This window comes from Apodemus sylvaticus, chromosome 2, assembly GCF_947179515.1.
Source record: "Apodemus sylvaticus chromosome 2, mApoSyl1.1, whole genome shotgun sequence".
Taxonomy (NCBI): Eukaryota; Metazoa; Chordata; class Mammalia; order Rodentia; family Muridae; genus Apodemus; species Apodemus sylvaticus.
In genome coordinates this window covers 159,763,226-159,829,865 of record NC_067473.1, presented here as the reverse complement: position 1 = coordinate 159,829,865, position 66,640 = coordinate 159,763,226, and the positions used below count along the sequence as shown (strand labels likewise).

Here is a 66,640-nt window from a genome sequence, read left to right as displayed (position 1 = left end):
TATGTTTTGCCTTAATTTTCATTAAATTCTAAGAAGTCTCTTTTTTCTTTCTTTATTTCTTCTTTGGCCAAGTTGTCATTGAGTAGAGTATTGTTCAGCCTCCATGTGTATATGTGCTTTCTGTTGTTTTTGTTGCTATTGAAGACCAGTCTTATTCCATAGTGATCTGATAGGAAGCATGGGGTTAATTTGATCTTCTTATATTTGTTGAGGTCTGTCTTGTGACCAATTATATATTCAATTTTAGAGAATGTACCATGAGGTGCTAAGAAAAAGGTATATTCTTTTGCTTTAGGGTGAAATGTTCTATAAATATCAGTCAAATCCAATTAGTCCAAAGATTCAATTAGCTTTACTGTGTCCCTGCTTAGTTTCTGTTTTCCTGATCGATCCATTGAGGATAGTGGAGTGTTGAAGTCACCCACAATTATTGTGTTAGGTGCAATGTGTGCTTTGAGCTTTAGCAAAGTTTCTTTTACAAATGAGGGTGCCTTGCATTTGGTGCATAGTTGTTCAGAATTGAAAGTTCTTCTTGGTGGATTTTTCCTTTGACCAGCAAGAAGTGTCCTTCTGTGTCTCTTTTGATGACTTTAGGTTGAAAGTCAATTTTATCTGATATTGGAATGGCTACTCTGACTTGTTTCCTGAGACCATTTGCTTTTAAAATTGTCTTCAAGGTTTTCATTCTAAGATAGTTTTTTGTCTTTGACACTGCGGTGTTTCCTGTATGCAACAAAATGTAGGGTCCTGTTTCCTTATCCAGTCTGTTAGTCTATGTCTTTTTATTGGGGAATTGAGTTCATTGAAGTTAAGAGATAGTAAGGAATAGTGATTATTACTTACTGTCATTTTTGATGTTATTTTTTATATTTGATTGGTTATCTTTTGGGTTTGATGAAAGAAGGTTACTATCTTGCTTTTTCCAGGGTGTCATTTCCCTCTTTGTATTGGAGTTTTCCTCTTATTATTCTTTGTAGAGCTGGGTTTGTGGAAAGATATTGTGTAAATTTGGTTTTGTCATCTCCACTGAGATGTTTGTGCAATTTGAATACTATATAAATTATTTGGCCTTTTCTCCTTGACGCATTTATTATTCTATTTTCTTTAATTTCAGTGTTCTGATTATTGTATAGAAAAGTGAGTTTATTTTCTGATCCAATCTATTGTATGTTCTATATACGTCTTCTACATTTATAGGCATTTTTTTCTTTTTTCTTTTTCTTTTTTTAGAAATTAGGTCATTTTTCTTTTTTGAGTGTGTTAAATATGGGTCTTCGAGCTAGGATCTTCTCCTTGTTCTATTCCCATTATCTTGATTTTTATTTCTATTAAATTTGTTCGTTCTCAGTGCCCCCTATTTCCTGCATGTTTTGTGTCAGGGACACTTACTCTCTCTGTGGATTTCTTTTCTAGCACACAGTCAAGTCTTGACAGCTTTTTGTTTGTCTGGTTGAGTGTAGTATTTTACTGTAATTTGTTTCTTTTTTCTTTTTTCTCTTATTGTAGGATTTTTTATTATATATTTTTATTTTTATATTCTTTGTTTACATTCCAAATAATTTCCCTTTTCCCAGTTCCCTCCTCCCCATGTGTTCCATAAACCTTCTTCTCTCCACCCATTGTCCAATCACCTCTCTACTTTTTCTCTCTCCTCCAACTCCTAGATCAAGCCTTTCCAGTAACAGTGCCTTCTCCTTACTTCTTCATGGGAGTCATTTTATATGCTAATTGTGCCTTGGGTATTCAAAGCTTCTGGACTAATTAATATCGACTTATCAAAGATTGCATTACATGTGTATTCTTTTGCGATTGGGTTACCTCACTTAGGATGATATTTTCCAGTTTCAACCATTTGCCTAAAAATTTCATGAATTCATTGTTTTTAATTGCTGAGTAGTATTCCATTGTATAAATATACCACATTTTCTGTATCCATTCCTCCATTGAGAGACATCTGGGTTCTTTCCAGCTTCTGGTTATTATAAATAAGGCTGCTATGAACATAATGGAGCATGTGTCTTTATTACATGCTGGGGAATCCTTTTGGTATATGCCTAGGAGAGGTTTAGCAGGGTCCTCCGGAAGTGTCATGTCCAGTTTTCTGAGGAAACACTAGACTGATTTCCAAACTGGCTGTACCATCTTACAACACCACCAGCAGTGGAGGAGTGTTCCTCTTTCTGCACATCCTTGCCAAGACCTGATGTCTCCTGAGTTTTTAACCTTAGCCATTCTGACTGGTGTGAGGTGAAATCTCAGGGTTGTTTTGATTTGCATTTCCCTAATGACTAATGATGTTGAACATTTCTTAAGGTGCTTCTCAGCCATCCGAATTTCTTCAGGTGAAAATTCTTTGTTTAGATATGTACCCCATTTTTAAATAGGGTTATTTGTTTCCCTGGGGTTTAACTTCTTGAGTTCTTTGTATATATTGGATGTTAGCCCTCTATCAGATATAGGGTGGGTGAAGATTTTTTCCCAATTTGTTGGTTGTCATTTTGTCCTTTTGACAGCGTCCTTTACCTTACAGAAACTTTGTAATTTTATGAGGTCCCATTTGTCAATTCTTGATCTTAGAGCATAAGCTATTGATGTTCTGTTCAGGAATTTTTCCCCTGTGCCCATGTCCTCAAGGGATTTCCCCAGTTTCTTTTCTATTAGTTTCAGTGTGTCTGGTTTTATGTGGAGGTCCCTGATCCACTTGGAGTTGAGCTTAGTACAAGGAGATAAGAATGGATCAATTCACATTCTTCTGTATGCTGACTTCTTGTTGAACCAGCACCATTTGTTGAAAAGGCTATCTTTTTTCCACTGGATGTTTTCTGCTCCTTTGTCAAACAGCAAGTGACCATAAGTGTGTGGATTCATTTCTGGGTATTCAATTCTATTCCATTGGTCTACTTGCCTGTCACTGTGCCAATACCATGCAGCTTTTGACAGTATTGCTTGAGATCTGGGATACTGATTCCCCCAGAAGTTCTTTTACTGTTGAGAATAGTTTTAGCTATCCTTGGTTTTTTGTTATTCCAGGTGAATTTGAGAATTCCTTTTTCTAACTCTGTGAAGAACTGAATTGGGATTTTGATGGGGATTGTGTTGAATCTGTAAATTGCTTTTGGCAAGTTGGCCATTTTAACTATTTGCTTTTGTTTTTGTTTTTTATTCGATATATTCTTTATTTACATTTTAAATGATTTTCCATTTTCTGGCTCCCCATTCCCTGAAAGCCCCATAAGCCCTCTTCCATCCCTCTGTTCCCCCCTCTACCCCTTCCCACTTCCCTGTTCTTTTATTCCCCTATACTGCTGCACTGAATCTTTCCAGAACCAGTTGCCACTCCTCCGTTCTTCTTGGACATCATTTAATATGTGGATTATGTCTTGGGAATTCAAAGTTTCTAGGCTAACATCCACTAATCAGTGAGTGCATACCAGGACTGATCTTTTGAGACTGGGTTACCTCACTTAGTATGATGTTCTCCAGCTCCATCCATTGTCTAAGAATTTCATGAATTCATTGTTTCTAATGGCCGAATAGTATTCCATTGTGTAAATATACCACAGTTTTTGTATCCATTCCTCCGTTGAGGGATACCTGGGTTATTTCCAGCTTCTGGCTACTACAAATAAGGCTGGTATGAATATAGTGGAGCATGTGTCCTTATTACATGCCAAGGAATCCTCTGGGTATATGCCCAGGAGTGGTATAGCAGGGTCCTCCGGAATTGTCATGCCCAGATTTCTGAGGAAACACCAGACTGATTTCCAAAGTGGTTGCACCATCTTGCAGTCCCACCAGCATTGGAGGAGTGTTCCTCTTTCTCCACATCCTTGCCAACACCTGCTGTCTCCTGGGTTTTTGACCTTATCCATTCTGACTGGTGTGAGGTGAAATATCAGGGTTGTTTTGATTTGCATTTCCCTAATGATTAATGATGTTGAACAATTCTTAAGGTGCTTCTCAGCCATCCCAAGTTCTTCATGTGAAAATTCTTTGTTTAGCTCTGTACCCTGCTTTTTAATAGGGTTATTTGGTTCTCTGGGTTCTACCTTCTTGGGTTCTTTGTATCTATTAGATATTAGCCCTCTGTTTGATTTAGGGTTGTTGAAGATCCTTTCCCAATCTGTTGGTTGATGTTTTGTCCTTTTGATAGTGTCCTTTCGCTTACCATAACTTTGTAGTTTTATGAGGTCCCATTTGTTAATTCTTGATCTTATAGTGTAAGCTATTGGTGTTCTTTTCAAGAACTTTTTCCCTGTGCCCATGTCCTCAAGGGTCTTCCACAGTTTCTTTTCTATTAGTTTCAGTGTGCCAGGATTTATGTGGAGGTCCTTGATCCACTTGAAGTTGACCTTCATACAAGGAGATAAGAATGAATCGTTTTGCATTCTTCTGCATGCTGACCTCTAATTGAACCAGCACCATTTCATGAAAAGGCTATCTTTTTTCCACTGGATGCTTTCAGCTCCTTTGTCAAAGATCAAGCGACCATAGGTATTTGGGTTCATTTCTGGCTCTTCAATCCTATTCCATTGTTCTGCTTGCCTGACATTGTACCAATACCATGCAGTTTTTAATCACTATTGCTCTGTAGTAATGTTTGAGGTCTGGGATACTAATTCCCCCAGAACTACTTTACTGTTGAGAATAATTTCAGCTATCCTGGGTTTTTTGTTATTCCAGATGAATTTGAGAATTGCTCTTTCTAACTCTTTGAATAAATGAATTGGGATTTTGATGGGGATTGTATTGAATCTGTAGATTGCTTTTGGCAAGATGGCCATTTTAACTATATTAATCCTGGCAGCCCACTAGCATGGAAGATTTTTCCATTTTCTGAGGTCTTCTTCAATTTCCTTGTTCAGAGATCTGAAGTTCTTGTCATATAGTTTTCTCACTTGTTTGGTTAGACTAACCCCAAGATACTTTATGCTGTTTGTGGCTATTGTGAAGGGTGTCATTTCCCTAATTTCTTTCGCAGTCTGTCTTTTCTTTGAGTATAGAAAGGCTACTGATGTGCTTGAGTTGATTTTGTAACCAGCCACTTTGCTGAAGTTGTTTACCAGCTATAGGAGTTCTCTGGTGGAATTTTTTGGGTCACTTAGGTAGACTGTCATATCATCTGCAAATAGTGATAGTGTGACTTCTTCCTTTCCAATTTGTATCTCTTTGGCCTCCTTATGTTGTCTAATTGTTCTAGGTAGAACTTCAAGTACTATATTGAAAAGATATGGAGAGAGAGGACAGCCTTGTTTAGTCCCTGATTTTAGTAGAATTGCCTCATGTTTCTCTCCATTTAGTTTGATGTTGGCTACTGGTTTGCTGTCTATTGCTTTAACTATGTTTAGTTATGGCGCCTTGAATTCCTGTTCTTTCCAAGACTTTTAACATGACAGGAGGCTGAATTTTTTCAAATGCTTTTTCAGTATCTAATGAAATGATCATATAGGTTTTTTTTTTTGATTTTGTTTATGTAGTGGATTGCATTGATGGATTTCCTTATATTGTACCATCCCTGCATCCCTGGGATGAAGCCTATTTGATCATGGTGGATGATCATTTTGATGTATTCTTGGATTCGGTTGGCAAGAATTTCATTAAGTATTTTTGCATCGATATTTGTAAGGGAAATTGGCCTGAAGTTCTCTTTCTTAGTTGGGTCTTTGTGTGGGTTTAGTATCAGTGTAATTGTGGCTTCATAAAATGAGTTTGGTAGTGTTCCTTCCTTCTGTTTCTATTTTGTGGAATATTTTGAAGAGTATTGGGATTAGGTCTTCTATGAAAGTCTGATAGAATTCTGCACTGAAGCCATCTGGTACCATGCTTTTTTTGGTTGGGAGACTTTCAATGACTGCTTCTATTTCTTTAGGGGTTATGGGACTGTTTAGATGATCTATTTGATCCTGATTTAATTTTGGTGTTTGGTATCTGTCTAGGAAACTGTCAATTTCCTCCAGATTCTCCAGTTGTGTTGAGTATAGGCTTTTGTAGTAAGATCTGATGATTTTTTTTTAATTTCTTCAATTTCTGTTGTTATATCTACCTATTCATTTCTATTTTTGTTAATCTGGATACTGTCTCTGTGCCCTTTGGTCAGGACAAGGGTTTATCTATCTTGTTGATTTACTCAAAGAACCAGCTCCTGGTTTTGTTGATCCTTTTTGTGGTTGTCTTTGTTTCTACTTTATTGATTTCAGCCCTGATTTTGATGACTTCCTGCCTTCTACTCCTCCTTGGTGAAATAGCTTCTTTTTGTTCCAGGGCTTTCAGGTATGTCCTTAAGCTGCTAGTGTATGCTCTCTCCATGTTTTTTTTGGAGGCACTCAGGGCTATGAGTTTTCCTCTTAGCACTGCTTTCATTGTTTCCCATAGATTTGGGTATGTTGTGTATTCATTTTCATTAAATTCTAAAAAGTCTTTGATTTCTTTCTTTATTACTTCCTTCACCAAGGTATCATTGAGTAGAATACTGTTTAATTTCCATGTGTATGTGCGCTTTCTGTTGTTTTTATTGCTATTGAAGACCACTTTTGCTCCATAGTGATCTGGTAGGAGGCATGGGATTATTTTGCTCTTTTTATATTTGTTGAGGTCTGTCTTGTGACCACTTATATGATCAATTATGGAGAAGGTACCATGAAGTGCTGAGAAAAAGGTATATACTTTTGCTTTAGGATAAAATGTTATATCTATCTATCTATCTATCTATCTATCTATCTATCTATCTATCTCTATCTCTATCTCTATCTCTATCTCTATCTATCTATATCTATATCTATATCTATATCTATATCTATATCTATATCTATATCTATATCTATATCTATATCTATCTATCTATCTATCTATCTATATCTGTTATATATATATATATATATATATATATATATATATATATATATATATATATATCCGTTAAGTCTTATTGGTCCAAAGCTTCAATTAGTTTCACTGTGTCCCTGTTCAGTTTCTGTTTTCCTGATCAGTCCTTTGAGGAAATGGCAGTGTTGGAGTCAACCACAATTATTGTGTTAGGTGCAATGTATGCTTTGAGCATTAGTAAAGTTTCTTTTGTCAATGAGGATGCCCTTGCATTTGGAGCAAAGATGTTCAGGTTTGCGAGTTATTCTTGGTGTATTTTTCCTTTGACCAGCAAGAAGTGTCCCTCAGAGACTCTTTTGATGACTTTGGGTTGAAAGTCAATTTTATCTGATATTAGAATGGCTACTCTGGCTTCTTTCCTGAGACCATTTGCTTGTAAAATTGTCTTCCAACCTTTTACTCTAAGGTAGTGTTTGTCTTTGTCACTGAGGTGTGTTTCCTGTATGCAGCAAAATGTAGGGTCCTTTTTACATATCTAGTCTGTTAGTCTATGTCTTTTTATTGGGGAACTGATTCCATTGATGTTAAGAGATAGTAAGGAATAATGATTTTTACTTCCTGTCTTTTTTGATGTTATTTTTAAAATTTGATTGTTTATCTTCTTTTGTGATTGATGAAAGAACGTTACTATCTTGTTTTTTCCAGGGTGAGGTTTCCCTCCTTGTATTGGTGTTTTCCTCCTATTATCCTTTGTAGAGCTGGGTTTGTGGAAATATATTGGATAAACTTGGTTTTGTCATGGAATATCTTAGTTTCTCCATCTATGGTGATTGAGAGTTTTGCTGGATATAGTAGTCTTGGCTGGCATTTGTATTCTCTTAAAGTTTGCATGAGATATGCCCAGGATCTTCTAGTTTTCATAGTCTCTGGTGAGAAGTCTGGTGTGATTCTGATAGGTCTTCCTTTATATGTTACTTGGCCTTTTTCTCTTATTGACTTTAATATTCTTTCTTGGTTTAGCACCTTTGGGGTTTTGATTATTATGTGATGGGAGGTATTTCTGCTCAGGTCCAGTCTGTTTAGAGTTCTGTAGGGTCCTTGTATATTCATGGGTATCTCTCTCTTTAGGTTAGGGAAGTTTTCTTCCATAGTTTTATTGAAGATATTTCCTGGTCCTTTAAGTTGCAAATCTTCACTCTCATCTATGCCTATAATCCTTAGGTTTGGTCTTCTCATTGTGTCCTGGATTTTCTGTATGTTTTTGGTTACCAGCTTTTTGCATTTTGCATTTTCTTTAACTGTTGAGTCCATGGTTTCTATGGCATCTTTGGCATATGATATTCTTTCTTCTATCTCTTGTATTCTGTTGTTGATATTTTCACCTATGGCCCCTGATTTCTTCTGAAGGTTTTCTATTGTCATGTCCACCTTCGCCAGCAAAGAGTATGCAACAACAAGGAGTTTCTTCCTTAAAATGGTTTATTCGGGAAACCTTGAATTAAGCTTCTTTCTTCTTTTGGCGGCCCTGGGCTCTCTGCCAGCCTGACCTTATAAATCCTAGATAGCCTCATTTTCCTAGGGAGATAACCAGCCGTTTTCTCATAGGTGAACTCAGTCAGTTCTTCATTAGCATGTAAATGAGATAAGGAATGCAGTACACTGCGCATGTGTTCAAGTGATTTACTACCAGAGAGCTGCATGTGGCCAGCCCCATCTTGTAACAGAGAAGAACAAAGGGTGGCTCACTACATATCACCCTTTTTTGTTTTAATAGAAGCCGTCCCATGTTAGGGCTAATCGGGTCACTGTCATCCTGCTGATCAATGACCCCTGACTTAGGTCATCTCTGCCACGACTTAGTCTTACCCGTCAAAGAGTTACCCTATCGCCCACTGGGCCCCATGTCTTAGGTTGATCTAAGCGCCGAGAAGTTGCCCGTCCTTCGGTATCATTGGATTCCAGACAGTATAGTATGTACAGTACTATATGCTTAGTGTACCCTGGAGCGAAGGCTTCTAAGATTTTAGAGAGGCCAGCCACACAGAGACGTCTTCCTTAGCGTCCATAGCTGCAAGAGCCTGATAAACTATGGCTCTATGAGCTGCATGATCTCGTCTAATACGGCAGAAGCACCAAAGGCAGACGAAGGCTGCTAGGCACATAAGGGCGGCTATAGATCCAAGAAAAGGCACTGGAGATCCACGAGGTCAGGTCCTCCATGGTGATTGGCTTCAATCTTGTGGCATTAAGTGAGGCTATCTGAAATACAAGGTGTTTAGTTAATAATTCTCCCTCAAGAGACCAATTTCCTCTAAGGAATTCACTGATATTATACTGACTTTCTTTTAGAGCTGTCATATTTACCCGAAGGGGCGTAATACACAATCTTGGGGTATGTTTAACGCAAGATACCTGTACCATTGTTACAAGTGCATCAATTTCTTCTTGTAGAATATCTAGTCTCTGATTCAGAAGTCGTATTCCAGCTTCTAAATGGGAACTATATTGATTTGGGGTCTGTAAGGCTCATGCAGACTGCTCAACTATACTGTTCACTACCTCTGCAGTCTGCACATGAGACGCCATGGCAACTGCAGCATTAGCAGTAGCTGCTGCAGATATAGTAATGGTTGTAATAATGGCAGCAGTAATACCAAAATCTCTCTTGACATGGAACAATTGTCCTATAGGAAAAGTGTCTGGGTCTTCTATAACTGGAATGGGCACAAACGTGGGTAGGTGAACTATCAAGGCAGTATCGTTGCCGCCATCCCAACACTCCGATAGATAGCATTGTGTATGGGTACTGTTACAATCTAGGCAATCACTAGACACATCGGTACTAATACGGAAGAAAAAGGGTGGTTTGAGGCAAACCGGGGCAGGGGAATAACTCACGTTTTGCAAAAGTGAGTTTATGGTTATATTAAGAAGTTTGACTGCCCTTCTTTTAACGTTCCTAACAGCAGATATATTATAAAGGAAAAATTCTTCTCCCTTAATGCGAGCAAGAGGAGTTAGTGAGGTAAAAGCATTTTTGCAATTTGACAAGATCCAATCATACCATGGCCATACATTCTGCGCTCCTGTTTGTTCCCCCTTTTTATTATTAAACACACTATCAGGTGAGAGTATTTAAGGCTGTCAGCCAGGCCTGGGGGAACTGTCCAGCTTTAATAGCTGTGAGTGCCTGTACTATCATTGCGGCCTGTCTCTGTTGGACAAACCTATCCTACAGATACACCACAGGCAAGCAAATGCTATTAAATTCATGAGAACAGCAAGGACTCTAAGTCCAGCCCACTCCTTCAGATGATACACCGCCGAGCTGATCCATGATGACAGTCCTTCAGCCAAAGACACATCCACTGGAGTGGAATTTATGGTCACGATAGCCATATGGAGTTGCTCCATCAGGGCATCAAATTCACCAATGTAATTTTCTAAAAGATACTTAGACATTTGTTTAGACAAATTCGCAGCTCTTGTAAAATTTTCATACTAAATGTTGGTAATGCATAAACTAGAATATTTCCACTGACATCCCAATTGGGCTAGCTGCCACAAGGTCTCAATTTGTTCTTGTACTAAATCAATTCTTTGGTTTATAACCATTAAGCCTCCTTTCAGTTGACCATAAAGGTTCACTTGCACATCAATTGCATGAGCAACGCTAGATGACAGATTACTCAGGGCATGAGCCCTTTGGCAAATTGTAAAAGGATTAAAAGCATAATCCATAAGTTGATCATTGTAAGCTCTGCTAACTGAGCTGAGCCCATGTGTTTCCACAGCCACCTGTTGATTATAAACAAGATATCTAGCTCTTCCTTCAGAAGAGCCATTCATGAAAATGATGTCCCAAGATGAATCATAGTTATATGCACATATGTTGATTTTTTAAATTATAAATATGAGTATCAACCATCTGCAAAAGCTAGTTAAGTCCTTTAGAATCAATATCATAATGTGGTACATCAAGAACAAATCTTTATAATTTGATGTATACAAAAATGTAAAGTTGTTTTTTAAGCCATTACCTTTTTGATGATATAAATAATAAACGTGCTTGTATATCTGAATGTTTCTATATACCCTCTTTGGGATACACACTTTATGTGTCTTGTCCCAAAGGGTCCTTTCCAGGCACCTTTTTAAAGATTAAATTATATATAAGTATATAGTGGCTGTCTTCAGACACACCAGAAGAGGGCAAATGCTATGCCGTCCTTAGGGGTGTGACCATAGCCAATTCTCTCTTTTTGTTTTATTAAGCGTTCTTTTAAGGTGTAGTGGGCACACTCTATAATGCCCTGACCTTGGGGATTATGAGGAAGGCCATGATTTAACTGTATATTTATTTGTTTCTAAAAGGACTAGAACGACTGAGCAGTATAAGCTGGGCCATTATCTGTTTTTAACTGACAAGGCTGCCCCCAGGCAGCGCATGTTTCAAAGCAATGTCCAATCACATTGCGAGCCTTTTCTCCACTCATGGCAGTAGCATGAATAATGCCAGAGCGTGTATCCACAGAGACATGAACATACTTTAAGGTTCTAAACTCAGATATATGAGTCACATCCATCTGCCATAATTTTAGGGGCAATAGGCCCTTTGGATTAACTTCTAGACCCGGGGGATGGTGAAAAACTACACATTGTTGGCACTCCAGCACGATCTGTCGTGCATCTGCACGGGAAAGATGGAATTTTTGTTGTAATGTCTTAGCTGAAACACGAAATTGTTGATGAAATTTTCGTGCAGCTTCCAGGGATGAGGCCAGGAAGGCATATCCCATTCTGGTGCATCGATCAGCAAGGTCATTGCCCTTACTCAGTGGGCCTGGCAGACCAGAATGGGCTCTAATATGTTGTATAAAAAATTTTGAATCCCTGGACCAGATAATTTTCTGTAATTTCTTCATAAGATGACTTACTGTACTAGTAGGTTTTATGGAGCCAGCTACTTCTAATATCTTAACAGAATTTACCACATAAGATGAATCCGAAAGTAAATTAAATGGGAAGCAACATTTTTTGAAAACTTCTAACACAATTTGTAACTCAACCACCTCTGGGGAGCCAGGCTGATATTGGCACAAAACGGGTTCATTGTGCTCAATCATATAAGCTCCACAGCCTGTTTTAGATCCGTCTGTAATATATTGGGGGCACCCAGCAAGGGTGCTTGTGCAGTTACTTTTGGAAACACCACAGGATGATCCTTAAAAAATGAAAGCAAAGGATGTCTGGGATAATGATTATCTATTAATCCATCAAAACAGCAGCACAATATGGCCCAGTCATCAATCGTCCCACACAAAACCTGTACCTGAGAAGCAGTATAGGGAACGATCAGTGATGCAGGATTCTTCCCAAAAAACTGTAGACATTGTTGTATCACTAGAAGGGCCAATTTAGCAATTGCAGTAGGATAATGATCAATAGATTTTGCTGGTGAGGCTCTAGGATGCACCCACAACAGGGGACCTTCCTGCCAAAGCAGGCCTGTAGGCTGCAAAAAGGTAGACAAAATGTATAAAGCAATTTTCTCTCTTTCTTGTAACCCTTGTTCTATTCTTTTGAGGGCTACTCTAGCCTCCTGTGTTAATATTCGGGGTGAATCCAAGGCCGAATTTTAATGCCTTTATAATTACTATATAGCCTTATCAATGTTTTATAGATCTAAGTTAAAAACTTTATTTTGAACCACATCTGTATGAATCTGTTAAAAATGTTCTTTTGGCCAGAACTCTCTATGTGAAGCCTGTAAGATAAGGCCAGACCTATACCCATGAATCTTGCAAGGAGTAGCCTGTAACCAGACCCCATTGTATGAAGGTCAAATAACAAAAGGAACCTGTAATATCAAAGCATAACTGCAATTTTTTGAAAGCAAAATCCAGTTTTAAATAATCTTTTCTCCTTAAAATAATAGCAAACACATTATTTTCATATTTCAAAGTTTGTCTATCAGCTTGTGTGTTTGATTGTATGACAGTGTAACTTATTAAAGAGACATTACTTTAAGTCTTATTTTTTATAAGTCTGAGTTCTAGGATAAGAATCACATAAAACATTATGTCAATTTAGGAATATCTTAGAGACCTGTATTTCTTGGCTTCTGTCATGCCACATGTTGCTTAAGAAAGCTTTAACCCTAAATTGTTAGTTTTAAACTTACCTTTTGTTACCCTCATTATAGTTTTTAAATCATGTCCAATAACTTATGAGCCAATACTCTATAGTCAAGGCATGTAAAACATTTGTACCTTTAAGACCAATTAGGAATAAGGATGAAGCAATTATATAAATCTCATTAATTTAAGCCAAGTACATATATATTTTTCCAGTTGTAATTTCAGGGGAATAAAACACCTTGAACTCAACCATCATCATGGTAGAAATTTTTTCAGGAGAATTAACCATTAAGTTTGAGGCTGTTGGCCTCTTAAAAGTAGCTTTTTTCTCCAGCTATGTTTAACTCATAGTTAAGAATGTGAAGCACCTTTAATCATCTTCTTCTGTGTAAATTGCAGACTGGCAGGACTGCCAGTAGATAACGCCTTTTTTTTTTTTTTTTACCATTTTATTTTTTTTTTCTTTTTAACACATAACATAAACACAACAATCATTCAGCCACTCAAACAATAGACAACATGAATTGACACACATATAGACAAGTTTGGTGCACCAAAGATAGGCAACAGACAGAAATGGAACTTGATGTCCCAAAAAGATCCAAATACCTTAACCAGAACTAAGAATATCTCCATTAGGATTCAGAGAGAAAATAGGACGTCTCCCATTTTCTTCTGTTTCTTGGAGAGTTTTGAAATTAGCTTTTAACCATTATTATTATTATTATTATTATTAATATTATTATTATACTATTTGATACCATGTCCTGTACATGGAAAAACTGCTTTTTTTTTGAAACCTGCTTTTTCTCTTGTTTAAGAGTTAACTCCTTGTCTTCTTTTTCTTCTGGGAGTTCTGCCAGAGAAGGAAGGAAAGAAATAGTGGCAACCATTGATAGTTATTGTATAGTGTCTTGCTTTTTTAACCCATATTAAGTTTATAAAAAGAGGAAAAGGTTTAAACAATGTGAGACATGGTATCTTGGCCATGTGGAGAGAGGTAGGAGAGGAGGAGAGCCCAGGAATTTCTTTTTCCGGTCATTTTAACTGCCTCTGACTTATAAAGAATAAATTTTTCTCCAGGGAATTTACCTCGGGTAGGCTGCATAAATTCCTCAGGTGTGATCTAGCCTTCTGTGGAAGATTTAAAGTACTTAAAAAAAATTTTTTTTTTTAAAATCTCGTAGCTCCTTTAGGAGGTCTGTTAAAGCAAGCTCTTCTTCCCTGCGGGAGCCCTGGAAATGGTTTCGCCCAGCGAGAGGTTTCACACAGGCCCGCCCCCAGACTTCTGGGCAAAAGGAACGCCCACAAAGTGCGGGAGGGGAAGAGGGAAGGGTGCAATTGCCTTTCTGGTAAGGAGGCGGGGCTGGCATAGGGGAGTGGCACTCTGCCACCTTGGCGGGAATTTGCCTTTTGTCTTTGAATCTTTTTGCTCTTTAGTACCGCCTCTTCTAACTTGCTAACAAGGGCCCTGAATTTCGTCTTCACTGTGGGAATCCTCAGATTCTGTTTGTTCTAAGTCCCTGAGGCTAGGATACAGCGACCCTCTCTTATCTCCTTTTTCACTTTCAGCTTTTTCTGACCTTTCTTCCTTTATCATTTCCAAAGCATTTTGGCCGTTCTCAAGGGCCTTGTAACATCTGTGATCTTCTAGACAGCTCCTCACCAATTTCCAAACGGGCTTCACCCCTGGTTTCAGGGTGCCCCGCTCCCAAGCGAAATCCAGGTCCTTGCCTAATTTCTCCCATCAGGGTACCATAAGGTTCCCTGAGACTGTGAACCAAGGAGCTACTGTATCACATTCATTCAGGAATGTCTCCAGGGTGGATTTCTTAAGTTTTAAATTTTTAGAAAGCAATATCTCTTGTAAAGCCAGAAAAATTGGATGAGACTGGGAAGTACCCATCCTAAATAAATTTCTATTATCACTGCTACCGCGTAATTAGAGGCAGAATCTAAACTGCTCTTAATTAACCAGGCAGAGTAATAAGGTGCCTGTCGCTTTAAAAACAGGCGTGAGAACTTCTTACTTAAAATTCCCACGGTTCTTAACCAGGGAGAGTTCCTTCTTAGTTGATTACTATGCAGATCCTCCTTTCTTTTGTTCCACCAAGAACTTTTCCCACTCTGCCTTACTTTGCAGGGCGGAGCTGATTAGCCACAGTTTCCTTTGCCTGTGTTTCCTTTGCCTGAGACCCCGTGGCCTCTTTAATCTTTCTTTTATAACTTATGACTCATCCCAAAAAACCGGGAACTTGATTTCCTCCCAATATACCGGGAATTTTAATTTAATTTACCCCCAACTCCTGGGTACTCACCAGCGCGCTCAAAAACCCCGACCATAAAAAGGTTCTGAACACTCCCCGTACGGGCCACCAATTATGTCGCGTCCACCTTCGCCAGCAAAGTGTACGCAACAACAGGGAGTTTCTTCCTTAAAATGGTTTATTCGGGAAACCTTGAATTAAGCTTCTTTCTTCTTTTGGCAGCCCCAGGCTTTCTGCCAGCCTGACCTTATATACCCTAGATAGCCTCATTTGCCTAGGGAGATAACCAGCCGTTTTCTTTTTTGATGGACATAGATACTTGGATTTAAATTCTCTGAAACTGTTCACTCATGGGGTTTTAATACCTTAAAGAGGAAGACATCCCACTCTGAAAAGCTGCCAGATATATGGACACCATAAGTGTAAAGAAATCCCTGTTTCCTAGAACCACTTCCTCTCTTGAAGCCATGTACCATAGTGTTGTAAGCCCAGCACAGTCCAGGGACATTTCCTTGTGGATGGCAGGAATCTCACATCCTGGTTGAAGTTATCTGAAAGAATATGCAATTGTTCATCAAATATATGTTGCTAACTAAATCTTTAGACATTCAAGTATGTTGTAAATTGTTACATTGTGTCAATCACTGTATGGTTAATGGAGACTACTCACATCCAGTAATTTCTTAAAACCAATATAAATTTACTGCTTGATTTTGACTTTTAAGTACATGGAGGAATAATGTATTAAAATCTCATAAATTCTTTAGAGAATTTTCATTATATAAACAATCATTTTGCACCACATTCCATAAGAAATATTTTAATGATTCCAGTCCACTTTTTCCCTTCTTCAAGCATGTTCCCTTACTTGCAGTTCTCTAGAGAAATGCCTTAGTGTAAGTTTTGTGTTGATTCCTTTGTTGTGCCTTAAGCAGTTATTTTCATGTCTATGTTATGCATTGTACAATTGTCAGTTTTCAGTTCATGTAAATGTGGCATACTTCATGTATTCTCTGATTTACAGCTTTTCTTAAGACAGCTTCAGGAGTTTACACATGTCATCGTCTATAATGTAGTTAAATTCAGTCTTTTCTACCGAGGAGTATTAAATCTCTGTACATAAAATTATTTCAATAAGCAACAGATCCTCTTCATGCTAGAAATTGAAACTTTTATCATTTTCCCATCACAGGTAAAGTTTATTCTATTTCTCGAATAGTCTATTGGTATATACCCATACATATTATCTAGAATTTTACTTTATAATCATTGTTATAGTAGGAAATATTAATTTGTCATCACCTACCAAATGATTTTCTAAATTTTATTTGAATAATTCAGTCCTCAATAAAGTCTTTAAAAGATGCAATCCTTGGCTCAGGGGGGTGGTGGCGGCGGCGGTGGCGGTGCAGCAGTGGCTGGTCCAGCTGAAGGGCCATCAGCAGTGGAACCAAGGAGACACAGGGTCCAGTTAGGCCCGGCGCCCACAACCATTGACCTTCTCTGGCCAGCCGGGCTGCAAGCAGCTGCGGTTTTGCAGTGCCTTTCGCTGCACAGAAGCCACTTCAGAACTCGGCCTCTCGCCAGTCAGGAGAGGCTCACCTCCATCTTGGTTTGGGACTCCAGAGAGATCTGACAGACTGAGGTACACAAACATAACTTGAGGCCAACATCGCGGGGGTCTGAGCCCGATGAGCGTTGGCCTGCACCCAGGCCCTGGGCTGTTCGGGGGGCCATCGTGGTGCCATCCCAGCCAGGAGGTTTTTTTGCCCTGGCCGCGCGCGCGCTGCCATTTTACCTACAGGACCCAGAGTGCTCGGGAGGGCAAGATGGCTAACAAGCATAGCCTGAGGCTAACAAAGCGGGGGTCTAGGCCCCAACAGGCCCTCGACTGACCCCAAGAACTGGGCAGCTTGGTGGGCCATCTGTGTGTCAACCCGCCCAGGAGGTTGTTAGCCCAGCAGACTCTCCCGGCGCTTTCGGGGAACACAAATGCGCACGCCCGCCATCCTGGTCACCTGGTGGACCCCGTTGACAGTCATAGCCCGAGGGGAACTTTGCTCGGACCTTGGCCTCCCAGGCTTCTGCATGGACCCAGGGCCTGGGCGGCCAGGCTAACCTTGTGTGCGCCAGCCCGGTTGGGGGATCAGCTGCCCAGGGGAGTGATCAGCACGCGGGTGAGGTCCCGGCAGCGTACACTGTCTGCGCTCCCTGGGGGTGCAAACGGGCTCCATCTGGTTCACAGACACAATCTGTGGCAAAGCACACTAGAGCTGCAAGGGCACCCAAGAACACATCAGCAGGCCAGCGGGGAGAAGTCGGTGTGCTCCGGGGGAACCCAGTGGGCCCAGGCGGGAGCCTTCGGGTGCATGCTTTGGGATCTGAATGACCAGGGCCACAGTGCTCGGTCTCCAGGAAGTGCGGGAGACCCGGTGTGCACTCAGAGGCAGTCTGGGAGCTCGCAGCATGGCTTGCTCCTGCGGCCCAGAGGTTGGGTCCCAGTCCTGAGGCCTCTGGCGGGAGCCCTCAGCTCAACTCTCTCTGCTTCCGGATCCAGATCAGCCTGGGTGGCAACACCCAGGTCCTCTCCAGGTCCTACAAGAGGCAGGAGGGGCTTCTGGGCGGCCAGCTGGGAGAAGTCGATGTGCTCCGGTGAATCCATTGATAAAATTCAACATCCTTTCATGTTAAAAGTATCAGAGACATTAAGGATACACAGTGCATACCTAGCCATAATGAGAGTAATATTGAGCAATAACCAAAATCAAGCAAAATGGAGAGAAACATAAAGGAATTCCTCTAAAATCTGGGAAAAGACAAGGCTTCCCATTGTTTTCCTGTATATTAAATACAGAACTTGACGTTCTACCCAGAGCACTAAGACAATGAAAAGCGATGAAGTGGATAGAAATTTTAAAAGAATAAATCAAAGGATTACTATTTGTGGATGATAGGAAAGTATAATTAGTGACCCACAAAATTCTACCTGAGATCACTTATAGCTTATAAACAGCTGCAGCAAAGTGGCTAGATACAAAATTAACTCAAAGAAATGAATAACCCTCATTTATGCAAATTATAAAGTGGTGAAAAGAAATTAGGGAACAACACACTTTACAATAGCCATGAATAATATAAAATATCTTGGTATAACTCTAACCATACATATGAGTAATCTGTATGGTAAGAACTTTAAGTTGCTGACAAAATAATGAAGAAATAATTTCAGAAATGATATTTCTGAAAAATATCAGAAGATGGAAAGATCTCCCATGATCATGTATAGGTAGGATAAAGAGTGAAAATGGCCATCTTACCAAAAGCAAACTCCAGATTCAATGCAATATCCATCAAAATAAAAACCCAAATTTTATTGAAACCCAATGTTTATAGACCTTGCAAGAGCAATTCCAAGTATAATTTGGAAAAATAACAACCATGAAAGCCAAAACAATCTTGAACAATAAAAGATTTCAAGAGAAATTACAATCTCAGACTTCAAGCTGTACTTCAGAGTAATAGTGATAAAACAACAACATAAATACAAACAAAAAGACAATACTGCCTGGTACTAGGACAGAAACAGACACATTGATCAATGGAATCAAATCAAAGACCCAAAATAAACCCACACACCTATCACACTTGAATTTTGATGAAGAAGCTCAAACCATACAGTGGACAACAGGTAGCCTCTTAAATAAATGGCACTGGTCTAACTGTACGTCTACACTTAGAAGAATGAAAGTAGATTCATACTTATCACCCTGAACAAAACCAACATCCAACTGGATGAAGGACTTCAACATAAATGTGGATACACTAAATCTCATAAAAGAGAAATTGGGAAATACCTTTGATTGAATGCACTAGTACAGGTGACAATTTCCTGAACACAACACTGATGGCTCAAGGTCTAAGATCACAAATTGATAAATGGAAACTAATGAAACTTCAAAATTCTATAAAGCAAAGAACAATGTCAGTATGACAAAATGGTAGCCTACAGATGAGGAAACTATCTTTACCACTCCTACATCTGACAGAGAGCTAATGTCCAAAATTTATAGAGCACTTAAGAAAGTAAACAATCCAAATAACCCAACTAAAAATGGGACATAATCTTCAACAGTAGAATCTCAGATGTCCAAGAAAAATTTAAAGAACCCTTCAAAATCCTTAGTTATCAGGGAAATGCAAATCAAAACAACTCTGAGATTCTATTGTACATTGGTCAGATTAGGTAAGATTAAAAACTCAAATGACAACACATGCTGCTGAGGATGTACATACAGAGAACACTCCTTCATTGCTGGTTGAAGCACCAATTTGTACAGCCACTTTGGAAATCAACTTGTCAATTTCTCAGAAAGCTGGCAATAGTTCTACCTCAAGACCCAGCTATACCACTCATGGGCATATACCCAAAATATGTTCCACAATCCCTCTGATCCACTTGCTTAACAATATTTATAATAGCCAGAAACTGGAAACAAATTACATGTCCCTCAACTAAAAAATGGATTAAAAAATGTGATACATCTACACAGTGGACTACTATTCATCAATAAAAAACCAAGGAAATCATGAATTCTGCAGGCAGATGGATAGATAATGAGAATATCATCTACAGTAAGGAAACCCAGTCACAAATGACACACATGTATGTATTCACATATAAATGAATATTACCCATAAAATAATGATGCCCATGCTACACCCAACAGACCTATCTGAAGAGTCTAGACAGGAAGGAGGGTACAAACAAGGATGTTTGTGGCTCACTTGGAATCAGGAAAGGAATTATAGTGGAAGATAGAAGGCGGTAGTGACTGGGTGGGACAGGAGATATACAGAAGAGTTGGGTTGTTTGGAGGCAGGTATGAGGAGGGGCAGAGTGGATGTCAAGAGGGCAATGAAAATAAATGAAATTTTGCAAGAAATGGAGTGGGGCATGGAGTGCATCTCCAGGAAGAGAAAGTGACCTGAGATAGGGGAGGCACCAAAGGAGAAGTGGGCAGTGTCTTTAGCTGTTACTCATAGCATTAGGTATATAAAGCCTGGGAGGATGACACCTGTGGTCAGGCAGGAAACCTGTTGGAGTGATAGAGACACCAACTTACCCACAAACATTGACACCAAAATTTATTGTAGACAGCTACAAGACATGCAGGGATTCTTGATGGTGCAGAGACTGATGGTCAAACATTAACTGACACAATTTGAGATCCATTCTATGGGCAAGCACTAATCCCTGACAATATTAATGATACTCTGTTTCTGTTAGCAGACATGAGTCTAGCATGGGTGTTCTATGAGAAGACCCACCTACCAACTGACTCAGATAGAGGCAGACACCCACAGACAAACCGTGGATGGAGCTTTGGGACTCTTACAGAAGAAAAGAATGAAAGATTGGGCCCCTACAGGGAAAGAAACTACAAAGGAAGACCAAGAGAATCAACTGACCTGACCTTTGGCACTCTCAAATTCTGAACCACAACAAAAAAATATACAGGAGCTGTACCTAGGCCTCCCTGCACACATTTAACAGGCATACAGCTTGGTCTTCTTGTGGATCCCAAACAAATGGAGTGGGAGCTATCCCAAATGCTGTGGCCTGCCTCTTGAATATGTTCTTATAGCTAGGTCTCCATGGAAGAAGATACATCTAGTTCCTCAGAGACTTGAAATGCCATGTTGGCCCACACTTTGAGAAAATAGAGGGAGAAGGAGGGCACTGAGCATGATATGAAGTGAACAAGTTAAAAAATTTTAGTTAAAAATTACCTATGTGGCACAGTGGAAAATCAGAAAATAGCAACACAATGGGTGGGTGGGGAGCAGAGAGACATGCCTGACTTCTTCCTGCCTTTCTTCCCATTATCCAATAAAGACTCTCAAGATTCAGGGGTTCTACCCCTGAAAGATGACTGCACAGGTCTTATAAATTCCCCTACTCTACTACTAGAATAGAAACTTTCAAGGTAAACTATCTTTAATCTCGAGGGGGGAGAAGTCGGTGTGCTCCAGTGAATCCAGCGGGCCCCAGCGGGAGCCTTCGGGTGTCTGCTTCGGGATCTGAACAGCCTGGGCAACAGCACCCTGTCTCCAGGCAGTGCAGGAGGTAAGCTGTGCACCAGAGGCCACCTGGGAAGGGGCAGCTTGCACTGGTGAGTCCAGCACTGACAAGACCAACTAACACCAGTGAGAACTAGATGGCAAAAGGCAAACACAGGAACGTCACTAACAGAAATCAAGGCAATATGGCAACATCTGAACCCAATTCTCCTCTACCAGCATGTCCTGGATACCCCATCACACCAGTAAAACAAGATTTGGATTTAAAATCACTGGTCATGATGCTGGTACAGGAACACATGAAGGACATACTTAAAGAAATTCAGGAGAAAATGGATCAAAAGTTAGAAGCCCTTGCAAGGGAAACACAAAAATCATTGAAAGAAATCCAGGAGAATACAAAAGCCAATAATGAGGAAACGCAAAAAACACTTAAAGAAATACAGGAGAACTTTGGTCAACAGGCTGAGGTCATGAAAGAGGAAACACAAAAATCTCTTAAAGAATTACAGGAAAGCACAAACAAGCAAGTGAAGGAGCTAAGCAAACCCATCCAGGATCTAAAATCAGAAGTAGAAACAACTAAGAAAACTCAAAGGGAGACAATTTTGGAGATAGAAAGCCTTGGGAAGAAATCAGGGGACATAGATGCAAATATCAACAACAGAATACAAGAGATAGAAGAAAGAATCTCAGATGCTGAAGATTCCATAGAAACCATGGACTCAACAGTTAAAGAAAATGCAAAATGCAAAAAGCTTGTAACCCAAAATATCCAGGAAATCCAGGACACAATGAGAAGACCAAACCTAAGGATTATAGGCATAGATGAGAGTGAAGAATTACAACTTAAAGGGCCATCAAATATCTTCAATAAAATTATGGAAGAAAACTTCCCTAACCTAAAGAGAGAGATGCCCATGAATATACAAGAAGCCTACAGAACTCCAAACAGACTGGACCAGAACAGAAATACTTTCTGGCACATAATAATCAAAACACCAAATGTTCTAAACAAAGAAAGAATATTAAAGGCAGTAAGAGATAAAGGCCAAGTAACATATAAAGGAAGACCCATTAGAATCACAGCAGACTTTTCACCTGAGACTATGAAGGCTAGAAGGTCCTGGGCAGATCTCATGCAGACTCTAAGAGAACACAAATGGCAGCCAAAACTACTATATCCAGCAAAAGTCTCAATCACTGTAGATGGAGAAACTAAGATATTTCATGACAAAACCAAGTTTACCCAATATCTATCCACAAACCCAGCCCTACAAAGGATAATAGGAGGAAAACACCAATACAAGGAGGGAAACTTCACCCTGGAAAAAGCAAGATTTTTCATCAATCCCAAAAGAAGTTAAGCAGTCAAATTTAAAAAATAACGTCAAAAATGATAGGAAGTAACAATCACTATTCCTTAATATCTCTTAACATCAATGGACTTAATGCCCCAATAAAAAGACTCAGATGAACTGACTGGATACGTAAACAGGACCCTACATTTTGCTGCTTACAGGAAACACACCTGAGGGTCAAAGACAAACATTACCTTAGAGTAAAAGGCTGGAAGACAATTTTACAAGCAAGTGGTCTCAGGAAACAAGCTGGTGTAGCCATTTTAATATCAGATAAAATTGACTTTCAACCCAAAGTCATCAAAAGAGACTGTGAGGGACACTTCTTGCTGGTCAAAGGAAAAATACAACAAGAAGAACTCTCAATCCTGAACATCTATGCTCCAAATGCAAGGGCACCCTCTTTCGTAAAAGAAACTTTATTGAAACTCAAAGCACACATTGCACCTAACACATTAATTGTGGGTGACTTCAACACTGCACTTTCCTCAATGGACCGATCAGGAAAACAGAAATTAAGCAGGGACACAATGAAACTAATTGAAGCTTTGGACCAATTAGATTTAACAGATATATATAGAGCATTCTATCCTAAAGCAAAAGAATATACCTTTTTTTCAGCACCTCATGGTACCTTATCCAAAATCAACCATATAATTGGTCACAAGACAGTCCTCAACAAATATAAGAAGATCGAACTAATCCCATGCCTCCTATCAGATAACTATGGAGTAAAATTGGTCTTCAATAGCAACAAAAACAACAGAAACCCACATACCTGTGGAAACTGAACAATATTCTACTCAATGATATCTCGGCCAAGGAAGAAATAAGGAAAGAAATTGAAGACTTTTTAGAATACAATGAAAATGAAGACACAACATACCCAAATCTATGGGACACAATGAAAGCAGTGCTAAGAGGAAAACTCATAGCCCTGAGTGCCTCCAAAAAAGAAAATGGAGAGAGCATACATTACCAGCTTAATGACACACCTGAAAGCCCTGGAACAAAAAGAAGCTATTTCACCCAGGAGGAGTGAATCCTCAAACTCAGGGCTGAAATCAATCAAGTAGAAACAAAGAGAACCAGACAAAGAATCAACAAAACCAGGAGCTGGTTCTTTGAGAAAATCAACAAGATAGATAAACCCTTAGCCAGACTGACCAAAGGGCACAGAGAAAGTATCCAAATTAACAAACTTAGAAATGAAAAGGGAGACATAACAATGGAAACTGAGGAAATCCAAAAAATCATCAGATCCTACTACAAGAGCCTGTACTCAACACAACTGGAGAATCTGGAGGAAATGGACAATTTCCTTGACAGATACCAAATACCAAAATTAAATCAAGACCAACTAGACCATCTAAACAGTCCCATAATGCCTAAAGAAATAGAAGGAGTCATAGAAAGTCTTCCAACCAATAAAAGCACAGGAACAGATGGTTTTAGTGCAGAATTCTACCAGACCTTCAAAGAAGAGTTAACACCAATACTCTTCAAACTATTCCACAAGATAGAAACAGAAGGAACACTATCCAATTCCTTCTACGAAGCCACAATTACGCTGATACCAAAGCCACACAAAGATCCAACAAAGAAAGAGAACTTCAGAACAATTTCCCTTATGAACATCGATGCAAAAATACTCAATAAAATTCTTGCCAACTGAATCCAAGAACACATCAAAACGATCATCCTCCATGATCAAGTAGGCTTTATCCCGGGAATGCAGGGTTGGTTCAATATACTCAGAAATCCATCAATGCAATCCACTACATAAACAAACTCAAAGAAAAAAACCACATGGTCATTTCATTGGATGCTGAAAAAGCATTTGACAAAATTCAGCATCCTTTCATGCTTAAAGTCTTGGAGAGAACAGGAATTCAAGGCCCATACCTAAACATAGTAAAAGCAATATACAGCAAACCAGTAGCCAGCATCAAACTAAATGGAGAGAAACTTGAAACAATCCCACTGAAATCAGGGACCAGATAAGGCTGCCCCCTTCCTCCTTATCTTTTTAATATTGTACTTGAGATACTAGCTCGGGCAATTCAACAACATAAGGAAGTCAAAGGGATACAAATCGGAAAGGAAGAAGTCAAACTATCATTATTTGCAGACGACATGATAGTCTACCTAAGTGACCCAAAAAACTCCACTAGAGAGTTCCTACAGTTGATAAAGAACTTCAGCAAAGTGGCAGGTTATAAAATCAACTCAAGCAAATCAGTGGCCTTCCTATACTCAAAGGATAAGCAGGCTGAGAAAGAAATTAGGGAAATGACCCCCTTCACAATAGCCACAAACAGTATAAAGTATCTTGGGGTGACTCTTACCAAACATGTGAAAGATCTGTATGACAAGAACTTTAAGACTCTGAAGAAGGAAATGGAAGAAGACCTCAAAAAATGGGAAAACCTCCCATGCTCATGGATCGGTAGAATAAATATAGTTAAAATGGCCATTTAGCCAAAAGCAATATACAGATTCAATGCAATACCCATCAAAATCCCAACTCAATTCTTCACAGAGTTAGAAAGAGCAATTATCAAATTCATCTGGAACAACAAAAAACCCAGGATAGCTAAAACTATTCTCAGCAACAAAAGAAAGTCTGGGGGAATCAGTATCCCTGACCTCAAGCAATACTACAGAGCAATAGTGTTAAAAAGTGCATGGTATTGGTACAGTGACAGACAGGAGGATCAATGGAACAGGATTGAAGATCCAGAAATGAACCCACACACCTATGGCCACTTGATCCTCGACAAAGAGGCTGAAAACATCCAATGGAAAAAAGATAGCCTTTTCAACAAATGGTGCTGGTTCAACTGGAGGTCAGCATGCAGAAGAATGCAAATTGATCCATCCTTGTGTCCTTGTACTAAGCTCAACTCCAAATGGATCAAGGACCTCCACATTAAGCCAGACACTCTGAAGCTAATAGAAAAGATACTGGGGAAGACACTTGAGGACATCGGTACAGGGAGAAAGTTTATGAACAGAACACCAATTGCATGTGCTCTAAGATCAAGAATTGACAAATGGGACCTCATAAAATTACAAAGTTTCTGTAAGGCAAAGGACACCATCAAGAAGACAAATCGGCAACCAACAAATTGGGAAAAGATCTTCACCAATCCTACATTAGATAGAGGGCTAATATCCAATATATATAAAGAACTCAAGAAGTTAGACTCCAGAAAACTGAACAACCCTATTAAAAAATGGGGTACAGAGTTAAACAAAGAATTCTCACCTGAAGAACTTCGGATGGCGGAGATGCATCTTAAAAAATGCTCAACTCCATTAGTCATTAGGGAAATGCAAATCAAAACAACCCTGAGATTTCACCTTACACCAGTCAGAATGGCTAAGATGAAAAATTCAGGAGACATCAGGTGTTGGAGAGGGTGTGGAGAAAGAGGAACACTCCTCCACTGCTAGTGGGGTTGCAAATTAGTACAACCACTCTGGAAATCAGTCTGGCGGTTCCTCCGAAAACTGGGCACCTCACTTCCAGAAGATCCTGCTATACCACTCCTGGGCATATACCCAGAGAATTCCCCACCATGTAATAAGGATACATGCTCTACTATGTTCATAGCAGCCCTATTTATAATTGCCAGATGCTGGAAAGAACCCAGGTATCCCTCAGCAGAAGAGTGGATGCAAAAAATGTGGTATATCTACACAATGGAGTACTATTCAGCCATTAGAAACAATGAATTCATGAAATTCTTAGGCAAATGGATGGAGCTAGAGAACATCATACTAAGTGAGGTAACCCAGACTCAAAAGGTGAATCATGGTATGCACTCACTAATAAGTGGATATTAACCTAGAAAACTGGAATACCCAAAACATAATCCACACATCAAATGAGGTACAAGAAGAAAGGAGGAATGGCCCCTTGTTCTGGAAAGACTCATTGAAGCAGTATTCGACAATACCAGAACGGGGAAGTGGGAAAGGGTGGGTGGGAGGACAGGGGAAGAGAAAGGGGCTTATTGGACTTTTGGGGAGTGGGGGGCTAGAAAAGGGGAAATCATTTGAAATGTAATTAAAAAATTATATCGAATAAAAAAAAGATACAATCCTTACTTAGTCATTGTTACAGTTAACTTCCTTCACATTGCAATTATAAAATGGTGTTACATTTTGTCTTAATTTATACTGAAACGGTGAACAATCAGATTGCAATTTATAACTTTTTGGGAAATTGTACAGGTGCCCAATGATATAAAAATATTTTTCTTTATTCATCCCATCTATGATTTTTCAGGGCTTCCTCAGTATCTCAAATAGTGTTCTCTTTTCATGGCTGTTCTCTGGCTTCATCTTTCAATGTTTTCTTTTCTTTTCTCTCTATCTCCTACCTCACAGGATATAACAATAAATAGTATTATTCAATGCTTAATGTTTCTTAAATTATACTTTATATTTTGTTAGAGGGAAAGAGCATGATTATCTCTATGAATAACGTTAGCCTCCTATTTTCTTAATACATTTGTATAATGAGTCCAAATAAAAGTGTTTGCAAAATATGACCATGGCGTTTTTAAACATCATCTTCTATTTTAATGGGAAGCCATATGAATTTCAGTTAGAGTTCAAGTACTCGGCACATATGCTCTGTCTTTCCATTGATTTTTAATACTGAATTAGAGACAGAGTCCACTACATCCCTTCTGTTTTGCCTGTATCAACATATAAGTACCTTTTCCATGTTGAACCTATCTCACTTTCTCCCATCAGTCCTTTAGGGTTTTTTTTGGGCCAGATATGACTTTACTTTCACCATTTAGGTTTTACGATTAGCAAAATATTAATTTACATACAATACTAATTTCTGTATTTTAATAGTACTTTAATTTTAATGTCGTTTATTCTAATGGTAAGCAGGATGCCACTGGAATTTATATGGAGTTACACTGACCCTGTAGATTGCTTTTGCTACAATAATTTTTATAACAGTATTTCCCTGAATACATGAGAATAAGAGGTCTTTGCGTATTCTGGTACCTTCTTTAATTTCATTTTTTTCAATGCATTAAAGTATTTATTATTGAACTCTTCCACTTTCTTGGCTAGGTACATTCTAAGAAATGTGTTTTTAGGAGTTTATTTTTAAGGAATGTTTTCCTGATTTACATTTTAGTATATTTGTTATTGGTTATAGGTGATATCATTTTTTATAATATTAAGTTTGTATCTTGACACTTTTCTAGACTTATTTTTGTATATTCTTTGTTTACATTCCCAATGATTTCCCTTTTTCTGGTTCCCCCCCACACCCGTAATTCCCATACGCCCTCTTACCTCTACCCATTCCCCAACCCCCCCTCACATTTCTGTCCTGGTACTCCCATAAAATGCTACATCAAGCCTTTCCAGGACCAGGGCCTTTTCCTTCCTTCTTTTTGGGAATCATTTGATATATTAATAGTGTCTTGAGTATTAGATCTTCTGGGCTAACTAGTATCCATTTATCAGTGACTGCATTCCATGTGTATTCTTTTGTGATTGTGTTATCTCACTTAGGATGATATTTTCCAGTTCAAACCGTTTGCCTAAAAATTTCATGAATTCATTGTTTTTAATTGTTGTGTAGTATTCCATCCATTGTGTAAATATTCTACATTTTCTATATCCATTCCTTCATTGAGGGACATGTTTTTTCTTTCCAGCTTCTGGCTATTATAAGTAAGGCTGCTAGGAACACAGTGGAGCACGTGTCATTATTGCATGCCAGCGAATCCTATGGGAATATTCCCAGGAGTGGTATAACAGGGTACTCCAGAGATGTCATGCCTAGTGGTCTGAGGAACCACCAGACTGATTTACAGAGTGCTTGTACCAGCTTGCAATCCCACCAGTAATGGAGGAGTTTTCCTCTTTTACCACATCCCCTTCAACACCTGCTGTCTCCTGAGTTTGTAATCTTAGCCATTCTGACTGATGTGAGGTAAATCTCAGCGTTGTTTTGATTTGCATTTTCCTAATGACTAATGATGTTGAACATTTCTTAAGGTGCTTCTCAGCCATTCAAAATTCTTCAGGTGAAAATTTTCTGTTTAGCTTTGTACCTATTTTATAATAGGTTTAATTGGTCTCTTGAGTTCTTTGTATATGTTGGATATTAGCCCTCTGTTAGATATAGAGTTTGTGAAGATCTTTTTCCAATTTGGTTGCTGCTTTGTCTGCTTCACAGTGTCCTTTGCCTTACAGAAACTTTGTAATTTTATGAGGTCCCATTTGTTAATTCTTGATCTTAGAGCATAAGTTGTGTTCTGTTCAGGAACTTTTCCTCTGTGCCCATGTCCTCAAGGGTCTTCCACAGTTCCTTTTCTATTAGTTTCAGTGTGTCTGATTTTATGTGGAGGTCCTTTATCCACTTGGAGTTGAGCTTAGTACAAGGAGCTAAGGATGGATCCATTCGCATTCTTCTCCATGCTGACCTCCAGTTGAACCAGCACCATTTGTTGAAAAGTCAATCTTTTTTTCCACTGGATGGTTGTAGCTCCTTTGTTGAAGATCAAGCGACCATAGGTTTGTGGGTTCATTTCTGGGTCTTCAATTCTATTCGATTGGTCTCCCTGCCTGTCACTGTAACAATACCACACAGATTTTAACATTATTGTTCGGTAGTACTGCTTGAGGTCCTGTATACTGATTCCCCCAGAAATTCTTTTACTGTTGAGAATAGTTTTAGCTATCCTGGGTTTTTTGTTATTCCAGATGAATTAGAGAATTGCACTTTCTAATTCTATAAAGAAATGAGCTAGAATTTTGATGGGGATTGCATTGAATCTGTATATTGCTTTTGACAAGTTGACCATTTTTACTGTATGAATCCTGCAAATCCATGAGAACAGAAGATTTTTCCATTTTCTGAGTTCTCTGATTTCCTTCTTCAGAGACCTGAAGTTCTCTTCATACAGATCTTTCATTTATTTTGTTAGAGTAGCACCAAGACACTTTATATTGTTCTTGGCTATTGTGAAAGGTGTCATTTCTCTAATTTCTTTCTCAGCCTGCTTATTATTTGATTATAGAAAGGCTACTAATTTGCTTGAGTTGATTTTATAACCAGCTACTTTTCTGAAGTTGTTCATAAGATGTAGGAGTTCTCTGGTAGAATTCTCTGGCGGACAGCCTATGGAACCTTGTGAAGTTGGACTGGATGTACTTATTAATTATGATATAGATATAGCTACAAGCCTGTCGGGGTCAAGGAGTGGCCTGTGGTAGTTTAGATAAGAATGGCTGCTTACAGGAAATACACCTCAGGGTCAAAGACAAACATTACCTTAGAGTAAAAGTCTGGAAGACAATTTTACAAGCAAATGGTCTCAGGAAACAAGCTGGAGTAGCCATTTTAATATCAGATAAATTTGACTTTCAGCCCAAAGTCATCAAAAGAGACTTTGAGGGACACTTCTTGCTGGTCAAAGGAAAAATACAACAAGAAAAACTCTCAATCCTGAACACCTATGCTCCAAATGCAAGGGCACCCTCTTTCGTAAAAGAAACTTTATTAAAGCTCAAAGCACAAACTGCACCTAATACAATAATTGTGGGTGACTTCAACACTGCACTTTCCTCAATGGACCTATCAGGAAAACAGAAACTAGAGAAAGGCTCACCTCCATCTTGGTTTCGGACTCCAGAGAGATTGTACAGACTGTGGTACACAAACATAATCCGAGGCCAACACCACGGGGGTCTGAGCCCAACAGGCGTTGGCCTGCACCCAGGCCCTGGGCTGTTTGGGGGGCCATCAGGGTGCCAACCCAGCCAGGAGGTTTTTTGCCCTGGTCTGCGCGCGCGCAGCCATTTTGCCTACAGGACGACAGAGAGCTCTGGCAAGCAGAGCCGTAACAGGCATAGCCTGAGGCTAACAAAGCGGGGGTCTAGGCCCCAAAAAGCACAGGACTGACCCCAAGAAGTGGGCGGCTTGGTGGGCCTTCTGTGTGTCAACCCGCCCAGGAGGTTGTTAGCACAGCAGACTCTCCCGGTGCTTTCGGGGAGCGCGAGTATGCATGCCTGCCATCCTGGTCACCTGGCAGACCCAATTAACAGTCATAGCCCTAGGGGAACTTTGCTCGGACTTTGGCCTCCCAGGCTTTTGCCTGGACTCAGGGCCTGGGCGGCCAGGCTGACATTGTGTGTGCCAGCCCGGTTGGGGGATCGACTGCCCAGCGGAGTGATCAGAACACAGGGGAGGTCCCGGCAGCATACACCATTGGCGCTCCCTGGGAGTGCACACGCGCTCCATCTGGTCCACAGACACAATCTGGGGCAAGGACTCAGGCGGGAGCCCTCAGCTCAACTCTCTCCGGTAGCCAGCATCAAACTAAATGGAGAGAAACTTGAAGCAATCCCACTAAAATCAGGGATTAGACAGGGCTGCCCCCTTTCTCCTTATCTTTTCAATATTGTACTTGAGGTACTAGCTCGGGCAATTTGACAACATAAGGAGGTCAAAGGGATACAAATTGGAAAGGAAGAAGTCAAACTATCATTATTTGCAGACGACATGATAGTCTACCTAAGTGACCCAAAAAACTCCACTAGAGAGCTCCTACAGCTGATAAACAACTTCAGCAAAGTGGCAGGTTATAAAAGCAACACAAGCAAATCAGTGGCCTTCCTATACTCAAAGGATAAGCAGGCTGAGAAAGAAATTAGGGAAATGACCCCCTTCACAATAGCCACAAACAGTATAAAGTATCTTGGGATGACTCTTACCAAACATGTGAAAGATCTGTATGACAAGAACTTCAAGACTCTGAAGAAGGAAATGGAAGAAGAGCTCAAAAAATGGGAAAACCTCCCATGCTCATGGATCGGTAGAATCAATATAGTTAAAATGGCCATTTTGCCAAAAGCAATATACAGATTCAATGCAATACCCATCAAAATCCCAACTCAATTCTTCACAGAGTTAGAAAGAGCAATTATCAAATTCATCTGGAACAACAAAAAACCCAGGATAGCTAAAACTATTCTCAGCAACAAAAGAAAATCTAGGGGAATCAGTATCCCTGACCTCAAGCAATACTACAGAGCAATAGTGTTAAAAACAGCATGGTATTGATGCAGTGACAGGCAGGAAGATCAATGGAACAGGATTGAAGATCCAGAAATGAACCCACACATCTATCGCCACTTGATCCTCGACAAAGAGGCTGAAAACATCCAATGGAAAAAAGATAGCCTTTTCAACAAATGGTGCTGGTTCAACTGGAGGTCAGCATGCAGAAGAATGCGAATTGATCCATCCTTGTCTCCTTGTACTAAGCTCAAATCCAAATGGATCAAGGACCTCCACATAAAGCCAGACACTCTGAAGCTAATAGAAAAGAAACTGGGGAAGATCCTTGAGGACATCGGTACAGGGAGAAAGTTTCTGAACAGGACACCAATAGCGTATACTCTAAGAGCAAGAATTGACAAATGGGACCTCATAAAATTACAAAGTTTCTGTAAGGCAAAGGACACCATCAAGAGGACAAATCGGCAACCAACAAATTGGGAAAAGATCTTCATCAATCCTACATTAGATAGAGGGCTAATATCCAATATATATAAAGAACTCAAGAAGTTAGACTCCAGAAAACTGAACAACCCTATTAAAAATGGGGTACAGAGTTAAACAAAGAATTCTCACCTGAAGAACTTCGGATGGCGGAGAAGCATCTTAAAAAATGCTCAACTTCTTTAGTCATTAGGGAAATGCAAATCAAAACAACCCTCAGATTTCATCTTACACCAGTCAGAATGGCTAAGATGAAAAATTCAGGAGACATCAGGTGTTGAAGAGGGTGTGGAGAAAGAGGAACACTCCTCCACTGCTGGTGGGGTTGCAAATTGGTACAACCACTCTGGAAATCAGTCTGGCGGTTCCTCCGAAAACTGGGCACCTCACTTCCAGAAGATCCTGCTATACCACTCCTGGGCATATACCCAGAGAATTCCCCACCATGTAATAAGGATACATGCTCTACTATGTTCATAGCAGCCCTATTTATAATTGCCAGATGCTGGAAAGAACCCAGGTATCCCTCAACAGAAGAGTGGATGCAAAAAATGTGGTATATCTACACAATGGAGTACTATTCAGCCTTTAGAAACAATGAATTCATGAAATTCTTAGGCAAATGGATGGAGCTAGAGAACATCATACTAAGTGAGGTAACCCAGACTCAAAAGGTGAATCATGGTATGCACTCACTAATAAGTGGATATTAACTTAGAAAACTGGAATACCCAAAACATAATCCACACATCAAATGAGGTACAAGAAGAAAGGAGGAGTGGCCCCTGGTTCTGGAAAGACTCAGTGAAGCAGTATTCGTCAAAACCAGAATGTGGAAGTGGGAAGGGGTGGGTGGGAGGACAGGGGAAGAGAAGGTGGCTTACGGGACTTTCGGTGAGTGGGGGGGCTAGAAAAGGGGAAATCATTTGAAATGTAAATAAATTATATCGAATAAAAATGTAAAAAAAAAGCTACAAAGGAAAATGATCATGCAACTTATAAATTCCAACCTATTAGAATTATACTTTTCATCTTTACAGAGGCTCTAAAAGACAGAATGGCCTGGATAAATGTCATTGAGACTGTAAGAGACCACAGATGGTAGTTAAGGCTCCTATACCCAGCATAACTTTCAATCACCATAGATGGAGAAAAGAAAATATTTTATGAGAAATATCAAACTAAATATCCATGCACAATTCCATCCTTACACAGGATACAAGACCAAAAACTGTACTCCAAGGACATTAAGTACATGCACAGAAATGCAGGAAATAAAACATTGCATGCTAGCAAAGCCAAAAAAATCATGAAAGTGCACACACACACACACACACACACACACACACACACACACACACACACACACACACACACACAGAGAAGCACACACATCACAGACAGAAACACACACCCCATACACAAACCTACACACTATCACCACATATATCAAAGGAAGAATTAACAATCGGTCACCAAATGCAGACACTATGTGGATGCCATTCAGTTCATGTTGACAGGATCCTGATATAGCTGTTTCCTGATAGTCTCTGCCAGAGCCTGGCATGTACAGAGGTGGATACTCACAGCCATCCATTGAACTGATCATGGGGTCCCTAATGGAGGAGTTAGAGAAAGGACTGAAGGAGCTGAAGGTGTTTGCAACCCCTTAGGAAGAACAACAATAAAAACCAAGGAGACTCCCCAGAGCTCTCAGGGACAAAACCATCCAGCAAAGAGTACATGTGGAGGGACTCATTGTTCCAGCTGCATATGTTGCAGATAATGACATTGTCTGTCATCAATGGGGAAAAGGCCCTTGGTCCAATGAATGCTTGGTTGCCCAGTGTAGGAAAATGACAGGCCAGTGAGGTGGGAGTAGGTGGGTGGGTGGGGTAGCACACTCATAGAAGTATGGGGTGAGGGAATAGGATAGGACAGATCTGGAGAGGAATGCGGGAAAGGGGATAACATTTGAAATGTAAATACATAAAATATCCAATAAAAAGTAGGAGTTGATATTTGACCCAATATAGTAACCAGAAATAATATTTTCTAATGTAACACTATTTCTTTTCCTTACAGAAATACTCTAAAATGATATTGATGTTAAATAATTCAGTCTAGTTCTTTCCTAACAAACAATGAGCCCTTTGCTGCCTCCTTCAGATGACTCTTCATGATTTAATTTTGTTTCCACTGGTTAGTCTCAGCTCAGTGAGTGTACACACCCCACAGGTGTTTTAGTGGACTTCACACTTTTTCTTAATTGTGTGTTTTCCTACTGAGAATCAGGATTCCCAGGTGCCAAGTGAGAGGTTTCTGAGCCCTTGGAGACTCACAGTGACTCTGTGAAGGAGACATAATCTAGGGCTAAAAAGGTATAAAGCAGATTGGACTCCAGGGAACTGAGGGAGTGTTTGGATACTGGTGGGCCTGGACCAGGACAAAACAATGCTTCATAACCTTGATCCACATGGATCAACCAGACATCTTTTACCAGTTTGTTGATGTGCTCCCAGGGATGAATAGTCCAAGATTCTCAACTGAACAGATATCTGGATTTTATCAATTATTTATCAATGTTATTATGGAATTACTCATTGCTTTCTCTCTCCTGATTGTCCTCATTGTATTCCAGGAACAAATTTTTTGTTTCTCCTTAAGTATACCTGCTTCTCCTGGCTACTATCAAGATGGGCATTTTGTTATTGGAGGACTCTTTTCCCTCAGAGTGACTGCTAGAGACAAACGAATTAAATTTGGCTTTAATGATACAATGGCGATACCAGAAGTTGTTATTGTGTAAGTGTTTGACTTCTTTGTTTAAAAAAAATAGAGTTTCAGGATTTCATACATATAAACAAGACATATTGATCTGACTATAGTCTGCTGCTGTTTCCCTTGCGATGTCTCCTGCCTTCAACTTTATGGGTTCGCTCTGTCTGTCTGTCTTTCTTTCTCTCAGTCTCTCTCCAATTTTAATGTATTGAGTTCATTTAGACATGCCAGTATTGCAGAAGTATAGGGCATTATCTAGAGTCTAGGCAAGCTACTAGACAAACCTCTTAATGAAACTGACAGAAAAGAAAACTTTTTCTTTCAATTTTTCCTCCCAGGAATCTCACCAAAAATTATCAGCACATGTTGGCAATGGTTTTTGCTATAGAAAAAATCAACAAGGAGCCAAATATTCTATTCAATATGTCCCTGGGATTCTATCTGTTCAATGATGACTTTTTTGAAACAAGGGCTATGGAAAGTTCTATGGCTTTGCTCTCAGGAGGGAGCCCCCCAATTCCTAACTACAGCTGCAGGCCTGAGAAGACTGATAAGCTGGTTGCAGTGATAGGAGGCATTTCAACAGGAATATCAGCTCAGATCTCTCGAGTTCTAAGTCTCTACAATGTCCCACAGGTACACAAAGCATCCTGCTTTCCAGGTTAAACATAGTAAGATAGTAATAAATACAAATTAATCCAGTTATTGATTATTGATGAGGTATGGGACTGCTTAATAATTTACTATTTTGTAATCAATTTTAATTCTGACGTATAAATTTTTCTTAACATTATATTATGTTAGTAAAATCAATTCAATTTCAAACCTTTAAAATTGAAAAAAATATAAGTAAAAGTAATGAGAACCTGTATTCTTTCCACTCCAAGAAAATTTCTTTTGCTATTTATCATTTTTAATTCTGTCTTTATTTTGTATCCAGTTTTAAAGCATCATAAAGCATGAAGTCTATAATAATTCTATGCACATATGTACACAGTAACTACTATGAACATATTTCTGATTATTTTATTGTGGTATCAGCTCAGATTGCCATATAAGATTCATTTATACTAAGAAGCATGGGTCAGACTTAGTCTGGCTGGACATTTGTGCTGTTTGTAATTTTCTCCTGTTGAGAGGAAAGTGTTTACTTTTGTCTTTGTTTAAAAATCTTTCTGTTGATCAGTAACTATTTCTTATAAACAATGCTAGAGAGGTAGCATTTATAAGACAGTTGCATCCTAACTAGTCATAAACTTGGAAAGGTTTACTTAGAAAGTTTGCAAATAACAGTGATCCAGTGTTTAAAGTTTCCTTCTATCCTCAGTGAAGTAACTTAAATCTTAGTAAAATGAATGTGGCTGCCATGCTGTTTCATTTTTATTATCAATTTTTACCTATTTGTTTATTTTAGACGCATTCTCACTATGCAAATTTGCCCAGTCTTGAATTTCCTTTGCAGCCCAAGATAGCATTAGAGAGATCCTCATGCCTTTACTTGCCCATGGCTGGGATTTTAATCATACTCCATCATGCTTGACTAGATTTTTATTTTACAAGATTTTATGAGTTATTTTTAAAATATTTGCCATTTTATTTATTTACATTTCAAATGCTTTCTCCTTTCTCAGCCTAACCTCCCAAAACCATCCTATTCCCCTTCCTCTTTGACTCTAAGAGGATAATTCTGCAACCACCCACCCACTCTGGCCTCACTCCTCTAGCATCCTCTTTTACAAAGAGCCTCCACAGGATCAAATGCCTCCCCTCCCTTTGGTGCCAGATAAGGCATTCCTCTGATACATATGTAGTAGGAGTCATGGAACCACCCATGTATATTACTGTGTCCATGGGATCTCTGAGGAGTCTAGTTTGTTAATACTGTTCTTCATAAGGTGTTTCCATCCCTTTCACCTCCTTTAGTCTTTCCCCTAACTCTTCCCCTAAGTCAATCCAATGGTTGGCAGTGAGATTCTGCCTCTGTCTTCTCTTGGTGCTGGCAGATCCTCACAGAGGACAGCTGTACTAGCTTGAGGGTAGTTCAGTGATGCCATCCCTCTACTTGGGGCCCTTTCTCTTTGGCTAATTCTAATTCAACGTAATTCTGTACTTTTTGGCTAATATCTACTTATCACTGAGAATATACCTTTTGAGTATGTCCTCTTGGGTCTGGGTTACCTCAACCAGGGTGATATTTTGTAGTTCTATCCATCCTCGTGTAAAATTCATGCTATCCTCCTTTTTAATATTTGAAATTCAAAAATTTCTCTGTCACCTATGTCTACCTGGCTGCCTGTGGCTACTGAATCTTACACACATAGCCTAACACAAGTTCAATACACTCACAATGTCCTGAGACATTTTTATCATTTCTTTTAGTAATCCCCTCACACTTCTTAAGCATGAATTGTGGAGCTGGCAGTGCTGTATTGTAGGCCATATTCTATTCATGTTTCTTTGGTTTTATCATGTTGGTATTTTTGTTAGAGTTTTTCTGTGTAGAATAAGTACACCATCTCTAGTGTATGTAAATGAATCCCTAATATATACAAATCATTCCAACTTTACCTGTGACCGATAGTCCCTTCTTTCAATTTCTTGTCTTCTCCAGCCTAAGTGCTCTATGTCTGTTCTCAACTAGTTCTGTGTGTTAGGTCCTCTGTATGCTGAATCTTACATCTTTCTTTCTTGATTAATTTTCACTTTTTCAGAGCACATTCTTGAGTTGAAGAAAATTTACAAAGATTGTTCTGTGGTGGGTTTTTCATTTGACTTACCTGGATAGTAATTTTCAGCAGGTTTATTTAGTTATTTATTGTATTTTCAGTTTTTTTTCTCCACATTTTAAAATTTCTCCACCTAATGCCTATTTGCTAAGTTCTATTTAGATGCAGAATTGATTCTCTTTTGCCGTGTACCTGCTTATGTGAGCATTGTTTATGATGTTTGGTGAATATTGTTTACTTGATGCAGCATATGTAACTCATGCCATTTTTCTTATTCTCTTTGATTTCTAATACTGAGGAATCATGACCTGATGGAGATACCATAGTTGTTTGTTCTGTCTCTCTCTGAGTCTCCCTCTCCCCCTTTCTGTCTCTATCTCAGTGTCTGTCCCTGTCTCTCTTTTTCAGTGTGTTTGCCTGTGTGTTTATGTGTATGTGTGCATGAGTGTGTGTTTGTGTTTGACCATGTGCGTGTCTGTGTATATGTGTGTGTGTGTGTGTGTGTGTGCATGTTCATGTGGGTGTGCATGATTGTATGTGTGTTTGTGTGCTATGTGTCTCATATATGATGTATGTCAGGACTGTATAGGTAGGCATATCAGGACAACTGATATTCTTTCTTCATCACTTTCTCCACTGTTGTTTGAAATCAGAGTACTGAATCAGAAGCTTGAGATTTTGAGCTGATTGGCCAGAAAGCTCTAGGGATTTACCTGTCTCCACCCTGCTATGGTAGGGTGTAAGCACACACAGCCATGTCTGACTTGTTATGGGGATTCTGAAGATTCTACTGCAGGCCCTTCTGCTTGTAAGGAAGTACTTCAAACCCAGTGAGCCGAGCCCCCTTTCAGTGTCATGATTATATATATACATGTGTATGTGTGCGTGTATATATATATATATCCTACACTATCCTACAATATATTGGATTTGTCAAAGCATCTTCATGCATGTTTAGTATTATACATTGTTCTTCAGTCTCCTCAGTCCTGGCTTTGACCTACTGGATTCTACAGTCATAATTTGATGTTGAGTTAACTTCTAGACACCATAACAGTAAACTAAATCTTCCCTCCATAAACTACCTGAGCCAAACCTCTTCTTACCTAACTATTATGTTTCTTGCCATTGTGACCCCTTCCATTTTGACCCCTTCCTCTGAGTCAACCTCATCCAGGCCTGTTCAGTTTCCTGCAGACTCTGTGAGGTGTTGTCACTCCACATTCCCTTTTATGATGCTCCATAAATTCCGGTTTTTGTTTGTTTGTTTTGTTATGTTTTATTTTTGTTTTGGATTTGTGACATCAAGTAAACAGGCCTTTAGGGTTAATGTTTCTCCACTTCTATTATCAGGAAGAATAAAGTTTTGAAGTGAGAGATTTGCAAATGGTTGTGTTTGACTGGTATAACCTGAGTGGAGATCAGGAGATAGACACTTTGTGGCCTTTTCTCATATGTTCTATAAAAGGACAAAGGAAAAGGTACATTTTGTGTATGCAGTGAAGAGTAAATGACATAGGTAACAAACTGGTATTACTTTGTAAAGTTATTTAACTGTTCAATTTCTCCTAGTGTGCATAAGCAGAAAAGGTAAACCAAATTATTTGAAAATAAATCTAATTGTCGTGACTACTATAGTGACTTTCTTTCTGTTCAGATCAGCTATGCTCCTTTTGATGCAAGTCTTGGGACCAGAATCCAGCTCGAGTCTCCTTACCAGTTTCCTGTGCACACTGCAGCTCTGTACCAGGGAATAATTCACCTGCTGCTATACTTCACTTGGGTCTGGGTTGGTCTGGTGGTTCCAGATGATATGAGGGGAGAACACTTCATTAAGGAAATCAGAGAGGAGATGATTAACCATGGAATTTGTGTTACATTTGCAGAAAAGGGTCCAGTATTTCCTTCTTTTGGTGACATAGGCTGGTACCAATTAATAATAAGTCTCACATTGACACGTATTGTCATTGCCTTTGGTGACACTCACGATTTTCTGAAACTTGTCTCTCTCATCATTTCCAGTAAAACTTTTGGTAATATCTGGATCACAACTTCTGATTGGTATACTGCCATATTACCCTTTAAACAAAATCTAATTTATACATACTTTGGTGGAGCATTATCATTTTCAGTTCACAAGGATGAAATTCTGGGATTCAAGGATTTTCAAAGAAGTGTTCACCCTACGAAATACCCTCATGATATCTTTATCCAGCATGTGTGGTCAAATTTATTTGAATGTCCACATTTCTATGAGCATGGAGTCAAGAAACTAAGTCAATGTGAGCAAAATGGCAGCCTGAGCACACGATCTCTGAATGTTTGGGATATGAATACCTCACCCTTGAGCTACAACGTCCATGCAGCTGTGTATGCCATTACCCAGGCACTTCATGAGGAGCTGTCACTCAGAGTGAATGGAGACTCATTGGATCAAGGTGGACTCCAGCCTCCTCTCCCATGGAAGGTAACAATAACTATGTTTATGCTTTCCTAGAGTATTAGGCCTTGGTTTTAATTTCTGCATTTTGATTCATGATCTGACATATCATCCATGATTCATCATCATTGGTTTCAGGAAGTTCCGTTTCACTAGTGTTAGATAAACATTTCTTATGCTAGCATGCTACTTTATGTTACTGTCTCCTTCTCAAAGTATTCATGTTTATTCAGTAGCATAAAGTAGCATAAAGAAATAGTTAGAAAAAACATGCCATAGTGCTTGAAGTTGAGCTAACATTTCTATCAGAAAACAATATGTGCATGCTGTTGAGAAAATGATATTCCTAGTTTAAGAAAATTAAAACAATAATATTTAAGTTATTTAATTTTCTTGTATTACTCCTTTTAATGTTCTGTGAAGTAATGATAATACACAACAGAAGAGATTTGTACAAGTATAAATGTGGCATATTTTAAGGATTTTAGGTATATTTGATGTCAAAAGTTTGTTTTGTTTTGATAAACAGACCCTAGAAAAGATATAGCTTTTATGAGACTAGACATTCTCATCCGTGACTGTTCTCCAGCCTACTTCTTTGACTTGTTGCTGTTGTTGTGGTCTATTGTACTTGGTTCTACCTTAGTTCTCTGAACCACATAGCCTCATATTCCTCGCAATCCAGGCTGTTTCTTTCATTGGTTGTCTCTGATGTCCCGAGCCTCAAGTTAAAGCAGTCATTCATTGGTTGATCAGTTCCACACATTCTGAGCCACCATTGCCCCCAATCCATGTTGTAGTCAGGACAGATTGTTGAGTCCAAGGTTTGATGAATGGGTTGGTGTCTGACATGTACCACTGGAAGCCTTGCCTGCTTATAGAATATGGCCAGTTCAGGTTCCATATTCTCCATTACTAAGTTCTCACTAAGGTGACCTTCATTGGTTTCAGGAAGTTCCGTTTCACTAGGTTTGACATCTACTCTAAATGCCCTAGTATTCCATCTCTCTCTGTGTGTCTCTCTGACCATACCCTCTCCCTGTGTACTGCCCTTCACAATTTTTTTCCTTTCTGTTCCTATCTCCATACACCCTCTCATCTACCCAACAAATCTTTTGCATTCCCAGGGATTTTCATTTGACCAGTCTACCCCAACCCCAATAATTCACCTTGTTACTTACACTCTCCAGAGTAGTATTCCATTAAGTAAATATACCACATTCTCTTTATCCATTCTTCCATTGAGAAACATCTACTTTGTTTCTAGTTTCCTGATATTTTAAACAAAGACACTATGAACTATTTGAGCAAGTGTACTTGTGGTAAGATGTAGTGTCCTTTGGCTATATTCTCAAAAGTGGTATAGATGGGTCATGAAGTAGATAGATTCCCAATTTTCTGAGGATCCATCATAATTATTTCTATAGTTTCTGTACAAATTTGCACTTCCTTCATCGATGTAATTATGTTCCCCTTGCTCCATTTCCTTGCCAGTATAAGCTGTAACTTTTAACATTGATTTTAGGCATGTTGACATGTGTACAAGAGAAGCTCAAAGTAGTTTTGATTTGCATTTCCCTAATGGATAAGGATATTGAATATTATTTTTATATGCTTCTCACCCCTTTGAGATTTCTCTATTGAGAATTCTCTGTTTAACTTCATACCTAATTGTAAAAATTAGATTTGTGGTTTGTTGATGCCTTGTGTCTTCAGTTCTTTATATATTTTGTGTATTATTTCTGTCAGATTTAGAGTTGATAAAAAATCCTTTTCCATTCTGTTGACTGCCATTTTGTCCTATTGATGTCCTTTGCCTCTCAGAAGCTTTTTGCTGTCATGAGGTTCTTCTATCTGTGTTCTGTTTCGAAAGTTTCTCCTGTGCTAGGATGTGTAGAATTAAATATATTTTGGCAGTACATTCCACACTATCTTCCCTAAAGGTCTGGGTTCTCAAATGAAAAACACACACTCAGTCTTTATAATTTCATATGCTTTAAACAGCTCAATGGTTGGGCCACTTGCTAACCTCCATTTGGCTAATCCACCTCCCTCTGATAATCCAGAGTTATCATGTTCACTACTTTTTCTTCTATCAAAGGTTGGTTTCCAGCAGCTATGTGCTTGTAAATTTTTCATTTAAAGAGTTGTTTTTCGGGAACAAAATTACCATTCATATTACAAGAATTTACAAATATTTTCAATCTAATCCCTTTTAATTTTCCATAAAGTTCAGTGTTCCATCCAGTGTGTTTTAATGGTATGATCATCATTTTGCCTTGATTTTTGAACAGGGCTAATATGTATCTAGGAGTATTCTTCAACATGAAGATAGCCAGTTAGATCAGCACCATTTTTGAATATGCTATCTTCTATTGTGTGTTTATGGATCCTTTATAAAAAAATAAGGTGTCCATACATGTGTGGATTTATTTCTGGGTTTACAATTTGATTCCATTGCTCACCATGTCTGTTTTTATGATAATACTTTGTGGTTTTCATTACTATAGCACTGTGGTAGACTTTAAAATTAGGGATGGTGTTACCTCTGGAAGTTCTTTTACTGTTTAGTTTGTTATTCTCCTGATCCATGAGGGTGGGAGTTCTTTCCTTCTTCTGATATGTTCCTCGTTTTCCTTCCAAGACTTAAACTTTTTTCATACTAGTCTTTTGCTTCCTTGATTTGGCTACCCCAAAGTACTTTATATTTTGTGGTTATTGTGAAGAGTGTTGTTTCCCTGATATATTTCTCAGTCTGTCATTTGTATATAAGAAGGGTACTAATTATTTCTTTGAGTTAATCTTGTCACCAGGCACACTGCTGAAAGTGATCTCAGCCATACAAGTTCCCTGTAGAATTTTGGGGTTTGCTTATGTATACTATCACATTATCTATAATAATGATGTCTTGAATTTTTATTTTCTTGTCTGCATCCTTTGAGTTTCTTCGGCTAACTTACTGTGTAAGGTCCAGTTTATTAATATCATCTCCTAGCTCCAGTATTTATTGGGCTTTTATCTGGTTAACTCATGCATTGGTGATAGTGGGTGGGGTATTATAGTCTCCCACTATCAATATGTGAGATTGATGGGTGATTTGAGATTTCCTGGTGTTCCTTTAACAGACTTGGATTTAGATGTTTGTAGTACAGTGGTTGAGAATTGGGATGTCATATTGGTGGATTTGTCCTTTGAAGAGTACAAACATTCTTTCCCATCTCTTTCGAGTAATTTTCTTTTGAAGTCTATTTTATCAGATGTTAGAATATCTATTGTACATTGACTTTTAGGTCTATTTGTTTAGAAATCCTTTCCCCAACCCTTTAATCTGATGTAACTACTATGTTGATTTTGAGATGTGTTTCATATTTGCTTTGAAAGGTTGGATCTTCTTTTCATATCCGTTCTGTTAGCCTGTATCTTTTAATTGAGGAATTAAGGCCATTGATATTGAGAGATATCAATGATGCTTCTTGTTTTTATCGGGTGCCAGAAGTGGTTGTATGTGTGAGTATGAGTGTATGTGTGTTTGTTTTTCTGCATACTTCCCTCTTTTGGTGTTTCTGCTGTGAGGTTATGTATTCCCTATGTTTTCGTTGGTGTATTTTACCTTCTAGGGTTAGAGTTTTAATTTTAGTGCCATCTGTAGCAATGAATTTGTGGACAGATATTGTTTAAATTTGTCTTTATCACAGAATATCTTGTTTTCTCCAGCAATGGTGATTGAAAGTTTTGCTGAGTATAGTGATCTGGGCATCTGTGGTATCTTAGAGTCTACAATGTAATTGCCTAGGCCTTTCTAGCTTTAGTGTTTCTACTGAGATGTTTGTGCAATTTGAATGCGTCTACCTGTATATGTTGCTTGTGTTTTTCTACTTGAAGGATTTGTTATTCTATGTTCTATATAATCAGTGTTCTGATTATTGTATAGAAAATTGAGTTTATTTTCTGACCCAATCTATTTTATGTTCTAAATACTTCTTTTACATTTAGAGGAATTTTTTCTTTTTTCTTTTTCTTTTTTTTTAGGAATTAGGTAATTTTTCTTATTTGAGAGTGTTAAATATGGGCCTTTGAGCTAGAATCTTCTCCTTGTTCTATTCCCATTATCTTGATTTTTATTTCTATTAAATTTGTTCTTTCTCAGTGCCCCATATTTCCCCTGCATGTTTTGTGTCAGGGACCCTGACTCTCCCTGTGGATTTCATGTCAACTAGCACACAGTCAAGTCTTAACAGTTTTTTGTTTGTCTGGTTGTGTGTAGTATTTTACATTAATTTGTTTTGTTTTAAATTCGTGCATTTAGTGTAGTCAGCTTAAATTCACTATTAATCTTTTTTAATAATGTCTATCATGTGAGAATTTTCTATATGGGGCAGTTGAGCCCTTTTGTTCATCTTTTTATCTGTCTTCTTTAGATTCAATTGAATATCTTCCATTCGACTTTTTCTCTAAGATTATCAGTTATACTTAAAATATTCTGGTGCTTTTCAAACATGTTCAAGACACATTAGCAAGTATTGCTTATCAGTAATGCTGACATATTTGGGGACTCTTCTGTTTTCACTTTTCTATCTGTTGTAGCAGTGTTGTCAAGTGTTTCATTTATCTAAAGATATACCCAGGTTGTTTTGCATTCACTTTGTGGTTTTCGAGCAGATTATAGCCTACCCCAAAGATAAAGAAGATAAAATGCTCAATTTAACTGTGTTATTCTGCTCCTTTGCTGTTCTTGACTGTATGCCAGTTTCATTTTCTAGATAACACACTTTTCCTTTTCTGTGAAAGTTTCCTTTAACTTTTCTACAAGGCTGGTACATGAATAAAATTTTACTCCCGAGTATTTTTAAATGTGATCATATTCATTTTCCCTTCACTTTAAGAGGAGAGAATTTTGCTGATTCAACCTTAAAAGTAAAACATTCTTCTCTCTAAGGAAGGGATATTTTTTACTTAATTCTTAAGAGAATTGGGTTTTTTGTTTGTTTTTAGTTTAAATTATAAGGTCAGATGTAGTTTTTTGTATATCTACCATATATAGTCTATTAAAATAATGTATTCTTTTACAGGTACAACAAACATACAAATAGCAAATGCTTTTCTTCACATCCATTTCTCTAAGTCTCTTAGCTCTCTGCATACTCACAGATCATTCAGTCTCCCACTATCTCCCTTTTCTATATTCATGTATTTTGATTTGTTTTTTTCTTTCCTGACCCACTAGATTTATGACCTACAGGGCCTTTCATATGGGCATGAATATGCAGTTATGCAATGAGGCAGAAGGAATTCAAAAATGTTGGTATTTCTATCGACAATGACTTCCTCTCCTTTAGAATCTTTTAAATTCTTACATTGCTCATGTGATGGACTTGACCCTATAAACTTCCTCCCTCATCTGAAGTTAAACATTTTTATGGGCTAGATCTTGTTCTGTTTCTATACAGGCAAACTTAGTTACCAAAAGCTCCTGAGTGCCATGACCATGTCATACCTAAAAGACAGTAGTTCATGGACCTCCTAACCAGCATCTGATTTGTTCATTCTCTCAATCCCCTCTTTCCCAATGGTTTCTATGATTTGGGGATCCTCTCATGGCTGTCCTATTTCAATATGAATAATCAATATTCATGGCATAGAGAAATTCTCTGATATAATCTGACAATAGCAGGATTCTATGTATATAAATATTCAGGAGGAAATTCAACAATGTGTCTTCTTAGCCAAACAGAAGTATTAGGCACACCCATAGGACTTCTGATCTCCTAAGACATTGATCTAAAATACATTTGTAGTAACAGGCATGAGTCTGTCTTGTAAGGACATCCTTATATACTATGAGCAAGAAATTTTTTATTCCCATAAAAGTTGTGCCAGTATTTCCCCAGTATGCATATCATGTCTGGAAAGTGGGTAGTATAGAATGCAAGGTCTATAGCTAGGAAAAGCTTCTGCAGACTTTACTTCCTCAGCAGCTTGTAGTTTAGCTTCTACCAGAGTGAAATGTGCCAGAGAGACAGACAAGCAGAATAGACAACAGGGAGAAAGTTTTCACATTAGTTCTGGCCTCACTGTTGTGTCCTGCAGCAAAGTGTGTGGTGTCTTGAGCAGTATTGTCTTACCATCTGGTTCGTATGTGTAACCAAAGGCAATGATCAAAACCTGCATTGTCTTGGGGTCTTTTGGGGGTTTCTTAACTGCCACAAGGATATTTTATATATAATAAACTGTAATACCTCTGTTTAAATTCTTTTTAAATTGCATTTTACTTTGTAAGTAGCTGAAAGTTGTAGCTATATATGACTTCGTCATAATCTTCAGGTTTGGTTATCTTACATAACTCTATCCTTTCTGACTCCCGTCCACCTTTGCAGGTCTCCATCACATGTTCCTATACATTTCTGTAACCCAGGTGTTCTTTTGCCTCCTTCCTATTTACAAATTTCATATTTTAAAATCTGAAAATGTTATTTTATTTGAACTTTCTTGAGTTATGTATAGTGGTGAAAAATTGTGGCTTTTCTGAAAAACTCCTATGCAAATTTAAACAACCTCATTCAAATCGTTTTTATTTTTTTATAATTTTTCAAATTGTAAGTTTCAAAATTTAGACTCTGTCTGCCAGAGTCATCACTGAGTGACTGAGAATAGTTCAGAAATAAAACCTGAATAGCGGTGATAGATTTCATGAAAATCATATATCTATGTTAATATCTTTGTATAGTCCTACATGTACTAGCCTTATGATAAATATTTGATAAATGAAGCAAAAATCAAAGCCACAGGAGCATACAGTTTGGGAAAGAGAGGGCAATTATAGTAACCAGGTTTATTTGCATCCCAGTGAGTTATACTGCAATTTCTGACAGCTATTTTCTCTTTTAGCTCCATCCATTCTTACAAAAGGGCAAACTTGGGAGAAACATCAATGAGGAGAATGCTGTGAACCAGGAAGATTCAGCAACTAAGATTGACATCTTTAATTACCATCCTCTGCAGAGGGGTACCAAAGCTCAAGTGAAAGTTGGCGAGTTTCTGTTTGAATCTCACAGTGTACAGCATCTTTCCCTAAATGACAAACTCATAAATTTGGGTGTATACAACAATCAGGTGAGTATCTTTAAAGTCAGCACTTGTGGAGAAAAAAAGGAAGAGAGTGTGCAGGTGATGGTGGCAGGAATTCCTTCATAGGAGAGCTCTGGCATGCAGATCCTGAGGGGATAGGAACACCAGCAGGACCAAACATACTCAAGGCCCACAGGACTGGAGCTGTAGAGCTAATGGGTGGGACCATTAGCACAGCCCTGAATACTTGTTATAGGTGAAGCTATTTAGCTGTTTGGGGGCTCAGCAGGCTGAGAGGAGTCTGGCTTGGATCCTTTCCCATGTCCACTGGAAATGCTGAGGCTTGCTCTGTGCTTTTATACTGCAGGTTTAATAAAAGAGACAGTTCATAGTTTTATATTTTATTATTAAAAGACTAAAATGAGAAAAGGAGACTAGAAGATAGGGAGATGAGGGATGACCATGACCATGTGAAAGAGAGAATGAGAAGGAGAGATGAGAGAAGAGAGAGAGAGAGAGAGAGAGAGAGAGAGAGAGAGAGAGAGAGAGAGAGAGAGAGAGAGAGAGAGAACGGAGAAGGATAAAAGAGAACTAGGAGGGGCAGGAAGTATCCATTTAAAGTAAGGTGGGTTACCTGGTATTACCAGGTAACTGAGGGGCAGGCAAAGCCTGCCTGTAGCCAGGTGACTGCAGAGGTGGAGTCCAGCCAGAACACTAGGGGGTGGGGCATGCTACATGTGACTGATGGCCACAGGATTATGGAGTTGAATCTCCAGAGTGGCCTTGCCCAACCAAGCTACACACACCATGGTCCCACAAGCACTGTGTGCTGTGCTCAGAGTAGAATTCCTCAGAGAACAGGGTTAAGAGAATGTTGAGTGCCATCAGGCTGAGAGTGACCTCATTTTGTCCTTTCTAATGGTGAATACCAGAACTTTCTGCCTACAAATCACTGTAAGAATTACTGAATCATTTTGGATTAATTCTTCAGATGGTTTCTTTCTTGTAATGATCAGATACACCCATGGATTACCTAGAAAGAAGAAAGAAAAAAGAAACAACATCTTGGAGAGCTATTTGGATGTATCATAGTGGTCAAGGCTTTAGTGGAAGTAACTGCCTTCAGTAAATAAATAAAATAAATAAAACAAAATATGCTGCCTTCAGTAAATAAATAACATAAAAAAGTGGATGAAACCAGTCTCCCCAAATAAGGACTTATAAATACAACTTTGATTTTTTGAGGTTAATAGTCATCTCTGAGGCTTACTGCCTCCTCCTGCTATCCTAATTCTACTTCAGGATACTCATAGTCTATTCTAGTTCTAGAACATTTACAGCCTTTGAGACTTAATGCTGCAGAAGTTCCTCATCTCTACCTCTTTCTGAGTTCTGGCTGCCTGGTTCAACCCAGGTATTCTAGCTCAATGTCTTCTTCAAGCTGACTGTTTCAATCTGACTTCTCCCAGTTTCTGACTGAATTTGCTCTGCTTTGCTTCATACTAAGTTTGGCAATTCTAATCTTTTGGCTCCTTCTCAAGTTCTCCTGGTTCTGTCATTACCTGTGTCTAGCTTGTCCTCTCTACAACCTGTCTCTGTACAAGTTGTGCAAGTAAAACTCATTGCCCCCCAACCCTCATGCACTATTCCTTTATGTTTCTAACAGAAGCCATCTAGAAAATGCTATGGCAAGTGAGTTAAATTTCGGGAGATAGTCCACAGTTTTGAGTGTGCATTCTGAGAGTATCTGGGTGGACCCAGATTCTTTGACTTAGATATTGCTCCTCTTTCCTCACAGTATTATGTAGCTTAATTTCCTGTGTATTTACTCATTTTATTGGGTACCTTTCGTTCAGAATCAACATGAAGATATACTTTCATGAAATAAAGCTATTTTGATGAATTGATGATTGTCTAATTGCTGATCATGATTTTAAAGAGCTCCTAAATTGATACAAGTATTCTCAAAGACCCTATAAAATAAAAGTTGCAAATAGAGCTCTTCAGACCTTCATATTTATTGGATTAAATTTGCTAGTGAAAAAAAACAGATTTCTAAAAATTAATGATCAATGAAAAAACATTTATTCAATTATAGATCTAAGAAATATGCCATAGGTGTTCACTGTGGAAAAGCAAGGCCATATGAAACTGTTGCTTTTAACTTATAATGAACTGATACAATGAAAGACTGTTTTGAATTTATATCCTTTCTACTGTCATTCCTTTTTTTAAAAAAAACATTTTGTGTATGAGATAATTTTTTTTTACATAGAGTTTTGTAACAGAAAACCTATAAAAACACTGAAAGCAATAATAATGACTTGGAGTAGCCTCTTTGTGCTTCTCCCACTGTGTGTTTGTTTTTCTGTGCCCTGACTTTGACTTTCTTAATTTCTTTTCTTTTCTTTCATTCCTTTTTTCTTTTCTTTTCTTCCTTCCTTCATCAATTCTTTCCTACCTTCCTACCTTCCTTTTCCTTCCTTTCTTCCTTCCTTCCCTCCCTCTTCCCCTCTTTTCTTTCTTTCTTTCTTTCTTTCTTTCTTTCTTTCTTTCTTTCTTTCTTTCTTTCTTTCTTTCTTTCTTTCTTTCTTTCTTTCTTTCTTTCTTTCTTTCTTTCTTTCCTTCTTTCTGGCTAGGAAAGTGTTATCCAAATTTGAGCCTCTTCCCTGACTAGCAAGATGTCCCTGAGTCAATGTCTAATGAGTCCAAGTAACTAAGTGTTTTTTCTTAATCAAATCCTGCTGCAGGAGGAGTAAACTGCAAGAAGACATCAGCTTTTGGCCCAGGATAAGCAAAACCAAGTTAATTGTCCAAAGCCATCAGCTTCTACCACCAGAATAGAGAGAATTAAATAGTCAGAAGCCATCAGTTTCTGGGCCCCAGAACAATAAGAGAGTATTAATGGCCAGAGGCCTTCATCCTTTGTCCTTCATCTGTCACTGTGTCCTACCTCAGTACCTGATTGTAGAAGCTAGCACCCAAGCAAATTGCTTTTCTTTCTTGTCTATTCTAATGTGAGTTGGGGGTTTCTTATCTCTGACTCATTCTTTCAAAACATTCTCCGATTTGTCACTTTGTCTGCCCCTCCATCAAAAGTTACTTTCAATCATGGGTGCTTTATTCTACAAAGGAACTTACCTTCTTTAGTTGGGATAAAGGATACATTCTGGAACTGAGCCTTACCACAACTAGAAATAGATTTTTTCAGTAAATAATATAATCTCAGGTTTCACAGTGTGATTAAATATCATGTGACATATATTTCCGTATTTCAATGTAAAATTCTATGCACACTCATATCGTTATTGTTGCAACTGTTCACAATGAACATCTCTGTGATGTGATAAAAATAGGTGATATGTAGTAATGTGGAAGATTATGGTCCTCAGGAGACCTGGTAAGTTTTTTCCAATGCAAAACACTGGGTACATCAAGCACCCCAAGACAGGTCTCATATCCAAGAGTAGTTGGGCAGCACAAGAAGGGAATCCACAGTACTTACATACTTTTATTTGGTTACAGTTTTGTTTTTATTTCTTTTGCTTTTTGTGCTGTTTTATTTTATTTTCAATGTTTTAATGCTTAGTTGAGTTTTGGGGACTTCAGTCTGTTTCTTTGAGAAAGAACTCAAATTGGGGCAGGTTGAGAGAGGGAGAAGACCTGGACAGAGATGGGAGAAGAGAAGGACATGATCAAAATATATGAAATAAATAAAATGAAATAAATGAAAGCAAGATAATCATTCAAACAATGAAATGAAATGAAGCAACAATTCAAAAAGAGAATTAGGGATAGTAAGAAACAGGCAATTTGGCTTCATACTCTCTAATAGTCTGGTACTTCTTTCTTATAGTACACAGATGTTCTGCTGAAATTCACCATCTTGATGCTAATTCTGAATGTCATGAGCTGACTGCCTGTGCTCCTCTCATGTCTCCTATACAGATTCCTCTTTCTGGTTGCAAACGAAGTTGTCTACTTGGATTTAGGAAAATAGAAGTCAGTTCATATGCATTCTGTTGTTATGATTGTGCCCCATGTCCAGCTGGAGAGATTACAAATGAAACAGGTATTTATAAAATGGTTCTAAATATGGAAATTTCTAGAAATAGTTCTGAATGTGCAAATGATGCACCACTAGATAGGGGTGAAAACACAACACCTGAAGACACAGTTATATTTATGTAGCTGACTATCAGTACTTTAAAACAAGTTTATGATTAAATAAGTATTTCCTGTATGAACTAAAAGTTTCCATTTGAAATATTTTGTTTCTTGAGGGGGCTCTCATTATGCACTCCTTGGTATAGTCAGCCAGCTTCAGGCCACAGTATAACCAAGCACTGAGAGATCCCAGAGGATAAAAGGGCTGTGAGTGATGTGTGGGGCTATGAGTGATGTGTGGGGCTGCACGTGATGTGTGGGGCTGTTAGTGATGTGTGGGGCTGTGAGTGATGTGTGGGGCTGTGAGTGATGTGTGGGGCTGTGAGTGATGTGTGGAGCTGTGAGTGATGTGGAGGCCTGTGAGTGATGTGTGGGGCTGTGAGTGATGTGTGGGGCTGTGACTGATGTATGGGGCTGTGAGTAATGTGTGTGGCTGTGAGTGATGTGTGTGGCTGTGAGTGATGTGCAGGGCTGTGAGTGATGTGTGGGGCTGTGAGTGATGTACAGGGCTGTGAGTGATGTGCAGGGCTGTGAGTGATGTGTGGGGCTGTGAGTGATGTGCAGGGTTGTGACTGATGTGTGGGGCTGTGAGTGATGTGTGGGGCTGTGAGTGATGTGCAGGGCTGTGAGTGATGTGTGGGGCTGTGAGTGATGTACAGGGCTGTGACTGATGTGTGGGGCTGTGAGTGATGTGTGGGGCTGTGAGTGATGTTTGTGGCTGTGAGTGATGTGCAGGGCTGTGAGTGATGTGCAGGGCTGTGAGTGATGTGTGGGGTTGTTAGTGATGTGTGGGGCTGTGAGTGATGTGTGTGGCTGTGAGTGATTTGCAGGGCTGTGAGTGATGTGTGGGGCTGTGAGTGATGTGCGGGGCTGTGAGTGATGTGCAGGGCTGTGAGTGATGTGTGGGGTTGTGAGTGATGTGCAGGGCTGTGAGTGATGTGCAGGGCTGTGAGTGATGTGTGGGGCTTTGAGTGATGTGTGGGGTTGTGAGTGATGTGCAGGGCTGTGAGTGATGTGCAGGGCTGTGAGTGATGTGTGGGGTTGTGAGTGATGTGTGTGGCTGTGAGTGATGTGTGGGGCTGTGAGTGATGTGTGGGGCTGTGAGTGATGTGTGGGGCTGTGAGTGATGTGTGGGGCTGTGAGTGATGTGCGGGGCTGTGAGTGATGTGCAGGGCTGTGAGTGATGTGTGGGGCTGTGAGTGATGTGTGGGACTGTGAGTGATGTGCAGGGCTGTGAGTGATGTGCGGGGCTGTGAGTGATGTGTGGGGCTGTGAGTGATGTGTGGGACTGTGAGTAATGTGTGTGGCTGTGAGTGATGTGCAGGGAGGGCTGTGAGTGATTTTCAAGTTTACATTTACTGAAAATCAGGATTTTAATTGGGTGGTGATATGATTCTAGTTTACTAAAAATTCTGAGAATAATATTTCTATCATTATCATATGTTTAACACATTTTTGTGCTGGGAATAGAACCTAAAAGCAGCCCTAGACTCAGCTGTATCCACAGATGATGCCATTGTCACCATAAAAATTTTTCCAGTGATAAACTTCTAATCAGAGTTCAATCCAGGATATTAAGGAACTCATCCAAAACAAGTGTTTTTCACCCTAAGAAAAATATTCAGCTAAAATGTATTGGCTTCAGCATTGTTTCTAGAACAATGATACATCCTTGGATAAAAAACCAAATGAAAGAATCAAAAGAAATTATTACTGTTCCTAAACATAGAAGTCAGTAAATGTTAGAAAGTTTTAGTTTCTAGGTGTTCCTGTTAGAGACCTGCTCTGACAGTCTAGTTCTCTCTTGGAGGTAGCTGAGGTGGTAAAGAGTTGAGTGGTGGTGGATGAAGAGCAAATCTTGGTCTTGTGAGATATTTATAGATGCTTTTCAATAATGAAACATTTACTTGACTTAAGTCTAAGTTACTTTGCAGTAGTACCTGACCTGCCTCTCAGTTCTTCTAGGGGCCAGAAACTATAGCCTCTGGCATTTACAACCTCATAATAAAACTGTTGAGGATTATGTAAAGTAGCCTTCCTTCTTATCTCTGTATGAACTTGGAGCCTGAGACTTGGAGCCTGCTAAGGAAAGTCTCTGGAAGAAAAAGGGACACTGTGAAAAGTGATTTTAATATTTATTTCCAAGTTCTTCTCCAAATAATTGTCTACTTCCAGAACTCTCTCTTTAAAAAATTCTTTCCAATTTCTAAGTTCCTTTTTAAACTCTAAGTACACTTATAATTTCTAAGTTATTCTACTGTGCTGTTCTTCTCCTTCCCATCTTGTTCTCACCTCCTGCTTTGATGTAGTATTGGCCTTCCTAGTGTTTTACACTATTTCTAGGCAAATAGAGTACATGATTTTTTCAACTAAGTCATTTTTTACACAAGTTCATTAAAGTACAAACATAAATTAAAATCTCCATTTGAATAAGAAGTTTACAACAGAGATTGTTTACATATGTATCCTTTAAAATGCAACATATTTTATCTGTATTTAGCACTTTAGGTTCATTGAAATTTAAAATGCATGGTTTTTATTAGTTATATTCTTTATTTTTTGTATAATATATCTTTTTTATTATTGATATATTTTTTATTTACATTGCAAATGATTTCCCCTTTTCTGGGTCCCCACTCCCCGCAAGTCCCATAAGCCCTCTTCCATCCCCCTATTCTTCCATCCACCCCTTCCCACTTCCCTGTCCTGGAATTCCCCTATAGTCTTGGACTGAGTCTTTCCAGAACCAGGGGCCACTCCTCCATTCTTTTTGGACATCATTTAATTTGTGGATTATGTCCTGGGTATTCAAAGTTTCTAGGCTAATATCCACTTATCAGTGAGTGCATACCATGATTGATCTTTTAAGACTGGGTTACCTCACTTAGTATGATGTTCTCCAGCTCCATCCATTTGTCTAAGAATTTCATGAATTTATTGTTTCTAATGGCTGAATAGTACTCCATTGTGTAAATATACCACATTTTTTTTGTATCCATTCCTCGGTTGAAGGACACGTAGGTTCTTTCCAGCTTCTGGCTACTACAAATAGGGCTGCTATGAACATAGTGGAGCATGTATCCTTATTGCATCCTGAAGAATCCTCTGGATATATGCCCAGTAGTAGTATAACAGGGTCCTCAGGAAGTGACATGCCCAGTTTTCTGAGGAACCGCCAGACTGATTTCCAAAGTGGTTGCACCATCTTGCAATCCCACCATCAGTGGAGGAGTGTTCCTCTTTCTCCACATCCTCGTCAACACCTGCTATCTCCTGAGTTTTTGACCTTAGCCATTCTGACTGGTGTGAGGTGAAATCTCAGGGTTGTTTTGATTTGCATTTCCCTAATGACTAATGATGTTGGGCACTTCTTAAGGTGCCTCTTGGACATCTGAATTTCTTCAGGTGAAAATTCTTTGTTTAGATCTCTACCCCATTTTTAATAGGGTTATTTGGTTCCCTGGGGTCTACCTTCTTGAGTTCTTTGTATATATTAGATATTAGCCCTCTGTCGGATTTAGGGTTGGTGAAGATCCTTTCCCAGTCTGTTGGTTGGAGTTTTGTCCTTTTGACAGTGTCCTTTGCCTTACAGAAACTTTGTAGTTTTATGAGGTCCCATTTGTCAATTCTTGATCTTAGAGCATAAGCTATTGGTGTTCTATTCAGGAACTTTTCCCCTGTACCCATGTCCTCCAGGGTCTTCCCCAGTTTCTTTTCGATTAGTTTCAGTGTGTCAGGTTTTATGTGGAGGTCCTTGATCCACTTGGAGTTGAGCTTAGTACAGGGAGATAAGAATGGATCAATTCGCATTCTTCTGCATGCTGACCTCCAATTGAACCAGCACCATTTGTTCAAAAGACTATCCTTTTTCCACTGGATGCTTTCAGCTCCTTTGTCGAAGACCAAGTGACCATAGGTGTGTTGGTTCATTTCTGGGTCTTCAATCCTATTCCATTGATCTGCTTGCCTGATATTGTACCAATACCATGCAGTTTTTATCACTATTGCTCTGTAGTAGAGTTTAAAGTCTGGGATATTGAATCCCCCTGAAGTTCTTTTACTGTTGAGAATAGTTTTAGCTACCCTGGGTTTTTTGTTATTCCAGATGAATTTGAGAATTGCTCTTTCTAGCTCTATGAAGAACTGGGTTGGGATTTTTATGGGAATAGCATTGAATCTGTAGATTGCCTTTGGCAAGATGGCCATTTCAACTATATTAATCCTACCAATCCATGAGCATGGAAGGTTTTTCCATTTTCTGAGATCTTCTTCCATTTCCTTCTTCAAAGATCTGAAGTTCTTGTCATATAGGTCTTTCGCTTGTTTGGTTAGAGTCACCCCAAGATACTTTATGCCGTTTGCAGCTATTGTGAAGGGGGTCATTTCCCTAATTCCTTTCTCAGTCTGCTTATTCTTTGAATATATAAAGGCTACTGATTTGCTTGCATTGATTTTGTAGCCAGCCACTTTGCTGAAGTTGTTTATCAGTTGTAGGAGTTCTCTAGTAGAGTTTTTAGGGTCACTTAAGTATACGATCATATCATCTGCAAATAGTGATAGTTTGACTTCTTCCTTTCCAATTTGTATCCCTTTGACTTCCTTCTGTTGTCTAATTGCTCTAGCTAGGACTTCAAGAACTATATTGAAATGATATGGAGAGATGCGGCAGCCTTGTCTAGTCCCTGATTTTAGTGGGATTGCTTCAAGTTTCTCTCCATTTAGTTTGATGTTGGCTACCGGTTTGCTGTATATTGCTTTTACTATGTTTAGATATGGGCCTTGAATTCCTGTCCTTTCCAAGACTTTTAGCATGAAAGGATGCTGAATTTTGTCAAACGCTTTTTCAGCATCTAATGAAATGATCATGTGGTTTTTTTCTTTGAGTTTGTTTATGTAGTGGATAGCATTTATGGATTTCCTTATATTGAATCATCCCTGCATCCCTGGGATGAAGCCTACTTGATCATGGTGGATGATTGTTTTGATGTGTTCTTGGATTCAGTGGGCAAGAATTTTATTTAGTATTTTTGCATCAATATTCGTAAGGGAAATTGGCCTGTAATTCTCTTTCTTAGTTGGATCTTTGTTTGGTTTTGGTATCAGCATAATAGTGGCTTCGAAGAAGGAGTTGGGTAGTGTTCCTTCTGATTCTATTTGTTGGAAAAGTTTGAAGAGTATTGGTGTTAAGTCTTCTTTGAAGTCTGATAGAATTCTGCTCTGAAACCATTTGGTCCTGTGCTTTTTTTGGTTGGAAGCCTATCTATGACCCCCTTCTATTTCTTTAGGGGTTATGGGTCTGTTTAGATGGTCTATTTGATCCTGGTTTAATTTTGGTAATTGGTATCTGTCTAAGAAAATGTTCATTTCCTCCAGATTCTCCAGTTGTGTTGAGTACCTGTTTTTGTAGTAGGATCTGATGATTTTTTGAATTTCCTCGGTTTCTGTTGTATTATCTCCGTTTTCATTTCTAATTTTGTTAATTTGGATACTTTCTCTGTGCCCTTTGGTTAGTCTGGCTAAGGCTTTATCTCTCTTGTTGATTTTTCAAAGAACCATCTTTTGGTTTTGTTGATTCTTTGTATGGTTCTCTTGGTTTCTACTTGATTGATTTCAGCCCTGAGTTTGATGATTTCCTGTCTTCTCCTTCTGGGTGAATTAGCTTCTTCTTGTTCCAGGACTTTCAGTTGTTCCGTTAATCTTCTGGTGTAAGCTCTCTCGAATTTCTTTTTGGAGGCACTCAAAGCTATGAGTTTTCCTCTTAGCACTGCTTTCATTGTGTCTCATAGATTTGTGTATGTTGTGCCTTCATTTTCATTAAATTCTAAGAAATCTTTGATTTCTTTCTTTATTTCTTCCTTGACCAAGGTATCATTGAGTAGAGTATTGTTCAGTTTCCATGTGTATGTGGGCTTTCTGTTGTTTTTACTGTTACTAAAGAGCACTTTTACTCCATAGTGATCTGATAGGAGGCATGGGATTATTTCAATCTTCTTATATTTGTTGAGGTCTGTCTTGTGACAAACTAAATGATCTATTTTGGAGAAGGTACCATGAGGTGCTGAGAAAAAGGTATATTCTTTTGCTTTGGGATAAAAAGTTCTATATATATCTGTTAACTCCAATTGGTTCAAAGCTTCAATTAGTTTCATTGTCTCCCTGTTTAGTTTCTGTTTTCCTGATCGGTCCATTGGTGAAAGTGGAGTGTTGAAGTCACCCATAATTATTGTGTTAGGTGCAATGTGTACTTTGAGCTTCAGTAAAGTTTCTTTTATGAATGAGGGCACCCTTGTATTTGGGGCATAGATGTTCAGGATTGAGAGTTCTTCTTGTTGGATTTTTCCTTTGACCAGCAAGTAGTGACCTTCTATGTCTCTTTTGATGACATTAGGTTGAAAGTCAATTTTATCTGAAATTTGAATGGCAACTCCGGCTTGTTTCCTGGGACCATTTGCTTGTAGAATTGTCTTCCAGCCTTTTACTCTAAGGTAGTTTTTGTCTTTGACATTGAGGTATGTTTCCTGTATGCAGCAAAATGTAGGGTCCTCTTTATGTAACCAGTCTGTTAGTCTATTTCTTTTTATTGGGGAATTGAGTCCATTGATGTTAAGAGATATCAAGGAGTAGTGGTTATTGCTTCCTATCATTTTTGATTATAATTTTATACGTGTATGGTTATCTTCTTTGTGTTTGATGAAAGAAGCTTAATATCCTGCTCTTTCCAGGGTATAGTTTCCCTCGTTGTAATGGTGCTTTCCCCCTATTATCCTTTGTAAGGCTGGGTTTTGTACAAAGATATTGTGTAAATTTGGTTTTGTCATAGAATATCTTGGTTTCTCCATCTATAGTAATTGAGAGTTTCGCTGGGTATAGTAGTCTCAGCTGGCATTTGTGCTCTCTTAAAGTCTGCATGAGCTCCGCCCAGGATCTTCTAGCTTTCATGGTCTCTGGTGAGAAATCTGGTGTAATTCTGATAGGTCTTCCTTTATATGTTTCTTGCCCTTTTTCCTCTTACTGCCCTAAGTATTCTTTCTTTGTTTTGTACTTTTGGGGTTTTGATTATTATGTGACGGGAGGTATTTCTGTTCTGGTCCAGTCTGTTTGTAGTTCTGTAGGCTTCTTGTATATTCATGGGCATCTCTCTCTTTAGGTTAGGGAAGTTTTCTTCCATAATTTTGTTGAAGATATTTTTTGGCCCTTTAAGTTGTAAATCTTCACTCTCATCAATACCTATAATCCTTAGATTTGGCTTTCTCATTGTGTCCTGGATTTCCTGGATATTTTGGGTTACAAGCTTTTTGCATTTTGCATTTTCTTTAACTGTTGAGTCCATGGTTTCTATGGTATCTTCGACATCTGAGATTCTTTCTTCTATATCTTGTATTCTGTGTTGATATTTGTGTCTATGGGCCCTGATTTCTTCCCAAGGTTTTCTATCTCCAAATTTGTCTCCCTTTGTGCTTTCTTAGTTGTTTCTACTTCTGTTTTTAGATCCTGGAAATTTTTGCTCAGTTATTTCGTTTGTTTGTTTGTGTTTTCCTCTAATTCTTTAAGAGATTTTTGTGTTTCCTCTTTCATGATCAAGGTTCTCCTGTATTTCTTTAAGTGATTTTTGCATTTCCTTATTGGTTTTGTATACTCCTGAATTTCTTTCAATGATTTTTGTGTTTCCCTTGTAAGGGCTTCTAATTTTTGATCCATTTTCTCCTGAATTTCTTTAAGTACGTCCTTCATGTGTTCCTGTACTAGCATCATGACCAGTGATTTTAAATCCAAATCTTGTTTTTCTGGTGTGTTGGGGTATCCAGGACTTGCTAATGTTGGAGAATTGGGTTCAGATGCTGCCATAATGCCTTGGTTTCTGTTAGTAACGTTCCTACGTTTGCCTTTAGCCATCTGGTTCTCCCAGGAGTTAGATGGTCTTATTGTCACTGGCTGGTGCTTCAACCTACTGTGGATCTTTAAGGTTATCTCTGCAACACTGGATGACTGGGTTTCTTCTGGCACAGATTACTGATATGCTGGCTTCCTCTTTTGTGCCTTTGGAGCCCTTCTCAGTCTTTCCTCAAGCAATATTATATTTAGGTTGTCAAGGTCAACCAGGTGTTCTCTGTCTGCTCTATTATGGAGGGAAGAAATTGTGGTGGGGGTCAGTCCCTCTGTTGATTCTCACATAGGACACAGGTCCTGCGATGGACTGGCTTGCAGATGAACCACCTATGTGCTCAGTTCCTGAGTGCAGGCAGACCCCTGGTGGTTTGTACCACCAGAAATCTAAAGCTCAGGGTGATACAGTACCTAGTGATCCTTTTGTGTCCCAGCAGGCAGCGAGTATGGCCGTGGGGCTTCTCTCCTTCCACAGCTCCCTGGACAGGACATGGGCCCTGAGCCCAGCGGGCTAGCAGACAAAAGCCGCCTATGTGCTCAGTTCCTGAGTTCAGGCAGACCACTGGCGGTTTGCACCACCAGAAATCTAAAGCTCAGGGTAATACAGTACCTAGGGACCCTTTTCTGTCCCTGCAGAGAGCAAATATGGCCGTGGGGCTTCTCTCCTTCCACAGCTTCCTGGGCAGGACACGGGCCCCAAGCCTGTCGGGCTGGCAGACAAAAGCTGCCTACTTGCTCAGTTCCTGAGTGCAGGCAGACCCCTGGCGGTTTGCACCACCAGAAATCTAAAGCTCAGGGTGATACAGTACCTAGTGATTATTTTCTGTCCCTGCAGACAGCCAGATATATTCTGTATTTTCATATCAAATGTTGTCCCCTTTCCTGTTCCCCCCTTACCTGAAAATCCCATAAGCCATGTCCTCTTCCCCAATCAACCCTCCCCTGCTTCCCTGTCCTGGTATTCCTCTGCACTACTGCATTAAGTCTTTCCAGGACCAAGGGCCTCTCCTCCCTTTGGTGTCTAATAAGATCATCCTCTGCTGCCTACATCTGGAGTTGTGGGTAACTCCATTTGTAGTCATTGGTTTGCTCCTTGGTTGCTCTGGGAGTACTAGATGACTCATATTGTTATTCCTCCTGTGGCACTACAAACACTTCAGGTCTTGGGTCCTTTCTCTAGCTCCCCCATTAGGGATCCTGTGCTCAATTCAATGGATGGCTGAGAGTGTCCCTTTCTGTATGTGTCAGGCACTAGGAGAGTCTCCCAGCACTTGTGGGCAGCCACAATAGTGTCTTGGTTGTGTAACTATATATAGGATGGATACCTGGGTGGAGTAGTCTCTGGATGGTCTTTCCCTCAGACTCTGCTCCAACTTTTGTCTCTGTATCTCCTTCTGTGGGTACATTTTCTTCTTTCTATAAAGAGCCCCAAAATCCATACGTTGTTCTTCCTCCTTCTTGGGCATGATTTGGTATGTGAAATGTGTCTTGGGTATTCCAAGCTTCTGGGCTAATATCCATTTATCAGTGAATGCATGCCATGAGTGTTCTTCTGTGATTGGGTTATGTCACTAAGGATAATATTTTCCAGTTCCTTCCATTTGTTTAAGAATTTCATGAATTCATTGTTTTTAATGGCTGAATAGCACTCCATTGTGTATTTATACCACATTCTCTGTATCCATTCCTCTTTTGGGGGACAGCTTGGTTCTTTCCAGCTTCTGGCTATTATAAATACGACTTCTATGAACATAGTGGAGCATGTGTTCTTATTACATGCTGTAGAATCCTCTGGGTATATGCCCAGTAGTGGTATATCAGGGTCCTCCAGTAGTATTATGCCCAGTGTTTTTGAGTAACTATCAAACTAACTTCCAGAATGGTAAAACCACCTTGCAATACCACCAGTAGTGTAGGAGTGTTCCTTTTCTCCACAACCTCTCCAGCACTTGCTGTCTCCTGAGTTTGTAATCTTAGCCATTCTGACCAGTGTGAGGTGAAATCTCAGGGTTGTTTTGATTTGCATTTCCCTGATGAATAAGGATGTTGACTTTATTTAGGTGCTTCTTAGCCATACAATATTCCTCAGTTGAAAAATCTTTGTTTAGCTCTTTACCCCATTTTTTACCAGTGTTACTTGGTTCTCTGGACTAACATCTTGAGTTCTTTGTATATATTGGATATTAGCCCTCTGTCGGATTTAAGGTTGGTAAAGATCTTTATTAATTTGGATACTGTCTCTGTGCCCTCTGATTATTCTGGCTTACCATTTATCTATCTTTGTTGATTTTCTCAAAGAACCAGATCCTAGTTTTGTTGATCCATTGTATGGTTCTTTTTGTTTAAACTTGGTTGATTTTGGCCTTGAGTTTGATGATTTTATGCCTTCTAGTCCTCTTTGGTGTATTAGCTTATCTCTTTTTTAGAGCTTTCAGGTGTGCCATTCAGAAGGTAGTATGTAGTCTCTACAGTTTCTTTTTGGAGACATTCAGGGTCATAGGTTTTCTTCTTAGCGCTGCTTTGATGTGTCCCATAAGTTTGGGAATGCTGTGCATTCATTTTCATTACATTCTGGAAAGTCTTTAATTTCTAACCTTATTTCTTCCTTGGTATAATTGAGTAGAGCATTGTTCATCTTCCATGTTTATATGGGCTTTCTGTTATTTTTGTTGCTATTGAAGACCAGTCTTAATCTGTAGTTATCTGATAGGAGGCATGGAATTACTTCAATCTTCTCATATCTGTTGAGGTCTGTTTTGTGACCAATTATATGGTCAGTTTTGGAGAAGGTACCATGAGTTGGTGAGAAGAAGGTATATTCTTATGATTTAGGTTGAAATGTCCTATAGATATCTATTAAATCCATTTGGTTCAAAACTTCAATTTGTTTCCTGTGTCTGATTAGTTTGTGTTCCCTGATTTGTCCATTGAGGGGAGTGGAGTGTTGAAGTCACCCACAATCATTGTGTGAGGTGCAAGGTGTGCTTTGGGCTTTAGTAAGTTTCTTTTATGACTGAGTGTGTCCTTTTGAGTATATATGTTCAGAATTGAGAGTTCTTCTTGGTAGATTTTTCTTTTGCTGAGTATGAAGTGTCCTGTGTCTTTTGTGATGAGTTAAGGTTAAAAGTTGATTTTATCCAGTATTAGAATGGCTACTCAAGCTTATTTCCTTGGACTATTTTCTTGGAAAATTATTTTCCAGCCTTCTACTCTGAGGTAGTGTTTTTCTTTGACAACATAGTAGGTTTCCTGTATGCCACAAAATATGGGGTCCTGTTTAATTACCCAGTCTTTTAGTCTATGTCTTTTTATTGGGGAATTGAATCCATTGATTTTAAGAGATATTAAGGAATAGTGATTGTTGCTTCCTGTTATTTTTATCCTTGTGTGGTTATCTTCTTTAGGGTTTGTTGAAAGAAGATTATTATCTTGCTTTTTCTAGGGTGTAGTTGCCCTCCTTGTATGGGCATTTTCGATCTATTATCCTCTTTGAGGGCTGAATTTGTGGAAAGATATTGTATAAATTTGGTTTTATCATGGAATATCTTGGTTTCTCCATCTATGGTGATTGAGGGTTTTGCTGCGTATAGTATTCTGGGCTGGCATTTCTGTTCTTCTAGAGTCTGTGTGAGATCTGCCCATAATATTCTGGTTTTCATGGTCTCTGGTGAGAAGTCTGGTATAATTCTGATAGGTCTTCTTTTATATGCTACTTGGCCTTTTTCTCTTACTGCTTTTAATATTCTTTCTTTGTTTAGTACTTTTGGGATTTTGATTTTTATGTGATGGTAGGTATTTCTGGTCTGGTGCAGTCTGTTTCGAGTCCTGTAAGCTTCTGGTCTGGCCATGGGTTTCTCTTTCTTTAGATTAGGGAAGAGTTCTTTAATTTTGTTGAAGATTTTTACTGGTTCTTTAAGTTTTAAATCTTCACTATCCTTTATACCTATTATCCTTAGGTTTGGTCTTCTCATTGTGTCTTGGATTTCCTGAATGTTTTGGGCTACATGCTTTTGCATTTTGCACTTTCTTTGACTGTTGAGTCAATACTTTCTATGGAATCTTCAGCCCTTCAGATTCTTTCCTTTATCTCTTGTATTCTATTGTTGATGTTTGTATATATGGCACCTGTTTTCTTTCCAAGGTTTTGTATCTTCTAAGTTGTCTCCCTTTATCATTTCTTAGTTGTTTCTATTTCCTTTTTAGATCCTGGATGGTTTTGCTCAGTTCCTTGATTTGTTTGTTTGCATTTTCCTCTAATTCTTTAAGGGATTTTTGTGTTTGCTCTATCAGGACTTCTGCCTTTTGACCCTTGTTCTCCTTTATGTCTTTAAGTGATTTTTGTATTTCTTCTTTATGGGCTTCTATCTGTTGACTCATGCTCTCTTTTTTTTCTTTTTTTTCTTTTCTATATTCTTTGTTTACATTCCAAATGATTTCCCCTTTCCTGATTCCCCCCTCACCATATGTCCCATAAGGCTTCTTCTCTCCAACCATTCTCCAATCACCTCTTTCCTTTTTTTCTGTCCTGGTACTCCCCTACAAGGCTAGGTCAAGCCTTTCCAGAATCAAGGCCCTCTCCTTACTTCTTCATGGGAGTCATTTGTTATGCTAATTGTGTCTTGGGTATTCAGAGCTTCTGGGCTAATTAATATCCACTTATCAGAGATTGCATTCCACGTGCATTCTTTTGTGATTGGGTTACCTCACTGATATTTTCCAGTTTCAAGCATTTGCCTAAAAATTTCATGAATTCATTGTTTTTAATTGCTGAGTATTATTCCATTGTGTAAATATACCACATTTTCTGTATCCATTCCTCCATTGAGGAACATCTGGGTTCTTTCCAGCTTCTGGCTATTATAAATAAGGCTGCTATGAACATAATGGAACATGTGTCCTTATTGCATGCTGGGGAATCCTCTGGGTATCTGCCCAGGAGAGGTATAGCAGGGTCCTCCAGAAGTGTCATGTCCAATTTTCTGAGGAACAGCCAGACTGATTTCCATAGTGGTTGTACCATCTTACAATCCCACCAGCAGTTGAGGAGTGTTCCTATTTCTCCACATCCTCTCCAATACCTGCTGTCTCCTGAGTTTTTAACCTTAGCCATTCTGACTGGTGTGACGTGAAATCTCAGGGTTGTTTTGACTTGCATTTCCCTAATGACTAATGATGTTGAGCATTTCTTAAGGTGCTTCTCAGCCATCTGAATTTCTTCAGGTGAAAATTGTTTGCTTAGATCTGTACCTCATTTTTAATAGGGTTATTTGACTCATGTTCTCCTGTACTTCTTTAATGGAGTTATTTATGTCCTTCTTGAAATCCTCTATCAGCATCAGCTGTTTGTTTGTTTCAAATATGTGGTCCTGCCCATGCTACCTTTATCTGCCTTTTCAGCCATGATTTTAGGATTATTCATTCGCTATCGAGACACACCCATTGTCAGAGCAAATAACAGAAACCTCAGTCAATGGCTCTATATTGATATGCATACAGGTAGCATGAAGTAAACTCAGTAGGGAAAAAAAAATACCAAAATAGAAATAAAGTTGGGAGAAAGAATTATTGGAGGGACAGAGAGAAGGAGTTGCAGGGGGAAGGAATTGAGGTAAACTTGATTAAAATACATGATATGCATATATGATGTTCTCAAGTAATAAACAATAGTTGCTAAACAAATGGAACAAAGAGAAAAAATTAAACTCTCAAAGTCAACTTTTTCTTTCTTTCATAAATAATCAAATATAATTTTTATATTGTCTGATTTCCCCTTCAACATCATTTCAACATTTCTCATTCTCTCATATTGTTCAAGTCCACTCATGTTCTGAATATATTATGTATACAGTATATCTGTATTTTTCTCTCAGAAAAAATAACTTATTCATTAATTTTTTTCAATATCATGTTTCAGTGAATATATGCACAGACATTTTTTAGAGAATTCAACAATTTCTCTGTGTAAGATATAGGTCTTATAGGTATGTTTGGAAATTTATGGGTTGAATGTAATAAAACAATCTGCCTCATTTTCAGGTATGGATCAGTGCTTCAAATGTCCTGAAGATCAGTATCCAAATAAGTGGAGGAATCAATGTCTCCCTAAAATTATAGCATTTTTATCCCATGAAGATACTCTGGGAATGGTTTTGGTCTCTGTGGCCATTAGTTTATCTGCCTTTTCAGCCATGATTTTAGGATTATTCATTCGCTATCGAGACACACCCATTGTCAGAGCAAATAACAGAAACCTCAGTTATGTCCTCCTTGTTTCTTTAATGCTCTGTTTCTTTTGCTCATTGATATTCATTGGGCAACCCAGAACACTCACTTGTGTCTTAAGACAAATGATTTTTGGGGTTGTATTTTCTGTTGCTGTTTCTGCTATCTTGGCAAAGACCTTCATTGTGGTAATGGCCTTCAAAGTCATCAAACCAGGAAGCACCTTACAAATGTGGATTGTGACCCGACTCTCAAATGCTATAGTCTGCTGTGGTTCCATCATTCAAGTGTGCATCTGTGCAGTCTGGCTGGGAACATATCCTCCATTCCCTGATGTTGACCTGCAGTCTGAGTATGGGCAAATCATCCTCTTGTGTAATGAGGGTTCCACCCTTGCTTTCTATTGTGTTCTGGGGTACTTGGGCTTTCTGGCCAGTCTCAGTTTGCTTATTGCTTTTCTGGCTAGAAGGCTACCTGACACCTTCAATGAGGCAAAAACAATCACATTCAGCATGATGGTTTTCTGTAGTGTGTGGATTTCTTTTATACCCACTTACCTGAGCTCCACAGGCAAAACCATGGTAGCTGTGGAAATCTTTTCAATTCTGGCCTCCAGTGCTGGTTTACTGGGATGTATGTTTCTTCCCAAATGTTATGTGATCCTACTGATGTCAGGTAGCCATTCCAGAAAGAAGTTCTTTAAATGACTTCTTTAAGACAAAGGAATTTATTGTGATTTGTGTAAAATGATTCATGTCAGAATATTCAAAAGACTGGTGTGAAGCCAATGCATTCCACCAAACAATGGCATCTGTATTTTAATCACCTGTCCCTGCAATCCTTGGAGCCAACTAGACACCATGAACCCAGTTATCAAAGGTTAGAGAGTTGCCAACTAGATGTGACTTTAGGTGTGTCTACTAGATGTTTCTTTCAATCACAGTTGTTGTTTTTTTTTCATTTGTTAAACAATGTAACAGGACTGGGAAGGCTAAGTTTCTGATGGTAAATATGGGCATGGAGAAGCTATATGAGGCCAGGGATTCAACAGGTCACAGAGAATCATAGAACTTTATATCCTAGACTATGTAGTTTTCAGGTATTTTCTTTTATCTAGCTAAAGACTTG

At 38.9% G+C, this 66,640-nt stretch overlaps 1 protein-coding gene across 1 annotated transcript; it reads left to right on the top strand.

The window, feature by feature from the left end:
* The first annotated feature begins 34,817 nt into the window (after positions 1-34,817).
* LOC127677657 (vomeronasal type-2 receptor 26-like) lies at positions 34,818-66,219 on the top strand. The gene is made up of 6 exons (XM_052172689.1): positions 34,818-35,032; positions 35,347-35,644; positions 39,392-40,201; positions 47,060-47,284; positions 51,188-51,311; positions 65,327-66,219. The coding sequence occupies exons 1-6, from the start codon at positions 34,818-34,820 to the stop codon at positions 66,217-66,219; spliced, it is 2,565 nt and encodes an 854-aa protein (XP_052028649.1).
* The last annotated feature ends 421 nt before the right edge of the window (positions 66,220-66,640 follow it).

What these genes read in the sequence shown, in the direction of transcription:
- LOC127677657 (XM_052172689.1), top strand. Translation starts at nt 34,818, where the DNA reads ATGGAATTACTCATTGCTTTCTCTCTCCTGATTGTCCTCATTGTATTC. An exon ending in ATACCAGAAGTTGTTATTGT is followed by an intron (nt 35,033 to 35,346) that starts GTAAGTGTTTGA and finishes TTTTCCTCCCAG; the next exon opens with GAATCTCACCAAAAATTATC. An exon ending in AGAGATTACAAATGAAACAG is followed by an intron (nt 51,312 to 65,326) that starts GTATTTATAAAA and finishes CCTCATTTTCAG; the next exon opens with GTATGGATCAGTGCTTCAAA.